At 38.2% G+C, this 72,089-nt stretch overlaps 2 pseudogenes; both read right to left on the reverse strand.

Moving 5' to 3' along the window:
* Nucleotides 1-5,528: 5,528 nt before the first annotated feature.
* Nucleotides 5,529-5,640, reverse strand: LOC125089437 (uncharacterized; annotated as a pseudogene).
* A 30,303-nt stretch (nt 5,641-35,943) lies between these two features.
* Nucleotides 35,944-36,466, reverse strand: LOC125078267 (60S ribosomal protein L23a-like; annotated as a pseudogene).
* Between the last annotated feature and the right edge of the window lie 35,623 nt (nt 36,467-72,089).

The following is a 72,089-nucleotide window of genomic DNA, read 5'->3' on the forward strand; positions in this document are numbered from 1 at the left end:
TCAGAGACCTCTTGGTTAAATATGCCCACTAGGAAGAATTTTACCCTCTATTTTAAATTTTTTATTCTTGAAAAGTGCTATTATTCTATGTCAATAGTATTTTGAGTTCTCTTTGGGGTTTATCTTTTTTCTAATTCTTGCCGTACATCAATCCAGCAGTGTTACTCCCTTCCTCCCTATATTCCAAGTTGTAGGAAGTGACTTGTTCCTGGCCAGTCAGCATATGCTATCCTCTCAATAGTGATTAATTTAGATATAGGTGGATGACAACTGGAGACCATTAGAGTGGTTTCTGGAAATTTGTTGGAATTATTGAGAATTTACAGTGGGAGTTGTTAGACGTAGGATGAGACAATGCTGGAACTGCATGGGAGCTACCATATAGACAATGTCTCTGAGAGTAAATTCTCCACTGAAAAAGTCAAAGTCAAGGATGGTTCAGGAATCTTGATGATGCTGTGGGAAGCCATTTTGGTTTGAAGTCAGGTCTGCTTTGCATTTTTTAGTTATGTGAACCATAGTTATGATTATGATTACTATTACTACCACTACCATTATTATCACTGTTATTGTCTGAGTTAAGTCTGTTTCTTCAATTGCAACTCAATTCTAACATTTCATATCCCTAAAATTTTCTTGGTAATAGAAAATCAAGTCGAAGGCTGCGACATATTTGGAGATCCAGAAATAGTATGCTTCAGGCAACATCATGAACTTAAATTGGGAATGACTGAGCAGAGAGTTTATTTGATACATCTTCTAGAACTTTCTCCTGTAATTCTAGATGAAGAATCATACTTACGAAATGACCAGAAATAAAGCATTTATGGTGTGTTAAGATAATTTTATTAGTCAAGATTCTTCAGAGAAGCAGAATTCGTATATATCTGAATGAGAGATTTATTTTAAGGTAGTGATTTATGCTATTGCGGAGGCTGGCAAGTCTGAAATTTGTAGGGCAGGCCAGCAAGGTGAATATTCAGGCAGGGTTTCCATGTTACAGTTTTTTTTTTTTTTAAAGATTTTTTAAAAATTTATTTATTTGACAGACAGAGATCACAAGTAGGCAGAGAGGCAGGAAGAGAGAGGGGGAAGCAGGCTCCCTGCTGAGCAGAGAGCCCGATGTAGGGCTCGATCCCAGGACCCTGGGATCATGACCTGAGCTGAAGGCAGAGGCTTTAACCCACTGAGCCACTCAGGCGCCCTCCATGTTGCAGTTTTAAGAATTCTTTCTACCTTGGGAATCTTTGCTCTTAAGAGTGGGTGAGGCTGGGGCACATGGGTGGCTCAGTGGGTTAAAGCCTCTGCCTTCAGCTCAGGTCATGATCCCAGGGTCCTGGGATCGAGCCCCACATCGGGCTGTCTCCTCAGCGGAGAGCCTGCTTCCCCCTCTCTCTCTGCCTGCCTCTCTGCCTACTTGTGATTTCTATCTGTCAAATAAATAAATAAAATCTTAAAAAAAAAAAAAAGAGTGGGTGAGGCTTACTCTGAAAAACAGTATGGAGGTTCCTCAAAAAGTTGAAAATAGTGCTACCCTACAACCCAGCAATTGTATTAGTGGGCATTTACCCCAGAGATACAAATGTAGTGATCTGAAGGGGCACATGCACCCCAATGTTTATAGCAGCAATGTCCACAATAGCCAAACTATAAAAAGAACCTAGATGTCCATCAACAGATGAATGGATAAAGAAGATATGGTATATATTATATACAATGGAATATTATGCAGCCATCAAAAAACCCTGAAATCTTGCCATTTGCAAGAACATGGATGGAACTAGAGGGTATTATGCTAAGCAAACTAAGTCAGTCAGAGAGGGGCAATTATATCATTTCACTGATTTGAGGAATTTGGGAAACAAGACAGAGAATCATAGGGGAAGGGAGGGAAAAATGAAATAAGATGAAACCAGAGAGGGAGACAAACCTTAAGAGACTGTTGGTCTCAGGAAACAAGCTGAGGGGTGCTGGAGTGGAGGGGGGTGGGAGGGAAGGGGTGGCTGGGTGATGGATGTTGGGAAGGGTATGTGCTATGATGAGCACTGTGAATTGTGTAAGACTGATGAATCACAGACCTGTACCCCTGAAACAAATAATACATCATATGTTTAAAAAATTAAAAAAAAAAGCATATAGGTAAGCCTTGCTTTTTTATCTAATTTGGTAATCTCTGTTTTGGTAATGTGTTTAGTCCATTTAGACTTAATAAAATTTTGTTAGGATTGGGTTTAACTCTAAAAAAAAAAAAAAAGAAAAGGAAAAGGAAAAAAAAAGGAGTGGGTGAGGGTTACCTGCATTATGGAGAGTAATCATTTTTATGCAAAGTCTACTGAATTAAACAATCACATCTAAATATACATTCACAGCAACATCTACATGAGTGTTTGCTAAACATTTATGCACAATAGTTTAGCCAATTTGGCATATAGAATTAACCTTCAAAAGATAAAAGGCTTGATACTGTTTTCTCTTTGCTCATTCAATAGAAGAATGATGTTGAATAACTGAGAGATTTTACTTTTCTCATTAATCTTAGATTATTAATGCCATAGCTGTGGATATTTAGATTAGTAATCTTACTCATGGTAAAAACTTTTTCTCTTTTTTTATATTCTCTAATACAATTTGACCATCTTTCTTTTTTTTTTTTTAAAGATTTTATTTAGTTATTTGACAGACAGAGATCACAAGCAGGCAGAGATGCAGGCAAAGAGAGAGAGGAAGGGAAGCAGGCTCTCTGCTGAGCAGAGAGCCCGCGGCGGGGCTCGATCCCAGGACCCTAAGACCATGACCTGAGCCGAAGGCAGAGGCTCAACCCACTGAGCCACCCAGGCACCCCAATTTGACCATCTTTCCAAAGCAAACCTGGTAGCTACAAATTCAGTAATAATCCTAGATCTTACAAACTCTGAGATACTTCACCTGGTTCTAATAGCACAGTGAGCCACAGCGATGCATGTGGAATTCAGGAAAAGTATTCCTGAAGGAACCTTAGAATTTCCCTCCAATATTCTTATTTTATAGATGAAGAAACTACAACCCAGATCAATTAACTAATTGATCTGTGGTTACCCCGTTTTTTAGTGATTGAATTAGAACCAGCATTTAGTGCATCTGACCTCAACTATATTTTTCTTAACACATTAAATATATAATTTAAAATATTTTATTAATTTATTTGTCAAAGAGAGAGAGAGTGAGTGCACAAGCAAGAGGAGTAGAAGGCAGACAGAGAAGTAGGCTCCTCAATGAGCAGGGAGCCTGATGTGGGGCTCAATCCCAGGACCCTGGGATCATGACCTGAGCTGAAGGCAGGTGCTTAACTGACTGAGCCACCCAGGTATCCCATTAACACATTAAATATTATCAATTTTCTATCCTAATATGTTTTTTTGCCTAATTTTTAAAAAAGATTTTATTTATTTATTTGAGAGGCAGAGAGAGACTGAGTGGGGAGGAGTAGGGAAAGAGGGAGAGGGAGAAGCAGATTTCCCACTAAGCAGGGAGCCCATTATGGGGCTCAATCCCAGGACCCTGAGATCATGACCCGAGCTGAAGGCTGATGCTCAACCAATTGACTACCCAGGCGTCCCTCTTATTTTAATTTTTAAATAGATTTTATCTTTCCAGAGGTGATAGAAGTTTGTTTATATATTCTGGATATTTTAGTTTTAATTCAGAGGTTTATCAGTCTAGTAAACATATAATTTAAACATATAACAGTTCAACAAACTGCTAGGGTTCCCACCAAAAAATGATGAACTATAGGGCTCTCAACCCTCAACTGTCATTTAATTGCACCAATCACTTTTAAGATAAGGAGTTGTTTTGCTCCATTTTGGACACTAAAATAGCAGGCCATCTTTTGCAATGACATCAGTCCTTAGTCCCCATATAGGCTTTAAGGATAATCAACCTCTTTCTTCCTTCTCCATCATATCCTTATTCAACTAACACGTCTTGAACTTTTATTAAGTGCTGGACACTGGGATGGGAAATAGGGGTACAATGGTGAAAAGGATATAGTAATGTTTTCAACTGAAAATCTAATGTTGGAGAAAGGTTGTAAATGGCTGTTACCATGCACAGTGCAAATTTCCATGGATGGGCAAATAGAAGATTTTTAAGTGCAAACTTTGAATTAGTCATCATATATATCCTTTGAGGTAGGTGTTCAAAATACTTGTTTTCTTGAAAAATATTTTGATACAAATGCTCCATGCCAGTCCTACTGCTAATATCCCAGAACTTACTGGGGGCAGAGTAACAGCAGAGTTGATTGTTCTCCCAACATTATGTCTTTACATTCATTAGAGCCTTTAATCAAATTGTGGTGACATATTCTCTTCAGTATCTCTTCTGTCATATTAAATTTTGGGTGTGTGTGCTCTTTAAGGGTTCCTTTTCTGTCTTAGAAAACTTTGTGTTTAAAAAAAAAAAAAAGAAAGAAATCTTTGTGTTACCAGTATGTAGGATCTAACATGAGTGAGTGTTCAAATACGGTTTTTGAAGGAACAAAAGAAGAAGGGGGGAGGGAAGGATTCTTAGATACTCATTATAGAATGTGGGAATGTTTTCACAAAAATTGTATCATACTGTACCATATTTGGTTGTTTTTTAAATTGTTTTTTATTGTAAATTATGCATAACATAAATTGACTCATTTAACTATTTTTAAGTATACATTTCAGTAGTATTAAGTAATTCATTTTTTTAAAGATTTTTTATTTATTTATTTGACAGACAGAGGTCACAAGTAGGCAGAGAGGCAGGTAGAGAGAGAGAGAGGAGGAAGCAGGCTCCCGGCTGAGCAGAGAGCCCGATGTGGGGCTCAATCCCAGGACCCTGGGATCATGACCTGAGCCGAAGGCAGAGGCTTTAACCCACTGAGCCACCCAGGCGCCCCATGTAATTCACATTGTTATATAATCATCACTACTCTCCATCTCCAGAATTTTTTCATCATCCCACAGTGTAATTCTGTACCCATTAAACAATAAATCCCTACTTCTCCCTTCCCCTAACTCCTTGTTACCATTGTTCTATTTTTTTGTCTCTACTAATTTGATTATTCATGTAATATTTATTCTTTTGTGTATGGCTTACTCACTTACAGCAACGTTGTAGAGTATATCCACATTGTACTCCTTTTTGATGACTGAGTAATATTCCTACACACACACACACACACACACACACACACACACACACACACACCACATTTTTGGTCATCTGTCAGTGGCCATTTGTGATATTTCCACTTTGTGGTTATTGTGAATAATTGTTTTCAATTCTTTCGTGTGTATATCCAGAAGTGGAATCACTGGATAATGTTGTAATTCTATGTTTAATTATTTGGAAGACACCATACTGTTTTCTCTAGCAGCTGCATCATTTTAACTTTCCACTAACAATGTGTAAGTGTTCCAATTTTTCTACAACCTTATAATCATTTGTTGTTTTCTGTTTTGATTGGGGTTTTTTTGATAATAACCATTTTAATGAGTGTGAAGTAGCATCATATTTGTTTTATAACACATTTTATTCACTGTGTAATATGTCAAACTTTGTTTCAATTAGCAATAATCGCGCCTCGGATAAACCTCATTGGCTACGATACTGCCACTGCGCAAAGCTATGTCAAACTTTGTAATAACATGTCATTAAATATCCTTACATAAGTCAATTTTCATTTTTGGCATAATATTACATCATATAGTTAAATATCACACATTCAGTTAATCATTTATTGCCTAATATGTATGTTGTGCACATCCTAGATTGTATTTTGTTTTTTTGTTTTTTTTTTTTCCAATCCAAAATCTGATTTTGTAATAAAGCCACTGTTCTGTTATTTTCTGTTCCAAGAAATGAGTGGTATATGTGTGTGGGTATGTCTGTGAATTGTGAGTCTGTGTGTTTGTATGGTTGGCAGGTGTACGGTGGGTGGTGATGGTAACAATTTTAGCCACTTGCTTTAGTCTTCTTGGAAATGGTCAAGGTTTTAAAATACACATATTATGATGAAAGTATTAATTATCTTTCATACGACATGTCCATTTTAAGTTAAAAGGATTAGCCTTTTCCTGGATTGGGTTCCTTGGGAAACAGACTCAGAGATGTGTACACAGGGCAGGAGGTTTACAGGGAAGCGCTCTTTAACGCTGTCTGTGAATGAATGTGAGAGCAGGACCCAAAGTGACCCACCCGCCTTGCTCTTGGATCTTCTGGGTGCCAGATTACACAGTGCTTTGCAAATACATAATATGCAATACACAGCTGTCAGACTTTAGGTCTGTTCCTCTTAGTCTATCCACATGCCTCTTTCTCAGACTTCTCTGTCCCAGGCCTCCTAGTCTTTTTCCTTCCATGCTTGTTCCAGCCAGCCAAGCCTTTTGCCATTGCTTATGACACCAGAGATACAATATCCACTTTCCACACAAATCAGATGGCTGGGTATACCAGCTGTTACTTTTCAGCTTATAACTCTACATTGAGCTAATCTATAATCTATCCATGAGTGAAGAATTTCTGATTTTTTTTTAAAGTTTACTTAATTTTTTTAGTAATCTCTTCACCCAGTGTGTGGCTCAAACTCATGACCCTGAGATCAAGAGTAGCATGCTCTTCCAACTGAGCCAGCTGGGCACCCCTGATATTTTTCATTCACCTAATATAGGCCATCACTTTCTTTGTGCTTCCAACATCATCTGAGCAGTGTTAGCACTGTCTCCTGAAGTCCTTACAGAATGTTAAATCCTGTCTCACAAGGGAATGCTGCCATAGTGACAGATTCTTCCTTGTCCAACTTAATGTTCCATGCCCCCTTGTTCCCACACCCTTAAATCTAGTCTTAAATCTAGTTCTACATCTCCTCTCCCAATTTCTGCTAGTGTGTGTGTTCTGTGGTCCATGTGCCAGGTAGCCCAGTTCAAGAATTCCTTGGTCCTGAGGGGGATCTGGGTTGTATATACCACAACACCTATGGGCTCCCTGTATGGAAAGGTCACCTCTTCTGCATAATGGAGCATATTTATTTAAAAAAAAAAATGATGGTGGTGATGATAGTAATAGATGCCATTTATTGAGCACCTACTATATGCCACACAACATGTCTATCAGTTTTTGAATTACTAATTTTTTAAAAGATTTTATTTATTTGAGAGAGAGAGAGTAAAGCGAGTGAGAGAGAGAGCATGAGCAGGGGTGGAGGGGCTAAAGGAGAAGGAGAAGCAGGCTCCCTGCCTAGTAGGGAGCCCAACACGGGGCTTCATCCCAAGACCCTGTGATCATGACCTGAGCTGAAAGCAAATGCGTAATCAACTGAGCTACAAAGGCACCCCAGATTACTAATTTTTATACCTTTGCCTCAAGGTATATTATGATTTTACAAATACAGTAATTAAAGTTTAGTGAATTTAAGTCATTTAATCATGGTCATATATATAGCTAGTATTTTATCTTATTAAAAAAAATTTTTTTTAGAGAGTTGGGGTAGAGGAGCAGAAAGAGACAGAGATAGAGAATCTTAAGCAGGCTCCATGCCCAGTGTAGAGCCCAACATGGAGCTTGATCTCACAACCCTGAGGTAATGACCTGAGCCAAAATTAGAGTTGGTTGCTTAACTGGCAGAGCCATTCAGGTGCCCCTTCATAGTTAGTAATTAAACTGAGTCAGAACAACCTCCAAACTGATGGCATGCATTGCTTGAGTTAAAGAACTTAATCTTTTTTAAAAAAACAGTTCTTTTGTGTCTAGTCTTCAATTACCAGGGCAGTAAGGAATATAGTATTAGTCTTATTTGGAACTCCTCCTTCTTAGGGTTCTTTAAAACTCAAGTTGGGACAAGAAGAGGTGACAAAGTGGCCTGGTCACTAGCCCATAGTGTCTTTATTACTCCCATTGTTTATTCTATTCAATGATGCTTTTTACACAGACTGATCCTTTGTTATTTTTCTAGCAGAACTGTTCTGGACCAGTTCAGAGTTCTCCATTTAAGAGTTCCTCTCCACTGGCCCACAGAGGCCTTTAATGCTACTCTCATGGCCTAGACGCTTAGAAACCAACCTCAGTTATTCCTCTCTGACCCCCATCTGGGCCACTATGTGTAGCTGGGACACAGGGCTTCTCCATTTGCCAAAAATTCAACCCCACCTAGCTCAAGATCTAAGGGATGCTTATCCTCTCATTTTTTCCAGACTACATTCTTTATCTTACTGGAGGGAGTAAGGTGGAGATTATATATATCTACCTATATTTATATCTATGACTCCATCTATCATTATACATTATTTTAATGAAGTTGTTTAAACTATTGGCAACCTAGTTCTTCCTCTGTTACTGAAGTTGACATAAGCAAAGTAAAAGTACTTGATAAAAATCACAAACTCTTATTCTCCAAATTCTTTCCAACATCAATCAAAGCTACCACATCAGAAAGAATAATGTCAAGATCAGGAGTGACAGATACTGACCTCTTACTCTGCTTGTCTTTTTGCAGTGACTCTTTGGGTAATTTCTGCTTCTAGGAGGGAGGGATGGAATATGAAAAAAAGAAAAGTACTAAAAAGTTTGTTGAGAACACGTGTTTCTATATATACTGTATATAAGTTGCCTGGCACAGTGCTGGGACTCAATAAACATTAGTTTAACTTCTGTGCTTCCTGGAGACTGTGGAGGAGGAAACATGAATAGATGGTAAAAGCAAGACTCTAGTTCTGTCATTTCAAACTTTTCTAGAAATGCTTTTTTAGCATTTTAAAAAAGAACTTGAATGACCCCTGCATGTTAGAAACTTCAGAGGAGTAACAATAAAAAAAAAAAAAATTCTTGGGAGTCAGAGGAATGAGATTTTGGCTTTTCATTGGGTCTTATCATTTATATTCTTCCTCGTGTCTCTTTTTCTTTGCCTGGCATGTGGTTTGCTGTGACCTTGGTAGAAACTGTGTGAAGACAAGGTCATGTCTCTAAAGCAGTCTCTGGTGCCTATTGGGTTTCTCCCATAATTTACTGCTTCCACAGGTGATTAAAGTCGATGGCTGGTCACAGGGATTCTTCAAGGTTACTGGGATGTCATTCACTCAGCTGGGGAGGTCTTTGTGTCCCTCTAACTTAGGCTGTTTATGTCACTTTATTGCTGGGAGCATGTCTTATTCTATCCATTAGCATAAAGGTGTTCAGAGTTAATGATGAGTAAACAATATACATTTTATGTGTTTTACAGGTAATTACCTTTCTTTTGCATCTTAGGTGGAACAGCCTGACTGTGCTCACAACTGTTATTTGAACACATTTTAAAAATTGCTTTGGTCATTATTTCAGGCACTTATAAAGTTGCCCCCTAAGAATCCTGCTAAAAGGCCTGTGCATTTAGATTCATGGTAGTGCTTCTGGGCATTCTCCTGTTTGAGAAAAACATAACTCCCTGCCAAGGTGCAGTGGGCAGTTTTGGAAAAGTAATGATCACTCTGTTCCTATCAATCTTATAGAAGTCCATTGTTGAATTCTCCGGTCCAAAGTAATCACATACAGAAGACACAGATCGTCTCTTAGCAATGAAAGGTTACTTCCTGGCCAAGCCACCCCATTCGGTAGATGCCATGTGCACGAGAAGACCAAGGTCCCTAGCTTTCTCTGTATTGTGCGTACTGCTCTATTGGGAAAATAGTACTAGTACGGTTAACAGCAGTGATTTTGACCTTCCATAAAACTGGGTCAGATCCTGACTTTCTCCTATCTTTAAACTATGTGGTATCAATCCAACCTCTTAAGCTTTTAGAGTTTCAGTTTACTTACTATACAGTCCTTAACTTAGTGTCTTCTTGCAAGTTAAATGACCAACAATTTGACACAGACAGCTACACAGTAAACTCTTATATTCCCTGATTTTTAAAACAAATTTTTAATTTTATTTTGCACATTTGTTGTATGGTGGTTTCCTAAGTGTTTTAAGTGCCATGCTGGAATGTAAATTCCTGAAGGTTGGAATAGATGTTCAGTACATCTGTGTCCCCCAGATGGGAAAGTTGATGCAAAGTATGCATGAGGTAAACCGGGGTGTCCTGTGCTATCATTATTCCTTCTCATAGTTGTGAAGGGTTATGCTGAGACACCCATTTTCTCTGACCAGCTTGTGGCTGCAATTAAGGGCATGCATGTGGAAGAGTTCTGGTTTGAGATAGGAGTACTGATCATAGTTAGAGAATTGGATTTTTCATTCCATGAAGCTAGTTTGTCCGAAGCCAGTTGGTTGAACTTAGGGTCCTGTTCTCATAAGCTCCACATTCTGGTTATTGATTGAAGCATTGCTTTCGGAAAACTGTCGCTTTTGTTACAAGTTGAACTGCACAGAAAAGATCACAGTCAGAAAAATGATTAGAGATCATGAGGTCAGGGAAGCAACAAAAGGATTTTTACCCAGCTTTCTTACTATTTGTGATGAGCTGCTGAATTCCTCAGTCTTGGGATATTTTGTAGTTTCCCAGATTGGGTGAAACTGGATGAATTGTAACTTTAAATTAGCCAGTTGGGAGGATTAAAAATGTCCTTTTTGATATTTTATTTTCATTTCCAGTGTTTCTATTTCTAGATGAAGTTTTTTAATCATATGGAAGAACTTGAAGTTTTTTTAACATAAGGAAGATAGAAGGATAACAAACCAAAAACTATAAGCAAAGATACTTATATCTTGTTCTAAGCAACAAGCCAAAAAAAACAAAAAAAACCAAAACAACCCCAGAACAAACAGAAACTCAAATAACCAAAAAACACAAGTAGTTATTGAATTGCTCTTCCCTGAGATTAAAAGGCAGTGGGCTCTTGGCAAAACAGGCTTCTTAGCTCATGCCACGATGTCTCAATTTCTTAGGCATATTAATGGGTCTCATCCATGAGATCTTGCTTGTTTTACACATATAAATGACTTACAGCAGCTGTTTGAACATAATGGGTGATCAATAATTGTTAGATATTGTTGCTGCTTCTACTCTATGTCCTCCCTGGCAGGATGAGGTAGGTACTATTAATTCCATTTAACACAGTGGGTGATGAGATTTAGAAATGTTAAGTAACTTACCTGTCCAAGAACTGTTGTCTGAATAAATGAGCCTGCTGAAATGTAATGCCAGTTCTTTACTGTGGCAAAGTGCATGCCCTAATCTTCACTCTACAGCCTCACAAATCTTACCTGAAATTAGTGAATTTGTTCTAGTCCAGGATCTGGTCTTCAGTTTGGTATACTCAAAAACTCTGTTGGGATGCCTGGGTGGCTCAGTTGGTTAAGCGTCTGACTCCTGACTTTCGCCTCATGTCATGATCTCAGGGTCCTGGGATTGAGCCCATGTCAGACTGTGTACTGGGCATGGAGTCAGCTCGAGAGTCTCTCTGCCCCTCCCCCTGCTCCTTCCCTCTCTCAAAAAAAAAAAAAAAAAAAAAAGAGAAAAAAAAATTAGTCTGTCGGTGCGCTTGGGTGGCTCAGTCAATTAAGTCTCCAGCTCTTGATCTCAGCTCAGATCTTGATGTCAGCAATGTGGGTCCAAGCCCCATGTTGGGCTCCACACTGGGCATGGAGCCTACTTAAAAAAGCAAAACAAAACACTGTCTGTCAGTACACCAAGGGTGGGTTTACTAACTGGGTTCACAGAGACCAATATACAAGCCAGAGAATGTAGGTTTTATGTATGTGTGTGTGTATGTATGTATGTATGTATGTATGGGGAGAGAATGAAGGGGAGAGAGAGAGAGAATCTTAAGCAGGCTCCACATCTAGTACAGAGCCCACGTGGGGCTTGATTTCATGACCCTAAGATCATGACCCTAAGATCATGACCCTGGCTGAAGTCAAGAGCGGGCTGCTTAACCTACTGAGCTGCTCAGGTGCCCCAATTGGTTTTAATTTGATGTTTGCAGGAGTCAGATATTTTTCTGTGGAAATTTACAAAGTTACAAAGCCCAATGCAAGCTAGCTGATGCAAAACAAGCTAAAACAAGACAAAAAATGCTGGCTTCCATAATTGTAAAGAACAGTACTATCTCCAGAGACAGCTGGATTCAGATATTTAGATTAAGTAGTGCAGATACTAACCTGTCTGGCATCTTTTCCCTCTGCACTGGCTTTATTCTTAGGCAAGTAAATATGGCAAAGTTGACTATAGAACTCTGGGCTTATATTCTAACAGATTGGCGACTCTAGCAGAAAGAGCGTATATCATTCCAAAAATTTGCAAATGACTCTAGCAAAAGTCCTGGGGCTGATTCTCACAATCTAGATTTGTTCACCTACCATTACTAAACCAGTCACAGTAATTTTATTTATCTAGGTCTCAGTCATGTTCCTAGTCCTGTATCTGGAAGGTTGAATCCTTCCACAGACGTGGATTGAAGGAAATAAAACAGTTCTCATTAAAAGAAGACTGATTGAATGCCAACTAGACAAGAGCAAGTGTCCATACAGTCTGTCACACAGTCTGATGGACTTAGCACAAGGGGTATTTCCCCAGGGGAGAGTTGTACATGGAAATCTAAATTAAAATCAGTGGTTATTTGGTGAGCATATTGCCAGAACACAGATCAATAGATGGTTTGAAATTAACTTAAATTCAATTAAATTCAATTGTATTGAACTATGATAGCTGAAAAATCTCTTTAACGAAGTCATACCTAGAAGGGATTTCAGGAAGATGGAGTCTGTGAATCGAGGAACAACTATCCCTTCCCTCCTGTTAGAGCTAGGACTACTTGCTAAGTTAGGCCTCTTGGTTCTACCAATTTCTGTGCTCAGTGCTAGCTGTGTTAGTCAGGGTTCTCCAGTGAAACAAAACCAATAGGAAATATGTATATATAAATATAGAGGTTTTTTTTTAATGAAGAGATTTATTTTAAGGAATTGGCTTGTGCAGTTATGGAGTCTGACAAGTCCCAAGATCTGCAGGGTGAGATGGCAAGCTTGGGACCCAGGAGAACCTATCTTGCTGAAGTCTGAAGGCTGACAGGCTCAGTACCCAGGGTTCAAGTCCAAAGGCAGGAAAAAGCTGATGTCTCTGTTTGAAAGGGGTCAGGCAGGAGGAGGTCCTCCTTACTTGGGGAAGGGTTAGTCTTTTTCTAACATTCAAGCCCTCAAGTGAGTGGATGAGGCCCATGTGCATTAGGGAGGGCAATACTCATTCTACCAGTTTCAATGTTAATCTCATATAAAAACTTCCTCAGGGAAACACCAAGGATTATGTTTGAGCAAATATCTGGGCATCTCATAGCTCAGTCAAGGTGACACATAAAATTAACCATCACATGAAGCATTCCCTTTTTCTGAATAGATACATTAAATTGAGCAGGCTTCCACTCACTAAATGATAATGGTATCCCACATCTCATTTTCTAAGATTAAAAACAAGGCAGCTTGTTTAAAATTTTGAACCTGTATGCTCTTTAATCAAAATTTTTATAAATGAGCTCTTGGTTTACTTCCACGTAAGTTCTCTGGAGATTCTGATACTTAATTCATATGATGCATTACTTATTTCCAAGATATGGGGAACTCTCATAGTAAAAAAATATAATTTGTGCTAAATTGGATGATAAGGGCTTGGTGGTAAGGCAGGGGAGATGCACACTGAAGAACTGTGAGTACTTGTATTCAAGGACCTCAAATCCAGATAGTAGATAAGATGTCTTCAAATGAAATTATTGGTAAATATGATAAGATTGTATCTAATAATATGATTAAAATTCTCATAAAAATAGTAGGTAACTTAATGGTAACCTTAATATCTTAATTACTTTTAGGGGTGCCTGGGAGGCTCAGTCAGTTAAGCATCTGACTCTTGATTTAGGGTCAGGTCATGATCTCAGTGTTGTGAGATCAAGCCCTACATTGGGCTCCATGCCCAAGCTTCTCACTCTCCCTCTCCATTCCTCTGCCCCACTACCCACCCCCCCCAAAAAGTTCCATTTGTGAAAAGTGTTACATTGAAAAATGTTTTCTAAGATGTAACTATATTTCATTATTTTATACCCGAGATGTTCCCATATTAATGTCACTGTTATTATTATTTTAAGATTTATTTTGACTTATTAGAGAGAGAGTACATGTATGCTTGCATGCTGAAGGTAGGGGTAGAGGGAGAGGGAGAATCCCAGACTCCCTGCTGAGTGAAGAGCCCCATGCGGGGCTCAATCCCTCCACCCTGAGATCATGGTCTGAGCCCAGACCAAGAGTTGTATGCTTAACTGACTGAGCCACACAGGCTCCCCTCCCATATTATTTTTTAAGGAATATAATAAAAATTTATTTATTTTTATGCAGAAAAATAATAGTAGATACCTTTTGGGGGGAGAGAAGAGGTATGCATTTGAGGAGGGAAATCTGGATAGGGCTCAGAGATGCTTGTTTTATTGTTATACTTCATAGTTTTTATGCCATATGTATTTTTATACTAAAATTAGGGACTTTAAACAGCTTTATTGAGTTATAGTTGAGTTATAATAAACTGCACATATTTAGCATTTCAATAAGTGTTAACATATATATGTATGTATATATAAACACACACGTCTAGTAAAACCATCGTCACAAACAAGGAAGGTAATGAACATATCATTACCCCAATAGTTTGCATCTGCACTTTCAGTCTCCCTTATGGTTCTCTGCCCCCCATTCTCAGGTAGCCTCTGATTTGCTTTCTGGCACTATAGATGGATTGCACTTTCTAGAGTTCTCTACAAACAGAATCATACATAAGTATGCTCTTGCTCTTTTTTTTTTTTTTTTTTGATGAGACTTTCTTCATTCAGAATAATTGTTTTGAAATTCTTCCACGTTGTTACACGAATCAGTAGTTCATTCCTCTCTATTGCTCAGTAGTATTCCATTATATGGTTATTGAACAACTGGTTTATCCATGTAAATGGGTGTTTAGTTTGTTTCCAGTTTGGACTATTGCAAATAAAGCTGATGGATACAAATGTTATGGAAATATGTTTATATTTCTCTTGTATAAATACCAAGGAAAGGAATGGCTGGCTGGGTTATTAGCAGGAATATGTTTCACTTTTTAAGAAGCTGCCATACTGTTTCCATAGTGGCTACATCATTTTTCATTCCTACTAGCATTGTATGAGACTTCCAGTTGCTCTGCTGTCTTATGAAAACTTGGTAATACGTGTCTTTTTATTTTTTTATTTTTTTTAAAGATTTTATTTATTTATTTGACAGACAGAGACCAGAAGTGGGCAGAGAGGCAGGCAGGGAGAGAGAGAGGGGGAAGCAGGCTCCTGCGAGCAGAGAGCCCGATGTGGGGCTCGATCCCAGGGCCCCGAGATCACGACCCGAGCCGAAGGCAGAGGCTTTAACCCACTGAGCTACCCAGGTGCCCCAATATATGTCTTTTTAATTTGAGACATTCTAATAAAGAGATATGGAATTTCATTGTGATTTAAAAGACATTTCTGTAATTGTTGAACATCTTTTCTGATGCTTATGTGACATCCATTTGTACATTTCTTTGTTCTTTTCAAATCTTTTGTACATTTTAAACATTGATTTTTAGGTTTTTTTGAGTTCATTACATATTCTTGGATACTAGTCCTTCATCAGATATATGACTTGAAAGTATCTTTTCCTAGTCCAAGGCTTGCCTTTTTATTTTTTTAACAGTGCCAAGGGAGCAGAAGCTCTTAATTTTTATGGAGTCCAGATTGTCAAATTTTTCTTTTATGGATTATAGTCTTGGTATGTAGCTAACAAATTTTTGCCTAATCCAAGTCTACAAAGATTTTCTCTTACACTTTCTTTCTTTCCTTTTTTTAATTTTTCTTAAGGATTTTATCTGAATCTTTTTTATGAGTAGGCTGCATGCTCAGAGTAGGGCTCGAACTCACAACCCCTGAGATCAACAATCACATGCTCTATATGCTGCATGTCATCTTTATCTTTTAATCAATTGATGGACATTTAGGTTGTTTTTATATCTTAGATATTGTGAATAATGCTGCAGTAAACATGGAAATGAGATATCTTTTTGAGTTCTGGGTGCTTTAGAAATATATTCATAAGTGGGATTGCTGGATCATATGGCAGTCCTATTTTTAATTTTTGAAAAACCTCCATACTGTTTTCTATAGTGGTTATACCAATTTACATTCCCTCCTATACAAATGTTCCCTTCTTTTTTCTTTTTTACACCTGCCATCCTGACAAGTGTAAGGTGATATCTCATTGTAGGTTTTTTTTTTCCCCTTTCTTTTTTTTTCTCATTGTGGTCTTGATTTGCATTGCTCTGATAATTTGTGACATTGAACACATTTTAATATACCTGTTGGGAATTGTATATATTCTTTGGAGAAACATCTGTTCAAGTCTTTTACCAATTTTTTAATTGAGTTATTATTTTTTTCCTCTTGAGTTGTATGAGTTCATTACATATTTTGGTTATTAACCCCCTATATTTTCTCCCATTCTGTAGGTTCCCTTTCAGTTTTGTCAGGAAATTTTTTCAATTTTTTTTTCTTGTGTAGAAGCTCTCTAGTTTGATCTAATCCCATTTGTCTGTGCTTTTTTTTTTTTAACCTGTGCTTTTGGTGTCATATCCAAGAAATCATTGCCCAGTCCAATGTCTGGAAGCTTTTTCTTTATGTATTATTCTAAGAGTTTATTATTTCAGATTTTATGTTTAATTCTTTAATCCATTTTTTAGTTGATTGTGGCAAATGGTGTGAAATAATAGTCCAAATTCATTCTTTTGAGTATAGAGATCCAATTTTCCATACAGCATTTATTGAAGAGACTGTCTCTTTCTTATTGTGTATTCTTGGTACTGTTGTCAAAGATCAGTAGACTGTATCTGTGTGGGTTTATTTCTCGGATCTCTAGTATGTTGCATTGGTCTTTATGTCTGTTTTTATGCCAGTACCGTACTGTTTTTAGTACTGCGGCTTTGTAATAGGTTTTGAAATCAGAGTGTGATGCCTTCAGCTTTGTTTCTCTTGCTCAGAAATGCTTCAACTATTTGGGGTCTTTTGTAATTCCAAATAAATTTTAACTTTGTTTTTCTTTTTCTGTAAAAAATGCCATTAGGATGCATGAGGGTGAGTCTGTAAAGGGTACAGGGCTACTTTTAGTTTTGTACCCAGGTTTGATGGGCCTACTATTGGGGTATGGACCAGCTTTCTCAAAGTGACTTTTCTTGGTCTTGGGCTGCACAAGGTTGTTTCAATCTCATGTGGATCCTAAAGCCTGTGAATACACTTTTTCAGCCTCATGTGGATTCTGAAGCTGTGAAGGCATTTTTTTCCATAAATGGTTGCCAAATTAGTGTTTCTGAGGGAGGGGTGAGTTCTGGGGACATTCTATTCTGCCAATTGGCTTACATCACTGTCCATTACAATGTTGAGTAGAACTGGTGCGAGCAGGTATCTTTGTATTTTTCCTGAACTTACAAGAACAGTATTAATTCTTTCACTTAACAGTAGGCTTTTTGTAGATTCCTTTTATCAGGTTGAGAATGTTCTAATTTTGTTGTTTCTAATTTTGTTGAAAATTTTCATGAAAGATGGATGTTAATCAGGGTTTTCTGTTTTGAGATGACCATATGGTCTTTTGTTAGTTTGTTTTAGCCTGTTAAATAGAGTAAATTACACTAATTGATTTTTGAATGTTAAAAGAATTTTGCCTTCCTGAAGTAAACTCTTGTTGTAATATATTGCCCTTTTTTATATTGTTAGATTCAATTTGCTAAATTCTTAATTTTTTCAGTTTTTAAAAAAATTTTTATTTATTTTTTTGATATACAGAGATCACAAGTAGGCAGAGAGGCAGGCAGAGAGGAAGGGAAGCAGGCTCCCTGTTGAGCAGAGAGCCGGATGTGGGGCTCGATCCCAGGAGCCTGAGATCATGACCCGAGCTGAAGGCAGAGGCTTTAACCCACTGAGCCACCCAGGTGCCCCTAATTTTTTCAGTTTTAAGTATCATTTTACATAAAGTATTATATTAATTTCAGGTTTACAATATGACAATTCAGCCATTCTGTACATTACCCACTTCTCATCATGATAAATGTACTCTTAATCCCCTTTATCTATTTCTTTCATCACCTTTCGCTCCTCCCCTCTGGCAACCAGCAGTTTGTTCTCTTAAGAGTCTGTTTTTTTTTTTTTTTTTTGTCTCTTGTTTTCCTCTGTTCATTTGTTTTGTTTCTTAAATTCAACATATGAGTGGAATTATATGGCATTTGTATTTCTTGGACTGACTCATTTTACTTAGCATTATACCCTCTAGGTCCATCCATGTTGTTGCAAATGGCAAGATTTCATTCTTTTTTATAGTTGAGTATTATTCCATTGTATACAAATATCATAACTTTATCCATTCATCTGTGAATGGACACTTGGGTTATTTCCATATCTTGGGAACAATGTAAATTGTAAATAATGCTGCAGTAAACATGGGGGTGCATATATCTTTTCAAATTAATGTTTTCATTTTCTCAGGGCAAATACCCAGTAGTAGAATTCCTGGGTCATATGGCAATTCTATTTTAAAGTTTTTGAGGAACATGCATACTGTTTTCCATATGGCTGCACCAATTTACATTCCCACCAACAGTACATGGTGATTTCTTTTCCTCCATATCCTTACCAACACTTGCTATTTCTTTCTTTCTTTCCTTCTTTCTTTCTTTCTTTCGTTCTTTCTTTCTTTCTTTCAAGATTTTATTTATTCACTTGACAGAGAGAGAGAAAAAGAGAGAGGGCACATGCAAGGGGAGGAAGAGGAAGAGAGAGAACCAGACTCCTCGCTGAGCTGGGAGCCAGATGCAGGACTCAATCCCAGGACACTGGGATCATGACCTGAGCTGAAGTCAGATGCTTAATGGTCTGAGCCATCCAGGTACCCAACTTGATATTTCCTGTGTTTTTGATTTTAGGGTATTCTAACAGGTGTGAGTCATTGTGGTTTTGATATGCATATTGATGATTAATGTTGAGATATTCTCATGTGTCTGTTGTCCATTTTTATGTCTTTGTAAAATATGTCTATTCAATCCTCTGACCTTTTTTTTTTTTAATTTTATTTTTTATAAACATATAATATATTTTTATCCCCAGGGGTACAAGTCTGCAAATCGCCAGGTTTACACACTTCTCAGCACTCACCATAGCACATATCCTCCCCATGTCCATAATCCCCCCCAACCCCCCTCCCCCCATCAACCCTCAGTTTGTTTTGTGAGATTAAGAGTCACTTATGGTTTGTCTCCCTCCCAATCCCATCTTGTTTCATTTACTCTTCTCCTACCCCCTTAACCCCCCATGTTGCATCTCCTCTCCCTCATATCAGGGAGATCATATGATAGTTGTCTTTCTCTGATTGACTTATTTCGCTCAGCATGATACCCTCTAGTTCCATCCACGTCATCGCAAATAGCAAGATTTCATTTCTTTTGATGGCTGCATAGTATTCCATTGTATATATATACTACATCTTCTTTATCCATTCATCTGTTGATGGACATCTAGGTTCTTTCCAAAGTTTGGCTATTGTGGACATTGGTGTTATAAACATTCAGGTGCATGTGCCCCTTTGGATCACTACATTTGTATCTTTAGGGTAAATACCCAGTAGTGCGATTGTGGGGTTGTAGAGTAGCTCTGTTTTCAACTTTTTGAGAAACCTCCATGCTGTTTTCCAGAGTAGCTGCACCATCTTGCATTCCCACGAACAGTGTAAGAGGGTTCCCCTTTCTCTGCATCCTCAACAGCATCTGTTGTTTTCTGACTTCTTAATTTTAGCCATTCTGATGGGTGTGAGGTGGTATCTCATTGTGGTTTTGATTTGTATTTCCCTGATGCTGAGTGATGTGGAGCACTTTTTCATGTGTCTGTTGGCCATCTGGATGTCTTCTTTGCACAAATGTCTGCTCATGCCCTCTGCCCATTTCTTGATTGGATTATTTGTTCTTTGGGTGTTGAGTTTGATAAGCTCTTTATAGATTTTGGATACTAGCCCTTTATCTGATATGTAGTTTGCAAATATCTTCTCCCATTCTGTCAGTTGTCTTTTGGTTTTGTTAACTGTTTCCTTTGCTGTGCAAAAGCTTTTGATCTTGATGAAGTCCCAATAGTTCATTTTTGCCCTTGCTTCCCTTGGTTTTGGTGATGTGCCTAGGAAAAAGTTGCTGCGGCTGAGGTTGAAGAGGTTGCTGCCTATGTTCTCCTCAAAGAATTTGATGGATTCCTTTCTCACATTGAGGTCTTTCATCCATTTTGAGTCTATTTTTGTGTGTGGTGTAAGGAAGTGGTCCAGTTTCATTTTTCTATATGTGGTTGTCCAATCTTCCCAACACAATTTATTGAAGAGACTGTCTTTTTTCTTTTTTTTAAGATTTATTTATTTGACAGACAGAAATCAGAAGTAGGTAGAGAGGCAGGCAGAGAGAGAGCGGGGGGGAAGCAAGCTCCCTGGTGAGCAGAGAGCCTGACGTGGGGCTCGATTGCAGAACCCTGGGATCATGACCCGAGCTGAAGGCAGAGGCTTTAACCCACTGAGCCACCCAGTCGCCCCAAGACTGTCTTTTTCCCATTGGACGTTCTTTCCTGTTTTGTCAAAGATTAGTTGGCCATAGAGTTGAGGGTCTATTTCTGGGCTCTCTATTTCTCTTCCATTGATCTGTGTGTCTGTTTTTGCACCAGTATCATACTGTCTTGAGGATTACAGCTTTGTAATAGAGCTTAAAGTCTGGAATTCTGATGCTACCAACTTTGGCTTTCTTTTTTCAACATTCCTCTGGCTAATCGAGGTCTTTTCTGGTTCCATATAAATTTTAAGACTATTTATTCCATTTCTTTGAAAAAAAAAATGGATGGTATTTTGATAGAGATTGCATTAAATGTGTAGATTACTTTAGGTAGCTTAAACATTTTCACAATAATTGTTCTTCCAGTCCATGAGCATGGAACATTTTTCCATTTCTTTGTGTCTTCCTCAGTTTCTTTCATGAGACTTTATAGTTTTCTGAGTCCAGATTCTTTGCCTCTTTGGTCAGGTTTATTCCTAGGTATGTTATGGTTTAGGGTGCAATTGTAAATGGGATCGTCTCCTTAATTTCTCTTTCTTCTGTCTTGTTGTTGGTGTATAGAAATGCAACTGATTTCTGTGCATTGATTTTATATCCTGACACTTTACTGAATTCCTGTACAAGTTCTAGCAGATTTGGAGTCCTTTGGGTTTTCCACTTAAAGTATCATATCATCTGCAAAGAGTGATAGTTTGACTTCTTCTTTGCTGATTTGGATGCCTTTAATTTCTTTTTGTTGTCTGATTGCTGAGGCAGACTTCTAATACTATGTTGAATAGCAGTGATGATAGTGGACATCCCTGCCATGTTCCTGACCTTAGCAGAAAAGCTCTCAGTTTTTCTCCATTGAGAATGATATTCATGGTGGGTTTTTCATAGATGGATTTGATGATATTGAGATGTGTGCCCTCTGTCCCTACACTTTGAAGAGTTTTGATCAAGAAAGAAAGCTGTACTTCATCAAATGCTTTTTCAGCATCTATGGAGAGTATCATATGGTTCTTGTTCTTTCTTTTATTAATGTATTGTATCACATTGATTGATATGTGGATGTTGAACCAACCTTGCAGCCCTGGAATAAATCCCACTTGGTCGTGGTGAATAATCCTTTTAATGTACTGTTGAATCCTATTGGCTAGTATTTTGGTGAGAAATTTCACTTCTGTATTCATCAAGGATATTGGTCTGTAATTCTCTTTTTTAATAGCATCTTTGTCTGGTTTTGGGTTCAAGGTAATGCTGGCCTCAAAACTGAGTTTGGAAGTTTTCCTTCCATTTCTATTTTTTGGAACAGTTTCAGGAGAATGGGTATTAATTCTTCTTTAAATGTTTGGTAGAATTCCCCTGGGAAGCCATCTGGCCCTTGGCTCTTGTTTGTTGGCATATATATATATATTTTAAAGATTTTATTTATTTCTTTGACATAGAGAGAGACAGATCACAAGTAGGCAGAGAGGCAGGCAGAGAGAGAGGGAGAAGCCGGCTCCCTGCTGAGCAGGGAGCCTGATGTGGGACTCGATCCCAGGACCCCAAGATCATGACCTGAGCCGAAGGCAGAGGCTTAAATCACTGAGCCACCCAGGCACCCAGGATATATATATTTTTTTAAGATTTTATTTACTTACTTGACAGACAGAGATCACAAGTAGGCAGAGAGGCAGGAAGAGAGAGAGGGGGAAGCAGGCTCCCTGCTGAGCAGAGAGCTCGATGCGGGGCTGGATCCCAGGACCCTGGGATCATGACTTGAGCTGAAGGCAGTGGCTTTAACCCACTGAGCCACCCAGGTGCCCCTGTTGGGATATTTTTGATGAATATTTCAATCTCTTTACTGGTTATGGGTCTGTTCAGGTTTTCTATTTCTTCCTGGTTCAGTTATGTTAGTTTATACATCTCTAGGAATGCATCCATTTCTTCCACATTGTCAAATTTGCTGGCTTATAGTTGCTCATAATATGTTCTTATAATTGTCTGTATTTCTTTGTGTTGGTTGTGATCTCTCCTCTTTCATTCATTATTTTATTTATTTGGTTCCTTTCTCTTTTCTTTTTGATAAGTCTTGGCCAGGGCTTTATCAATTTTATTAATTCTTTCAAGGAAGAAGCTCCTAGTTTCGTTGTTCTGTTCTACTGTTCTATTGGTTTCTATTTCATTGATTTCTGCTCTGATCTTTATTAGTTCTCTTCTACTGGGTTTATGCTTTCATTGCTGTTCTTTCTCTAGCTTCTTTAGGTGTAGGGTTAGGTTGTGTTTTTGAGACCTTTCTTGTTTCTTGAGAAAGGCTTGTTCTGCTTTCCTCTCAGGACTGCCTTTGCTGTGTCCCAAAGATTTGAACCTTTGTGTTTTCATTTTCATTTGTTTCCATGAATTTTTTCAATTCTTTAATTTTCTGGTTGACCCACTCATTCTTTAGTAGGATGCTCTTTGGCCTCCATGTATTTGAGTTCTTTCCAAACTTTCCTCTTGTGGTTGAGTTTTAGCTTCAAAGCATTTTGGTCTGAAAATATGCAGGGAATGATCCCAATCTTTTGGTACTGGTTGAGTCCTGATTTGTGACCCAGGATGTGATCTATTCTGGAGAATGTTCCATGTGCACTAGAGTAGAATGTGTATTCTGTTGCTTTGGGATGGAATGTTCTGAATACATCTGTGATGTCCATCTGGTCCAGTGTGTCATTTAAGGCCTTTATTTCCTTGTTGACTTTTTGCTTGGATGACCTATCCATTTCAGTGAGGGGGGTGTTAAACTCCCCTACTATTATTGTATTATTGTTGATGTGTTTCTTTGATTCTGTTATTAATTGGTTTATATAGTTGTCTGCTCCCACATTAGGGGCATAGATATTTAAAATTGTTAGGTCTTCTTGTTGGACAGACCCTTTGAGTATGATATAGTGTCCTTCCTCATCTCTTATTATAGTCTTTGGCTTAAAATCTAATTGATCTGATATAAGGATTGCCCCCCCCACCAGCTTTCTTTTGATGTCCGTTAGCATGGTAAATTTTTTTCCACCCTCTCACTTTAAATCTGGATTTGTTGTTAGGTCTAAAGTGAGTTTCTTGCAGACAGCATATGGATTGGTCTTGTTTTTTTTTTTTTTATCCATTCTGATACCTTGCGTCTTTCGATTGGGGCATTTAGCCCATTTACATTCAGGGTTACTACTGAAAGATATGAATTTAGTGCCGTTGTATTGCCTATAAGGTGACTTTTACTGTATATTGTCTCTGTTCCTTTCTGGTTTACTATTTTTAGGCTCTCTCTTTGTTTAGAGGACCCCTTTCAATATTTCCTGTAGGGCTAGTTTAGTGTTTGCAAATTTTTTTAGTTTTTGTTTGTCTTGGAAGCTTTTTATCTCTCCTATTTTCAATGATAGCCTAGCTGGATATAGTATTCTTGGCTGCATGTTTTTCTCATTTAGTCCTCTGAATATATCATGCCAGTTCTTTCTGGCCTGCCAATCTAATATTTTTACTGTTGTATGTTACAGACTTCTTGTCCTGAGCTGCTTTCAGGATTTTCTCTTTGTCACTAAGACTTGTAAGTTTTACTATTAGATGATGGAGTGTGGACCTATTTTTATTGATTTTGAGGGGGATTCTCTCTGCCTCCTGGATTTTGATGCTTATTCCCTTTGCCATACTAGGGAAATTCTCTGCTATATTTTGCTCCAATATACCTTCTGCCCCCCTGTCTCTTTCTTCTTCTTCTGGAATCCAAATTATTCTAGTATTGTTTCATTTTATGGTATCACTTATCTCTTGAATTCTCCCCTCGTGTCCAGTAGTTGTTTGTCTCTCTTATGCTCAGCTTCTTTATTCTCCATTATATTTGGTCTTCTATATCACTAATTCTCTCTTCTGCCTCATTTATCCTAGCAGTAAGAGCCTCCATTTTCTTTGCACCTAATTCATAGCTTTTTTGATTTCAGCTTGGTTAGATTTTAGTTCTTTTATTTCTCCAGAAAGGGCTTTTATTTCTCCAGACATGGTTTCTCTAATATCTTCCATTCCTTTTTCGAGCACAGTTAGCACCTTGAGAATTGTCATTCTGGACTCTAGATCTGACATTTTATCAATGTCTGTATTGATTAGGTCCCTAACTTTCAGTACTGCCTCTTATTCTTTTTTCTTGTGGTGAGTTTTTCACCTTGTCATTTTATCCAGATAAGAATATATGAAGGAGGGTGCCTGGGTGGCTCAGTGGGTTAAAGCCTCTGCCTTTGGCTCAGGTCATGGTCCCGGGGTCCTGGAATCGAGCCCCGCATCAGGCTCTCTGCTCAGCACCGAGTCTGCTTCCTCCTCTCTCTCTGCCTGCCTCTCTGCCTACTTGTGATCTCTGTTTGTCAAATAAATAAAATCTTTAAAAAAAAAAAGAATATATGAAGGAGAGAAAAAAATACTTAAACGCTGGCAAAGCCCCCAGAGAAATGTACACTAACCAAATCAGAAGAGACCCCAAATTGGAGGGAGAAGAAAGGGGGTAAAAGAAAATTTTAAAAATTAAATATATATATATTTATATGTATATATATATGTGTGTGTGTGTGTGTGTGTGTGTGTGTGTGTGTATAAAACCAGTGAATAGAACAGAGCCACCCACTTGATTTTGGGCATATTTTGGTCTCTTAGAAGAAACTACCTCCCAAAATTTTAAAGAAATAAAAACACACATATATATACATACAAAAATAAGAATAAGCATGATGAAGGGATGGAATATGATTGTAAAGATGAAAATTTTAAAAAAATTCTAAAAAAAGAATTGATAAGATAAGTTCATTGGAAAAAGAAAGAAAAAGAAAATGGAGAGAATTTGCTCAGGCTGGAGCCTAGAACAAAGCCCTGTCCTAGGTTTAGGGTATTTTTGATCTATTAGAGGAAATTGTATCCCAAAACTTTAGAAGAAAAAAACCCTATATGTATACAAAAAAATAAAGTTAGATACAATAAAGAATAAAATATGACTCTAATAATGATGGTGTAAAAAGATTTTTTAAGAAAGGCATTGTTAAGATAAACTAGTTAAAAAACATTAAATGAGGAAAAAGGGAAAGTTAAAAAAATTACAATACGAAAAAAATAAAATTAAAAAAATCTAATTAACTTTGCAAGACTAAAGAATCATGGAGAGAAAGCCATGAATTCCATGCTTTACTTTTCCCTCCTCTGGAATTCCGCTGTTCTCCTTGATCAGTGAGCTTGATCTTGGCTGGATGTCTGTGCTTATCTTCTGAGGGGGAGCCTATTGTAGTGATTCTCAAATGTCTTTGCCTGAGGCAGAATTATGCCACCCTTTCCAGCGGCCAGGGCTAAATAATCTGCTCAGGTCGCTCTCAGGAGCTTTTGTTCCCTGATTGCTTTCCCTAGAGCTCTGGAGGATAGGAATGAAAATGGCGGCCTCCCAATCTCTGGCCCAGAGGAGCCAAGAGCTTCGGGACCCACTCCTCAGTGTGTTCTTGGAGAAAAGTGGTCAGTTGCTCCTGTCTCCCTGGTCTCTGGCTGCACTCCAAGCTCACCTGGCCTGCGACCAAGCATTTCTGTCTCTGGCACACAGCCCCATTTGGAGTCTCCAAACCCAACAGATTCCTTCTGCGCTGCTCTTCCAGTGCAGGAAGGTGGGTCTCCCCAGATCTGCCACTTGTGGTGTCCCTGCTCAAAGAGCAGTGGCCCCACTGTGCCGCAGATCACAGTTTAAGGTAACCCCAAGCTGAGCGCTCACTCATCAGCTCCATCTCTGCAGCTGGCTTCTCCATTCTGATACCTATGAGTTCCTCCACATTCAGACACCCCTGATCCTTCTGTGACCCACACTGTCCCCATGACCCCTGCTTAGCTTCTGGAGCAATGTCCCTCAGTGGAGCAGACTTCTAGAAGTTCGGATTTTGTGCTCTGTTGCTCCACCACTTGCCGGGAGCTGGCCTTTCCCCCGCGGTCTATCTTACCGTCGCTTTGGATTCACTTCTCCGCATTTCCTAGCTTCAGAAAGTGGTTGATTTTCTGTTTCTAGAATTGCTGCTTTTCTTCTCTTCAATTTCCTGTTGGGTTTGTAGGTTTGGAATGGTTTGGTAACTTTCTAACTGAACTCCTGGGACCTGATGTCATCTCAGCCTGCTACTCCTCTGCCATCTTGACTTTCCCCTCCAGTAATTGTCCTTTTAAAAAAATTGATCATTTCATCTATGTTGTCAAATTTATTGGAATAAATTTTTCATAATATTATAATTATTATTTTAATATCTGTAGAATATGCAGTGATGTCACCTTATTTCTTTCAGATACTGTTTATTTGTGTTTACTTTTCCCCCCAAATCCAGTATTTGGTTTCATTGATTTATTACTTAGTTTTTATGATTTATATTTTCTGATATTTGCCTGCACTTTCTTTTGCCTATTTGGATTTCATTTGTACTTCTTTTTCTGGTTTTCTGATTTAGAAGTTGTGATTGTCGAATTAAGGCTTTTTTCTTTTCTGTTAAAGTAAGTAGTGTTATCTGCTTTCCTGTAAGTAGTAATTTAGTTGTGTCCAAACCAAACTTTGATATGTTGTGTTCTCATTTTTATTCAGTTCAAAATATTTTTCATTTCTTCTTTGATTCATGAGTTATTTATAATTTTGTTATTTAGTTTTTATATATTTGGGGATTTTTCAGATATCTTAATGCTGTGTGTTTCAAATTTAATTCCATTGTGGTATTACTTGATTGCTTTTAGAAGGATTGGCAGTTATTTCATGACCCAGAATATGGTCTGTGTTGTTAAGTATTCTGAGTAAACTTGAAAAGAAGGCATAGTCTTCAATTGTCGAGTGAAATGTTCTATATATGTCAATTTAATAGATTGGTAATGTTGTTGAGGTCTTCTTTATTGTTATTGTCTTTCTTTATGGAGTGGAGGGGTTTGAAATTATTTAAGTACAATTCTAGATTTGTCTTTTCCCTTTTTGCAGATCTGTGTTTATTTCCTGTTATTTTGAAGATTTTATTTATTTATGTATTTATTTATTTGAGAGAGACAGTGTGTGCATGCATGTTAGTGAGTAGGGAGGGTGGGGAGAGATGGGGTGGGAGAGGGACAAGCAGACTCCACACTAAGCACAGAGAGTGACATGGGGCTCCATCACATGACCCTGAGAGCCTGACCTCAGCTAAAACCGAGAGCTTGATACTTAACCCACTGAGCCACCCAGAGGCTCCATTTCATGTATTTTAAAACTTTCTTGTTCTATAAAGGTTTACTCTTGTTATGTCTGCTTGATGAAGTGACCCCAATATCACCATGAAATATACCCTTTGTGTACCTGTTTATTATTTATTCTGAAATTGGCTTTGATAAAAATGTAGCTACTTCAGTTTTCCTCTGATCATTGCTTGTATAGAATATTCTTTCCCACTCTTTTACTTTGAATTTAATCGTGTCTTTTTATTTAAACTTGGTTTGTTGGTTTCTACTTGGCTTTACATTTAATTCCAGCAATACAATCTCTTTCAGGGCTTTTAGGCAATTCACATTCAATGAGAATATTTAAAGAGTTAGGTTTAGATCACCTACCTTTCTGGATTAGATTTTTTGATTCCATTTTGTTTCCTTTTATGACTTATTAGATATAAGCCTTTGTTGTTTTACTTTAAAGATTGTCTATGGGTTTACTGTTTCATTTACAACTTTTCACAGTCTACTATGAAATAATATTATACAATGTCACATATCATACAAGGAACTTAGAACAGTCTATTTCCATATGTCCTTTCTTAGCCTTTGAGGTATTGTCACACATTCTACTTTAAATAGATTATATATAACCTTAAAATATACTGCTGTTATTTTGCTTGAAACAGTTAATTATGTTTTAAAGAGATTTGAATAATAAGAGTCCTGGGTTTACCCATGTAATTATCATTTCCTGTGTGCCTTATTCCTTTGTGTAGATACAGATTTCTATCAAATATCTTCCTTATTCCTTATGCTTAACAAACGTTCTTTAGGGGTTCCTGGTTGGCTCAGAGGGTTAAGTGTCCAACTCTTGTTTTCAGCTCAGTTCATGATCTCAGGGTTGTGCTATGGAGTCCTACACTGAGACCTGCATGGCCCTCCATACACCTTGCGGAGTCTGAGATTCTTTCCCTCTCCTGTTTCCCCCTTGCTCTTCCCCGGCTCTCTTAAAAAAATTAAAACAAAACAAATTGTCTTTAATATTTCTTGCAATGTATGCCTGAATTCTTTTTCGTTTTGTGTGTCTACTTAAAGAACTTCCTCTAATATTTCTTATAATACATGTCTGAATTCTATTTTTTGGTGAATACTTTTATTTTGCTTTTATTTTCTAAAAATATTTTCACTGGATAAAGAATTCTATAATTCTTTAACAGGTTTTTTTTTTTCTTTTAGTGCTGTTACAATGTTGCTTCACTGACTTCTTGTTAATATTATTTCCAAAATGATATATCTGTCATTTAAAAATGTTGTCAACAGAGGTTATGTGTCTTTGTACATAACACATCTTTTTTCTTCTGGCTTTTAAAAATATTTTTCCTTTATCAGTATTTTGGAGGAATTTGATTATCATGTATTTTCATGTAGTTTTCCTCATTTTTCTTTCATTTGGGTTGGTTGAGTTTTTTCAATCTACAGGTTTATAGTTTCTCTTCTCCCTTCTCTTTTTTCCTTTTCTTTTGGGACTCTGATTACATATATTTCAGATTGCTTGAAAATGTACCACAGCTCATTAATGCCCAATATTTTTCTTCAGTGAATTTTCTCTTACAGTTTTATAAGAGATATTTTTATTTGTCATGTATTCTAGCTCACTAATCATTGTCTCCTGTAATGGTTCATATGCCGTAATCACACCCAATGCAGTTTTCCTCCTAGACATTGTTTTTATCATCTCTAGAAGTTTGATTTGTGCCTTTTTTGTCTTTGTATTCATCCACTTATCATATGCAGTCTTCCCTCTAGGTTCTTGAATATATGAAATACAACTAAAATAACTTAAAAATTCCTTGTTTACTAATTTCTCATCTATGTCATTTCTGGGGCACTTTCAACTGATTGATTCCTTTGTTTGCCATCGTTCCTCTTTTTCTTCTTTGTTTGCCCAGTAATTTTTAAAATCTTTTTTCTCCAGCATGGAGCCCACTGTGGCACTTGAACTCACAACCCTGAAATCCAAACCTGAGCTGAAATCAAGAGTCTGCTGCTTAATCAACTGAGTCACCCAAGCTCCCCTGCCTGATCGTTCTTTTTTTTTTTTTTTTTTTTTTTTTAATTTCTCAGAGAGAGTGAGAGCACAGTAGGTGGAGACCAGGACTCAGTCCCTGTACCCTGGGATCATGACCTGAGCCAAAGGCAGACACATAAACAACTGAGCTACTCAGGCATCCCCTGCCTGGTAATTTTTTATTGGAATTCCAGACATTTAAATCTTTACCTTGTTGTGTGCTTGTATACTCTTGATCTTCGTTTTTGGATTTGGTTAAGTTACTTAGAAACAGTTTGATCCATTTGGGTCTTGCTTTTAAGTTAGTTCCATTAGGTTGAACTAGAGAAGCTTTTAAGTATATGACTAAATTTTTTCCTAGGACTAAGACAAAATTGCTCTAAATTCTTTACCCATTGCTCTGTAAATTATGAGCTTTTGCACTACAGCTCATGTGAACTGGCTATTCCTGTCCCATACAAGCTCATAGCAGTGCTGGAACTAGGGTGAGGAGAGCAAGATGTCAAGGGTACAGAATTTAATGTGGTTCATGCAAGTTCAGGGTCTACACAGGAGAATACATGCCTCCTAAAATGTTGTGTACTAGGCACCATACTTGCCTTACAATACTCCCAGTCCTGGTTTGTAGGATTGGTGGTTCTAATTCAGGGGTCTGTAAACTTTTTCTTCAAGGGCTAGGTAATAGAGAATTTAAGCTTGTGAGACATACAGGTTCATTGTAACTACTAAACTCTGCTATTACTGCATGAAGGTAGTCATATATATATATATATATATGTATACATATATATATGTATATATATACACACACACATACATATTATATTTGTGTATAATATACATATACACATATACATTATATATAGCATACACATGCATATTATATACATATACATATATATTAATTTGTGTATTTTATATATATATATATATATATATATATAAAGACTTTATTCATTTATTTGAGAGAAGAGGACAGACCAGGGTGGGGAAGAGGCAGGGGGAGAAGCAGGCTCCCCACTGAGCAGGGAGCCCCATGTGGGACTCAATCCCAGGATCCTGAGATCACGACCTAAGCCAGAGGCAGACGCTCAACCTATCGAGCCACCCAGGTGCTCAATATATGAGCACTGAAGGTAGTCATATATAACATGTGAATGATAGGTGTGACTGCGTTCCAATACAATTTTATTTACTAACACAACCCAGTGGCTATGGTTTGCTGATTCCTTCTCTAATCCCTTAGGTGCTTCTCTTCCTCACCTTGGGTAGTTTCTTCACATCCGTATGCTAATTAGTACTTAACTGATTGAGACTTTGCAGAGGTGTAGAACTTTTTGTGTAAATCTCTTTTCTCCTGGACTTTCCCTTGTAATAAACTCTAGCTACATTGGTCTCCTTTACTCCAGCCTCATCCCTTCAATTCTGTGAGACTACCAGGCTCTGCATTTGCTCTCCTTTGTGTCAGGCTCCTGCAGTGACTGACATTCAATATTTTAGGTGCTTTTTTTAGGTCATATTTTATATACAATTTTTAAAATTCTTTCAGGTGAGAGGATAAATCCAGTCCTTGTTACTTCATGTTGGCACAATATGGAAATCTCTAATATTATGTTTTTAAGTTAAATTGTACTATCTTGCATAAATAGAAATGAAACAAATTATTTGTGCAGGCTCAACATTCAGAATTCATACTTTAACTAACTTTATGGACTTATCAAGTTATGATTTACTTCCAGAATCTCAATTTCTTTATTTGTTATAAGGAGGATAATAAAATATCTCTCACAGGGTTGTTGGGAAATTTAAATGAATGGTAAATGATACAGCACCTAGCATTGTTTATATCTTATAGAAGGCTTAAAGATGTTTAATTCACTTTCATAGGTTTGATATATTGATTAATTAAAACTTGATTGCAATTTTTTAGGCTAGATGTTGGGGTTGGAAGGGTGATGAGGGATGTAAGTAAACATAAATTATATTGCTTCTATTTTCATTGTACTGCCATTGTTTTTGAGTTGGATAGTGGTGGTAAACACCCAATAATTCAGTTTTCTCCCTATGTCCCATTAAGAGGAGTTTAATTAAAGTATTATTACATTTTCCATTTATAGAATCTCTTTGGTTAAATGTCTCTTTGTGTCTTTTGCCCATTTTTTAATTGGATTTTTTAACTGATGAGTTTTGAGAGTTCTTTATATTTTAGATTTAAATCCAGTGTCAGATGTATGGCTTGCAAATATCTTCCCCCATTCTGTAGCTTGTCTTTTCATCCTCTTATCAGGGACTTTCAGAGACCAAACGTTTCCATGTATTTAATTTTTTACTTTGATGAAGTCCAATTCATCAAAGTTTACTTTTTGTGGATCTTATTTTTTTGTGTCCTGAATATTCTTTACCAAGCCTTAGGTCCTGAAGGTTTTCTCCTATGTTATCTTCTACATTTTTATAGCTTTATATTTTACACTGTAATTATGACATTTTAGATTTTTGGAGAAGGTATGAGGTTTAGATCAAGGTTCATTCCTTTGTATATGGATCTCCAATTGATCCAGCACTATTTATTTAAAAATACTATACAATTTCTACTGAATTGCTTTTGCACCTTTGTAGTAAACCAACTGGCTGTACTTTTTGGGTCTGTTTCTTGGTTCTCTCTGATATTACATTGATATATGTATGTATTTATTTATCTATTGGTACCATATAGTATTGATTTCTCTTAGCATATAATAAGATTTGAAAACAGATAGGATAATCCCTTTTTATTATTTTCCAGAATCAACTATCCAAGTTCCATTGTCATCCCACATATTTTAGCATAGTGTTATCTATATATTTAAAAATTATTTGCTGGGATTTTGATAGTAATTCTGGTAAACTTTTATCAGTTTGTATGTCTTTCAGTATGTCGTCTTCAATCTATGACACAATGTATCTCCCCATTTATTTAGATCTTTCTTTCCTTTTTTAAAAAAATATTTTGTTTATTTATTTGACAGAGAGAGACACAGAGAGAGGGGGAACACAAGCTAAGGGAGTGGCAGAGAGAGAAGCAGATTTCTCACTGAGCAGGGAGCCCAATGCAGGGCTTGATCCCAGGATCCTGGGATCATGACCTGAGCCAAAGGCAGACACCTAACAACAGCCACCCAGGTGCCCCTCATTTAGATCTTTCATCAGCATTTTGTAATTTTCAACATACAGACCCTGTATGTGTTTTGTTAAATGCACATCTAAGCATTTCTTTTCTTTTTAAAAAATAAATTACACAAGTATTCTAGTTTTAATTTTGGTGTCCATGTGTTTTTCTTTGCTACTAAGTAAAAAAATACTACTGAATTCTGTATGTTGACCTTATATCCTTTGAACCTGCTGAACTCACTAAGTAGTTTAATAAATATCTTTGATTTTTCTGAATAGGTGATCCTGTCATCTGCAAATGGGAACAGTTTTACTTCTTTTTTCTTTTGGATTTGTATATCTTTTCCTTCCTTTACTTGCTTACTTTACATACTAGCTAACAGTTTCAGAACTGTGCTGAATACAAGTGATGAAATGAATAGAAGTGACATCCTTTTAGGGGAAAGCTTTCAGTCGTTCACCATTAAATAATGATATGGTCTAGAGGCTTTTCATAGATGTTCTTTATCAAGTGGGGAAAGTTCTCCTCTGTGCCTAGTTTTCTGAAAGTTTTTAATTTGATGAGGAATAAATATTGTCACACTTTTTTCTGTATCAGTTAACATGATCATGAAATTTTCCTTTTTAGCCTGTTAACATGATTTTCTAATATTGAACCAGCCTTGCCTTTTAGAGTAAGCATATCTTATTGTTTTGGTATATGCTTCTTTTTATGTATTGCTCAAAGTCTTTTGCTAATATATTTTTTAAAGATTTTATTTATTTATTTGACAGACAGAGACCACAAGTAGGCAGAGATGCAGGCAGAGAGAGAGGGGGAAGCAGGCTCCCTGCCGAGCAGAGAGCCTGATGTGGGGCTTGATCCCAGAACCCCAGCTGGGATCATGACCTGAGCCAAAGGCAGAGGCTTTAACCCACTGAGCCACCCAGGCACCCCATTTTTTGCTAATATTTTGTTAAGTTTTTGTGGCTATACTATATGAGGAATATTGATTTGTAGTTTTCACTTTTTGTACTGTCTTTAGAATCAGAATAATACTGGCTTTATAAAATGATTGAACACATTGCCTTTTCACTTACTATATAGAAGATTGTATACAGTTGGTGTTAACTTTTCCTTTAGCATTTAGTAGAGTTCTTGGTAATATTCTTTTCTCTGAAGTCCAGTTTATCTGATACTTATATAGCCATTCCACTTTCTTTCATTAGTCTTTGAATGGTATATCTTCTTATCTTTTTAATTTCTGGTTACTTATACTGCTAAGCTCGAAGCTTTGTTTAGTCAGCATATAGTTGGTATGCCAGTCTCTGTCTTTTGATTTGCATACTTGGACCACTTACATTTAATGTAATTATTTATAAGCTAGGGCTTATGCCTGCCATTTTGTTTTTATTTTTTTGTTTGTTCTGTTTCTCATTATTCCATTTCCCCTCCTCCCATTAATTAGATTACTTGGACATATTTTGAAAACCCATTTTGACTTACCTTACAGTATTTTTTCCTTAGATGTTCAAGTGAACTATAGAAATCTTATCTCTCCTTATGTCTCTTTACCCTCATCCTTGTAGAATACAACTGTCTTACATATTTCCCAAGACATTTAGGAATCTGTATAATACATTAACCATGTTACAATTTTTGTTTCAACTGTCAAACATAATTTAAAACATTTAAGAGAATGAGAAAAGTCTGATATTTACCCATAATTTTTCTTCTTCTATTGTTCATTTGTTATTTTCTTTTTTCTTTCTAAGTTTCCATATTTCTTATTTTATCAGTTCCTTTCTGTTCAGAGAACTTTATTTAGACAGTCTTTTAGGGTAGTTCTGTTGGTGACAAATAGTTTTCCTTTACCTGAGAATGCTTTTCCCTTTCACTTCTGAAGGATATTTTTGCTAGATAAAGAACTCTGGTTTGAAGTCCTTTTATTTCAGCACTTGATAAATCTTGTACCACTTCTTGCTGGCCTTAATAGCTTCTGATGAGAAATCTGCTGTTAATGTAATTATTTTTCCCCTAGAGGTAAGGTGTCATTTCTTTTCCCTTGCTTCAAAGATTTCTTCTTTGTCTTCAGTTTTCAGAGTTTGATTATAATATGCTTAGGTGTGGTTTCCTTGGGTTTGTTTTGTTTGTCATCTGCTCAACTTCTTGAATTTGCAAGCTTCTATTTTATTGAAAATTTGAAGTTTTCAACCATTATTTCTTTGAATATTTTTTTAGTCATCTTTCTCCTTTCCTTCTAAGGTTCCTATAACAAGAATGTTAGAACTTTTGTTAAGCTTTTTCAAGTCCAGGGATGCCTAGGTGGCTCAGTTGGTTAAGCGGCTGCCTTCAGCTCAGGTATTTATCCCAGCATCCTGGGATCGAGTCCCACATCAGGCTCCTTGCTCTGCAGGGAGCCTGCTTCTCCCTCTGCCTCTGCCTGCCACTCTGTCTGCTTGTGCTCACTCTTGCTCCTCTCTCTCTCTGACAAATAAATAAATAAAATCTTAAAAAAAAAAAAAGAAAAAGCTTTTTCAAGTCCATTAATTTTTTCTGGTCTATTTTCTCTCTGATGTTCAGATTGGTTAATTTCTGTTGTTTTGTCTTTTAGTTCACTGATTCATTCCTCTGTACTCTCCATTTTGCTATTAGGCCTATTTATTGAGTTTTAGAATTTTAGTTCTTTTCTTTTCTTTTTTTTTTTTTTTAGATTTTATTTATTTATTTGACAGACAGAGATCACAAGTAGGCAGAGAGGCAGGCAGAGAGAGAGAGAGGAGGAAACAGGCTCCCTGCCGAGCAGAGAGCTCGGGACTCGATCCCAGGACCCTGAGATCATGACCTGAGCTGAAGGCAGAGGCTTAACCCACTGAGCCACCCAGGCGCCCAGATTTTAGTTATTTTCTTAAAAGTGCATTTTGCTCTTCTTTATATCTTCTATTTCTTTACTGAGAATTTATATATGTATATATTTTTAATTTTTTTTGATGAAAAATTATATTTAGATTTAGCCAGCTGGATTCAGTTTAGATGATCCCCATTTTGTTGGCAACATCCAAAGCATCATAGTCAGGTCCAGTCAACATATGTCTTCTTCTCTCCATCAGGCATAATCAAGGTGTGGACTTTGGCCACATCAATGTCATAGAGCTTCTTCACAGCCTGTTTGATCTGGTGCTTGACATCCACAATGAACATAAGTGTGTTGTTGTCTTCTATTTTCTTCATGGCTGACTCAGTAGTCAGGGGGAACTTGATGATGGCATAGTGATCAAGCTTGTTTCTCCTGGGGGCGCTCTTTTGAGGGTATTTGGGCTGCCTTCGGAGACGCAGAGTCTTAGGTCGTCCGAACATAGGTGATGTATGGATCTTCTTCTTCTTCTTCATCTTCTTCTTTTATTAATTAATTAATTAATTAATTAATTTATGACCGTGGACACCTTTCAGCACCACTTTCTTGGGCTTAAAAGCCTTTGCTTTGGCTTTGGCTTTGGCTTTGTGAGGGGCAAGGGCTTCCTTCTTAGCTTTAGGCGCCATCTTCGTAAAAGGGATTTCCCAAGAATGTGTACATATATATATATATATATTTTTTTTTTTTTAAAGATTTTTATTTATTTATTTGAGAGAGAGAGAGAGAAAACATGAGAGGAGAGAGGTCAGTGGGAGAAGCAGACTCCCTGCTGAGCAGGGAGCCCGATGTGGGACTCGATCCCAGGACTCCAGGATCATGACCCGAGCCAGAGGCTGTCGCTTGACCATGTGAGCCACCCAGGTGCCCAAGAATGTATATTTTTTTAGATTTGTTTTACCCATGTTCATAATTGTTGAGGCATTTTTGTTATGGAACTTTAAAAATTCTTATTAGGTAATTCTAACATCTGTGTCTCATTATTGGCATTTGTCAATTGTTTCATCTCATTCTAGTTGAAAATTTTGTAATTTTTGTGTGAGTGACTTACTGAATTCTGGACATTTTGATTATAATGTTGTGAGACTTTTGGTTGTATTCAGGTTTGTAGTATAGTAGGCATCCTCTGATACCACTCTAGTGGGGAAGGATGGATGTTTCCTCATCACTGTATGGTGGGAGTAAAAGTCCAGGTTACCCATTTGCTGTCCATTGACAGTGGAGAGAGGAGATGCAGTCTTTATTACTGCTGGGTGAGGATGGGGAGATTGGGCTTTCTGGTATGCGTCCACTAATACCACTCTGGTTGAGATTGGGAGAGGTACCTCATTACAGCTCCCAGTGAGGCCTCCTTGATGCTTGTCTGGGGGAGCAGGTGCCTTGTTACTCCTGGTTATTGGTGAAAGACCTAGGACTCTTCACTAGGCCTCATCTGATACCAACTCAGCAGGAAAGGAGAGGGATATCTTAGTACCTTTGGACCTGGATAGAAGACCAGGTTTCTCATGTGGTCTCTACAGATCCCACAGGAGGGAATCTTGTTATCATTCAGTAGGGATAAAAGTCCCATCATTTTCTTAGTCTTCACTGACACCTCCCTGGCAGAGGAATTGTGATTTGTTACACCCAGGTGAGAGTAGACTCCTAGTTGTCTCTTTCTACTTTTGATGGCAGAAGTATGGATGGGGTCACAATTTTTCTGTAGTGTTTGGTGGGAGTAGAGTTATTATTTAATTTTAGAAAAAAAAAATTTAGTAAGTTGCCCCTTTTCTGTGTCTTTGGCTGGATTGGGAAGGCGTTTCTTGGGAGTATATTTGTGCCTGTTGGTGTTTCTGGGTTGCTTGGTGCTTCAGCTCTCAGTTTGGAATATATGAAGCAAAAAGAAAACCCAGTGAAATCATTGCTCAAAAGTACCCATGCTGGGGTGCCTAGGTGGCTCAGTAGGTTAAGCCTCTGCATTCGGCTTAGGTCATGATCTCACGGTCCTGGGATCGAGCCCCGCATGGGGCTCTCTGCTCAGCAGGAAGCCTGCTTCCCCCCTCTCTCTCTGCCTGCCTCTCTGCCTACTTGTGATCTATCTCTCTCTCTCTCTCTCTGTCAAATAAATAAATAAAAATCTTTAAAAGAAAAAAAAAAGAAAAAAAGTACCCATGCTTCCAGTTGCTGAAATGTTTCTTTGGTTCCAATGTGCAAATTAGCTTGCTTTTGTGCTTTTTCTTCCCTAGGGGCTGAGGTTTTAGCATTCTCAGGTTTTCTAGGTCAGTTGCCATTTTTCCATTTGCTTTTCAATTTTTCAGAATTTTCTGTTTAGCATCTCTTCTCCCAATTACTTTGTCCATATTGATTTATTTCTAAAAAATTTTTATTTTATTTTATTAGGTTTTTTGTGAAGGATATACATTTTATTTTTAAGGATCCATTTTAGAGTGTAATTTTTTGGAAGTATTGCATTTCTTTGAGGTTTTTATTTAAAATATTTTATTTTATTTTATTTTTTAAAGATTTTATTTATTTATTTGACAGAGAGAAATCACAAGTAGGCAGAGAGGCAGGCAGAGAGAGAGGAGGAAGCAGGCTCCCTGCTGAGCAGAAAGCCCGATGTGGGGCTCGAACCCAGGACCTGGGATCATGACCTGAGCCGAAGGCAGCGGCTTAACCCACTGAGCCACCCAGGCGCCTATTTAAAATATTTTAGATCTACTATCTCCATGCCTATGGTTCCATGGCATTGTATTACTCAAAGATCATTAGGAGGTAGGAACCATACAATTTACTTTATTGTAGGGAATTCATTATAGAGAATTGTTGATTAGGTTTTTAGAACTGAAAAAAAAAGGACATTTCCTTTGTGGTATGGAAACAGCGATTGCAAATGTACCTATCATTCCTAGATTTAGGAGAAGGAAGGGAAGAAGATGGAATTAGAACTTAAATTATTACAGAAAGAACTATGTAAAGCTGAGATCCTGGCCTGAGAATTGGAGGTGCTTATAAGATGGTGCTGATGTCTCTAAGCTCACAGGAGAGGTCTGGGAGGTTAGGACTCAGCCCTCTGAAGAGGAAAGTGATGACTGGCTCTTTCTGGGTTTGCTGAGAGCACATAATAAGGTAGATCTTCAAGTGTTGAAAACACTGCAAAATGGATTCAGCTGAGGCTAGAAGAAAAACTGATGTTGCTTGGCCAAAGAAGCAAGGCTGGGGCGATGCTGACAGAAACAAGATCCACACAGGAAGCCAAAAATTAGCAAATGGGAAAGGGTAGGCACCTTCTTTCTCCTTCATCATCGAGGTCTTCCTCTAACATCACTTAACTCACTAAAAGTGTGATTTGCAGAGTTCTGACCCCAGATTGAGGAAGCAGAATAAAGAAGTTGGATTTGAACCTGAGAGACAATAACTTAAAGATTGATAATTGTCTTCAGTTTTATCTTAAAATATTTGCATTCCTGAATTATTCAGATAATTATTTGTATTTTCTAGTTTGCTTTACTGTAAGATGCTATCTTATTTGCTTTTCACAATTCATTATGATATAGAAGAGGCAGTATTTTTCTTATTTTACTTATGTGAAACTGGAGCCAGGGTGAAATTAAATGACTTATTCAAACCCACATAGCTGAGACAAAAATCTTGTCCTCTAGATCCTGTATCAGTGTATTCAGTACTTTTTTTTTTTTTTTAAAGATTTTATTTACTCATTTGGCAGACAGAGATCACAAGTAGGCAGAGAGGCAGGCAGAGAGAGAGGGGAAAGCAGGCTCCCTGCTGAGCAGAGAGTCCGATGAGGGGCTCCATCTCAGGACCCTGAGATCATGACCTGAGCCAAAGGTGGAAGCTTAACCCACTGAGCCACCCAGGGACCCCTATTCAGTACTTCTTTTGGATGAATTTATCTGATATTATGGCTTAAATATTGATATCAGCATATTGGGTTTGAGGATCCAGAAAAGGGGTCCCACAGGACCAGCCAAGAGTGTCCTTGGCTTCACATAGGATGGACATAAACATGACCAGAAGGAAGTGAGAGCAGAGTTTATTGAAGATATAGGGAAAGCAGATACAGAACAGAGGTCTGGAAGACTAGGGAAGAAAAGGAGCACGAGTCTCATCTCTGTTCAGGGTCTGGGATTTTTACTGAGGATTGTGATCTGGTGTACATCAGATCTCTCAGGCATCCTGGAACTGGTTAGAACAAAGATGAAGGTCCTGGTGTTATTCCTTATACCCAGAGGATCTTGACGTCAAGATGTCTAGTGCTAGTGGTCTGGAATATGCATATTGTCCAGCTTTGTCTGGTCATTCTCATCTGGTCCTTTCTTAGTTATTATCTGTGTTAAAGAAATCATTAGCTCCTTGTCTTATACAAGGAAGACATACACTATTTGCATTCTGAAGCATGGGTAAAGGGCTATAGCTCCTACTTTCTACTTCATAGAGTCCTTCTGTTTCCCTGTTTCAATATCTTTTCTCTCATAAATGTATTCTCTCAAATGTGTATTCCAACTCCAGGCTTTTCTCTAATTCCAGACCATTATCCAAATGTCTGTGTCACATCTTCACTCGGTAACAGGCATCTCATCTTAACATATCCAAAAAGAGCTCAGAACTTTCTACATTGAAGCCCATTCTTCCTGCAGTCTTTCCCATTTCTTTCTCTCTCTTTCTTTCTTTCTTTCTTTCTTTCTTCCTTTCTTTTTATAAGATTATTTATTTATGCGAGAGGGAGAGTGCATGCATGCTGGAGCTTGAGGGGGGAGGGGGAGGGATAGAGGGAGAAGCAGACTCCCCACTGGGCAGAGAGCCTGACATGGGGGTTGATCCTAGGACCCTGGGATCATGACCTGAGCCAAAGGCAGATGCTTAGCTGACTGAACCACCCCCACCCCCCCCACTGCCGCCGCCAGCTCTCCCTCTTTCCCACTTCAATTAATGACAGCCTTACTCTTATTCCCAAGCCAAAGACCTTGGAGCAGTCCTAGACTCTTCTTTTTCATCTTCCAGTCAATCAGCAAATCTTGAGAAATGTAATTAGGTTCCAGTGTCTTCTCGTGACCTCCACTTCTGTTCCTCTCAGCTAAGCTGTCAGCATGTATTATTTCAGTTACCTCCTATTAGGATTCCTGGTTTTCTCTCTAGACCCTCTTTGTCTACTCCTAAGGAAATAAATAAGCAGCCAGAGTAATCCCACTAAATTTTAAGTCAGAACATTTTACTGTACTGCTCAAAGTCTTCCAGTGTTTTTTCATTTTATTCAGAGTAAAAGCCAAAGTCAGTAAGGGATCCCACCAAGCCCTGTCATACAGCCCACTTGGAGTTGTCATAAATGACTCCAGAGGGTGTCATCCGTATAGAATACAACATGTCACATCATAAATTCACCACCTTCTCCTTTTATCTCTTTGGATTTTCTTCCTGCTGTTTTCCTTTTCATTTATTCTGTTCTAATCCCCTTGGTCTAATTGCTGTTATTCAAACATGCCAAATATATCTCAGAGCCTTGCCCTCTTGTTCTCTGTCTTCCCCCTCAGAGACAGCCCTCCCCTGTGCATTCTACAGCTCTTTACTTAAAGGGTTCCCCTCAAGAGGTGCCTGGGTGGCTCAGTCAGTTAGACGTCTGCCTTCAGCTTGGGTCATGATCCCAGGGTTCTGGAATTGAGTCCCACATCTAGCTCCTGGCTCAGTGGAGTCTTTCTCTGTAATGCTTATTACACATAATAGGTGCTTAATATGTATTTGAACATTTGACTGTAGGATATAGTAATCTCATATTATCACCATAACCTATGAAGATTTGACCTTAATATCAATGAAAAAGAATTTGACACTTTAAATGTTGAAAAAAGAACGAAAATCTGTACTAAGTTGATTTAATGTGGTAAGGCATAGAAATTTACAAGATGGAAGTTAAATTGAATTGAAAGTAATATATGTGTGTGATAATAAATCTGTATCATATTGCCAAATTTGAATAATATTTAAAACGCTTATGGAAGATTGCTAAATCTACCATCCATCACAACTTGGAGCTATCATGGTTATTTAGTCAATGTGAATCCTTTAAAACAGTTTCAATAAGAAAGCAAAAGTATTGCTCTATTGCAATGCTTTCTGGGAGAATAATTTTTGCATCTTAAAGTGTATCTGCGCACTATTTTATAATGCATTAGTAAAGAAAAGAAGTTAAGGAAGAAATGTATTTGGGGCCAAAAATAATATGCCACTGGGAAATTGAACATATTTACAAAACTGTGGTTTGGCATTAACTTTAATTTTCGGTCTTTAAGGATTACTAATAGTATGAAGTAAAAAGTTGCATTGCTCTCCTTTGACAAAGACACACATTTAAATAGAATGACAAAATGCAATGCAAGCTTCAAGGTGAACTTTAGAATTACAGGATGTTACCATGAATTGATGCGCCGAGCTTGTTAGTATTCTCAGCCCAATCTCTACATAAACAATGTTACCTCTTGTCTTGTGTTTCTGGAATTATTTAATTGAAAATGTGTGGGCTATCTGTCTTGAATGGATTATAAAAAATAAAGGAAACAATAACCTATAGAATGCATTATCATTTTCCTGTTGATAGAATCAAGCATATAAAACAGCCCAAAGCAGAAAATACATAAAAATCCATCTCTTGGGGTCAGAAATAGGGAAACAAATAATAAGCTCAACAGTGTGTTCAGGACGCCATGGACAAAGCATGGTAAAGCATCCAGCATGTTTAGGTGTGGCGCTATTACAGGACTTGTGCTAGCAGTTTATGTCAAGCAAAAAATTAACACTGGAAAATAAATTCCTCTGGATTTGTAGCTTGTATTTCTTAAACTATTATTCAATTGATAAGGTTAATTTAATCAGAGAGGAAGCTGCCAGAAATAAATGTGTACTAACTGAAAAATGAGATTATTCATGTTTGGGGAAAGGTAGGAAAATGGGTAAAATTACTGCCCAGAGGGTCAGTCAGCCTTGGTGAATGTCCTTTTTTACAGTGCTGTTTGCAGATGTGGGTAGTAATGAGTGTGCTAACCATATCGGTTTTCACTGGCTTGGCTTCAATATCACAATGTGAGAGCTTTACCTCATTAAAATAGAGATGCTGCAGCACTTAGGTAAATCAGAGGTTTCATCTGACAGTATGAAAAGGCACAGTCTGCTTGTCTTTCTCACATTATAAGAGGCTTTAGAAAAGGGTTTGGCAGGGCCAAATGAGAGGGAAAAAATCCTTTGACTGCAGACACCTTTTCTTTGTTCAGTTTTGTGATGAATGGTACACTTGTTGCACATGGTTGCTTCTCAGAAATGTATTAGCATTAGGTGTTGATAATCAGTAGAAGTTCTGTATCCTAGCATCTTTTAAAAATTCATATTCAATTAGTAGATAAAATTTGTCCTTTTTTTCAGTTTTTAGTTCAGCTTAATTTTTTTTAGAAGCAGTAGTTTAAGTCCCACAATATAAAACAAAAGTAAGAGTCTTTATTTTTCTGTTAATTGATTATATTTCACTTTTTGGATAGGGAAACACATGTAGTTCTTCCTCTCTAGGTCATATAGTCCTGTGTATCACTTTTTGTGAGGACCTAGAAGCCGGAGTGGATGAAGATTACAACTGGGATAGAGAAACCAGTTGAGAGATGGTGTTGGGGGTTAAGGGTGGAGGAGGAGGTAAGTGCCCAGGGAAGGTGGCTAGGGGCAGGGAGAATCTGAAAATCAAAAAGGATGAACCCATGATTCAGTCTATCATGGGAATAGAGGTGATTCTAGAGTAGGAGTCATGAAATAAAAGTGAGTCAAATCGAGGGGCCCATCCAGAGCCACCACATTGCAAGGGTCTCTACAAGGAGATTGGTAAAGGATGTGTACTATAAATGGACTTGGTAGTTCTTTTTTTTTTTATTTTTAAGATTTTTTATTTATTTGACAGAGAGAGAGAGACAGCGTGAGAGGGAACACAAGCAGGAGGAGCGGGAGAGGGAGAAGCGGCTTCCCGCTGGGCAGGGAGCCTGATGCCAGGCTCGATGCAGGGCTCTCTATACGGGGTCCAATCCCAGGACCCTGGGATCATGACCTGACCCAAAGGCAGACGTTTAACGATTGAGCCACCCAGGCACCCCTGTCCTTGGTAGTTCTTAGCTGTTGTTCCGTGAGCAGACCTGGAGAGCCTTAAAAGATACCCCATGTCTCCTTGACATCAGCTAGTGAAGTAACTGGGACTCTAGCACCACCTTCCAAGTCCCCCCTCCATGCTGCTCCCTGCGCATGTGTGACGGGGTGTGTGGTCAGGTCCCTTTTGTGTTTTTCTGGGTCATAGTGTTATCCGTATGACCACTTGGAGTTTTTGTTTGTTTGTTTTGTTTTGTTTTGTTTTTTCAAGCAGAAGCTGCTTCACATTCATTTCCTCAATACCTGCTGCTTCTGTCCGGTTCCCTCAGCTATGTCTCCAGCTGCTGTGCCTCATCTCTGTCCTTCCTGAGACAGGGAAGTCTTATACTTTGACTGTGGTAATGACTAATGAGTAGTTCTTGCAAGGATTGCCTGGCTCTTGCATTTCAGTACCTTCTGACTCCTCTTGGACCTACATTCTAAAGTCTATATATGTAAGAATCAGTTCGATACATTACTTAAAAATCCTATGTGGTTTCTGTAGAAATTTCTTGGCTAAAACTAGGATGAGTCAAGTGATGCAAATGAGACATTAATCTCAAGAGCAAAGTAATCAAGATAGATAACATTTCGGAAATAAAACATTAATACACAAAGCACCCAAATATCAACATTGTTCATGAACACCCAATCAGGAATAGTGCCAATGCCAAGCCTTATTGGAGGCAGAGGCAAAATGGAAAATCAAGACTGATCCTGTCTTTTATTTATTCTTTTCTTTTTTTTAACATTTTTTAAAAGATTTTTTAAATCTATTTATTTGATAGGCAGATTACAAGTAGGCAGAGAGGCAGGCAGAGAGAGAGAAGGATGCAGGCTCCCTGCTGAGCAGAGAGCCCGATATGGGGCTCAATCCCAGGACCCTGACACCATGACCTGACCTGAAGGCAGAGGCTTTAAACCACTGAGCCAGCCACCCAGGCGCCCCTGTCTTTTATTCTTTGTTGAAAATTTTTATATTTAGTTATAATAATCAGTGACTTTCTGCATTAATTTTGAGTTTTTAAAAAATGTTGCATTGAAATACTATTTATCTTGATTACTGAGGTTTTTTTGCATCCTTTTAAAGTCTGCACGCTCATCAAGGTTTTCATGTGCCTTATTACCCTTACTCTGGTGTTGGTCCTGGGAGTTACATTTATTATTTTATTGGGGGAAAATTAATAACTTTTGTGCTTTCGAGTTCCTCAGTTATGAATATGGTATTTATTCATGGCTGCTTGTATGTCCCACAATAAATATTTTATATTTCTTCCATGAAGGTCCTGCATAATTTAAAAAATTGTTCCTAGTACTTTATGACATTATTTGTTCTTTTAAATGGTTTTTATTTTTTGTTATATTTAAAAATGATTATTTTATAGCTCTTGCCTGTATCTTGCATCTTTTCCTTCTTTTTCCCAATAATGCATATTGATGACTTCTGTGTGTCAGACATTGTTCTAAGTTCTTTATATATCAGTAAACAAAACTAGTGGGGGGAAGACAAGAAATAATCAAATAAGTCAATAAAAAGAAAAGGTCAAGCAATAGAAAGGGTTATGAAAAAACTAAAATAGGCTGGATTGACAGAAAATGACTAGGGGTGGGGATAAAACTGGGCTGTGGAATAAGTTACATAGACTTTGAGACTGAAGGACACATATATTTGAAGACCTAGGAAACATGAGAAGCTCCCAGAGGACAACTGAATAAATCAGGATGGAAATTAGACATCCTGACCCTTTACTTCCTTAGGTCTACTGCCTTCTCTAGAACCTGAAAGTGTTTCCTTATTCTTTTTCCTCATTTTACTTATTCATTAATTTATTCACTAAGTCAAAAATATTTATTCACACTTTGTACCTTCTCATTTTGAGCACTAAAACATCTTTGAAAATTAAATTATTGATATATTGAAGAACAAATGAAATTTTGAAAATGTCATTATTATTGAACCTTAAAATGAAATGTTTAGGTGTATGTCTTACGGCATATATTCAAGATCTGTATACTGAGAACAAGAAAATACTGGTGAAAGAAATCAAAGACAGATATGCCATATTCGTAGACTGGAAGACCTAATTTGGTTCAGATCTTAATTCTTCCTAACTTGATTATAGAGTCAATACAATGACATTCAAAATCTATGCAGTACTTTTTATAGAAAATAAACAAGCTGATTCTAGGATTGATATAGAAAGACAAAGACACTAGAATAGACAAACAATTTTGGAAAAAAAAAATACCAAAGTTTGAAGACACAAAAAGACCCTCGAGGGGCGCCTGGGTGGCTCAGTGGGTTAAAGCCTCTGTCTTCAGCTCAGGTCGTGATCCCAGGGTCCTGGCATCGAGCCCCGCATACGGCTCTCTGCTCAGCAGGGAGCCTGCTTCCTCCTTTCTCTCTGCCTGCCTCTCTGCCTACTTGTAATCTCTGTCTGTCAAATAAATAAATAAAATCTTAAAAAAAAAGGCCCTCGACATTGTTATTAATTAGGGAAATACAAATTATAGCTATAATAAGATTTCACTGTGCATTTATTAGAATAGCGAAGATTAAAAACAAAACAACTGATGATATTAAGTCTTGATGAGGATGTGGAACAACTCTCAAACATTGCTGGGGAAAATATAAAATGATATAACCATTTTTGAAAAGAGGTGGGGAGTTTCTTATATAGTTTAACATACTCTTACTATACGATTCAGTAATTCCTTTCCTGGGCACATATACAAAAATGTATTTGTGAATGTTTATTAACAGTTATTTTCCTAATTGCTCCAAACTGGAAACAACCCAAATGTTCTTTAACTGGGGACTAGTTAAACAAACTGTGGTATATCCATATGATGGAATATTTCTTCAGCAATAAAAAGGAACAAACTACACAAAACAAAATAGAGGAATCTGAATATCATTATACTAAGGGAAAGAAGCCAGATTCACATGGCCACATACTGTATGACTCCACTTATATAATGTTCTGGTAAAGGTAAAACTGTAGGAACAGAAAACATTTTCAGTGGCTGCCTAGGGCTGAGGATGGGGGTGGGGGTTATTACAACGAAGAGGGGGAGCATATATTTTTGGAGTGAAGAGACTGTCCTTTATCTTGATTGTTGTCAGTTACAAGACTATGTATGCTTGTCAAACTTGAAGGATCAATTTTCCCATTTGTAAATTATGCCTTAATTTAAAACAAGAAAAAACCCCAAATTATAGAGATACTAAAACATAAGATTTTGTGTGTGTGTTTGTAATTTCTCTACCAACTCAGTAAACTAAATTTGGTGATCTGTCTGTCAAAACTTCATTAAAGTTTTGTCGTTCATTCATTCATTCATTCATTCATTGCTGTCTGAAATCTAAGGATCTGGAAGTCAGTGGTTTAGCCCAGTGCATCCCAAAATGTAGTTTCTAGACTAACCCCAGCGTCCCCTGGAAACTGGTTAGAAATACAAATTCTCCAGCTGTACCCACAGAATCACCAACTTTGAGGGTGGGGCTCAGCAATCTGAGCGTGTCTTCCTGGTGACTCTGATGCACACGAAGGTTTGAGAGCCACCATCACTGTTTGCTTTATTTGGAATCACTGTAGTATGGCTTTAGGAGTAAAACAATGATATTTTTGAATTCTGGTTTTTTCGATGTGTGAAGTATTTCATCTTTCAGTGTTTGATTTTTCTCATCTCTAAAATGAGCATTTTATTTATTTTTTATTTGACAGAGAGAAAGCGATCACAAGTAGGCAGAGAGGCAGGCCAGGGCGGCCGGGGCGGAGGGTGGGGGGGTGGAGGGGAAGCAGGCCCCCTGCTGAGCAGGACCGTGACTTGAGCCCAGCACAGAGGCTTAATCCACTGAGCCACCCAGGTGCCCCTAAAATGGGCATTTTAATATCTACTTCCTAATATTGTAATGCTTAAATAGAATAATGTCAGTAAAGTGCTTAGCACAGAGTCTGACATGTAGCAAAAGCTCAATGAAGGGTAATTAGATTTAAATATCACCTGACTCACAGTCTTGAATTTTCCCTTTTTTTTTTCCTTTCATATATGCACAATGAAATTCATCTTAAGCACTTATTTCAAACTGCTGTCTAGCTATTGCCATTCTGTTTATTTAGGCAAGGGACTCCGAGGTCCCAACTGGGTGTTTTCCTTTTCCTTAGTGTTTTCCCATGTACTTTATATGCTTGTTCTTGCTTTTTCTTAGACAAAACACTACTTGAAGAGAGAGACTGTCTGGTACTTTGGAGGCAGAATACATTTCCATTTTGCAGAGAGAGTGCCTTTGTTTGCATATTTATATTTTCAGTCAGTCATTAGTAGGGCATTTGCAAAAATTGAATTAAAAATTAACTTAAATGAAAAATTAACTGATTAACCTAAGGCAGAATATTCAGTAGCAGAAATGAATATCAAGCCTCTTTTCCTGATTCACATTTCCATAATCATGTTACAAGCTTAACGTGTAGTGTGTGTATGTGAACATACATGTGTGTTGAGGGGAGGAATGTTGATTGAAGAAGATAAGCAAGAACACAGGGAAGAATGCATACCCATCAAAGATGACAGGTAACCTTTTAAAAGTGCTATGTCTCGATTTCTAAAATATAGGAAATTCATAATTTTGTACCAGTTTATCAGGTTGGAACCACTGACTTAAAGGAAAAATGATTTTCTTTTTTCAGAGGTAAGAGTTGAAAGGTACTTGGTATTATCCTGCATTTTCTGTTTCCCTCAGGAGGCAAGTGCTTGCTTAATCATTCATGTGGCTCAGTAATGCAACCACTTTTCAAATAGGAGGGACCTGCCAGGATATGTCACCATGTCCCTTTCACTCAGTATTCTGAAGATTCATTCCCTTTCCCTTAATTGGGAAAGTATTGAGAATAGCAAATTTATTTCTGTTTTGAGCATGTTCACTTGTATACCTGATTCAGTTGAATTTTTTTTTTAAGATTTTATTTATTTGACTGACAGAGATCACAAGTAGGCAAAGAGGCAGGCAGAGAGAGAGGGAAAGCAGGCTCCCCGGCAAGCAAAAAGCCCTACGTGGAGCTTGATCCCAGGATCCTGGGATCATGACCCGAGCCGAAGGCAGAGGCTTTAACCCACTGAGCCACCCAGGTGCCCTGATTCAGTTGAATTTGAAAATGAAAGTGGGATCTTTTGCATTGATGACTTTGAATTCCAATTTGACTTGCATGGAAACTGCTATAACTGCTATAATCCTGTCATCATTGTCGTTGTAGTAATAATAATAGTAATAATAATAGTAATGATTATAATAATAATATGGAGTTCTTCTTGACATAGTATTATCAAAAAAACTGTAAGGTCTTTTTGAAAAGAGAATTTAATTAGGGAGTGTTTGAATCGTCCTCCGCACTGGACAGATACAAAGAAGCAATTTCTCTTGCAGATGGCTTAATACCACTTGGGCATTTGTTTTCTTCCTTCTCTACTGTGAGGAAAGAACATACTAAAAAAGAGGTTTCTCCAAGCCTCTTGATGAATATTTAGGGTAATTTGTCTGATAAATAAATTTCTCATTTCTATTTCACTAAGATTTGCAATGCTTTATCATCATTGAAGATCTCCCAGCTGTCTCAGGACCAATTTTGGGAAACTTCCTGTACACTTGAGACCTTTATAAGAAAATGTCTTCTTCCAGTTGGTGGTGTGGCAGCCAAAGATGAGAGCTGCTGAGCTCACTTAAGAGGGACTTTGTTCCTGTACAGAGTGTAGGGAGTTGACAACCTTCCTCTGCAGTGCCTTTGGGATCATCCTGGGCTTCTGTTCTGGTCGAGGGCATACCCCTCCCATGCAGTCCATGCCACTGAGCATGGCAGGACTACCAGAGCCTGGCCATTTCTACTCCACAAAAGACGAGACTCTTCTAAAGGGAAATTTTGGCTTCAGAGTTTTCCATTGGGTTGGCTAAGGTTCAGGCCAATCTGTTTGATAGTCTGAGGTTGTCTGTGTCTAATAAGTTGTTTTGTTTAATCTTTCCAAGGTGTTGCCTCCCCATAAACGACTTGTGCTTCTAATTTCTCATCTTAGCTTCTGTTTCTAGAAACACCAACAGACTACAGGACTGATTACTGTAAGAATTTAAACAAGATAATAGTATTTACATTAAAGAACAAAATTCTTTTTCACCAACACCTTTTCCATATTTCACTCTTCTTCCCTAATCTGCCCTTACATACACAGTTGTTTTACACAAGTATGATATTTGGGTCAAGGTTAGAGGTTAAGAGCACTGACTGAGACCTGACTGGTTTATCAGTCCTCATTCAGAAGTTACAAGTTGCGTGATTGGGATAAGTCTCAGCTTCCTCATTTGCAAAAGTGTGAAGTGATAGTGCCGCTTCACGTGAATATTAGCAAGAAGTGAATTATTATAAATAAAGCATTAGACTACCACAAATCAGTGCTTTATGAATTTGTTTTTAGTAGTAATAGCAGTAGCATGGCATCGAACCTTGTTTTCCACACTTAGAAATAAATGTACTGTGGGTATTGTCCCATCTTTCCATCTTCCTCGTCTACTTTCTTTCGTCAGGAACAGGTACTTTTCTTAAGGAGAGTTAATGATTTTTGTTTGCGTTTTAAAAGCAACTTTCTTGAGGTATAGCTGACATTTAATAAGCCATACTTACTTAAAGTATACAATTTGGTGAGTTCTGATATATATACACACTTGTCAGACATTACCACAATCAAGACAGTGAGTATCTCCTTTACTCCCCATGTCTCCTTATGCCTCTTTGTAATCCTTTGCTCCCACTCTTCCCCATCATGCCCTTCTCGGGCAATGACATATATGCTTTCAGTCATTATATTTTGCATTTTCTAGACTTTATGGAATCATAAAACATGTACTATATTTTGCTTATATATGATAGAGTGTAGAGACCAAATTTTACATTTTTGCTTATGGATGTCTAATATCCCACCACTACTTGTTGAATAGACACTTTTTCTCTACTAAGTTGCTTTTGTCCTTATGTTTGTCTTTATGCCAATATCATGTTGTCTTGATTACTATAGCTATGTACTAATAAGTCTTAAAATCAGAATTTATTCACCCTCTAATTTTGTTCTCCTTTTACAGAGTTATTTTGTCTGAGATGACTTCAAGGATAGGTGGCAAGGGAAGAACTTATCTTACTGTGCTTTTTAAAAAATTAACATATAATGTCTTATTTCCTTCAGGGGTACAGTTCTGTGAATCTTTAGTCTTACACAATTCACAGCACTCAACCATAGCACATACCCTCCCCAATGTCCATAACCCAGCCACCCTATCCCTATCCCCCCACCCCCCAGCAACTCTCCATCCTCTTTCCTGAGATTAGGAGTCTTTTATCGTTTGTCTCCCTCCCAATCCCATCTTGTTTCATTTTTTCCTTCCTTATCTCCCATGACCCTCCACTCTGCCTCTCAATTTCCTCATATCAGAGATATCATATGATAATTGTCTTTCTCTGATTGACTTATTTCATTTAGCATAATACCCTCTAGCTCCATCCATGCCATTGCAAATGTCAGGATTTCGTTTTTTGTTTTTTTTTTATTGCTGCATAGTATTCCATCATAGATATATACCACATCTTCTTTATCCATCTATCTGTTGATGGACATCTAGGTTCTTTCCAGAGTTGGCTATTGTAGACATTGCTGCTATATAAACATTTGGGTGCACGTGCCCCTTCAGGTCACTACATTTGTATCCTTAGAACCCAGTAATGTGATTGCTGGGTTGTAGGGTAGCTCTATTTTCAACATTTATTTACTTATTTATTTACATATAATGTATTATTTGCCCCCGGGGTACAGGTCTGTGAATCGTCAGCCTTACATGTTTCACAGCAGTCACCATAGCACATACCCTCCCCAATGTCCATAACCCAGACACCCTATTTCTACCCCTTCCCCACCCCAGCAACACTCAGTTTCTTTCATGAGATTAAGAGTTTCTTCTGGTTTGTCTCCCTCCCAATCCCATCTTGTTTCATTTTTTCCCCCTCCCCACTCCCATGATCCCCTCCCCGCCCTGCCTCTCAAATTCCTCATATCAGAGAGATCATATGATAATTGTCTCTTTCTGATTGACTTATTTCGCTTAGCATAATTCCCTGTAGTTCCTTCCACATCATTGCAAATGGCAAGATTTCATGTTTTTTGATGGCTGTGTAGTATTCCATTGTGTGTGTGTGTGTATATATATATATATACATACATATGTATATATATATATATATATATATATATATATATATACCACATCTTCTTTATCCAGTCATCTGTTGATGGACATCTAGGTTTTTTCCATAGTTAGGCTATTGTGGACAATACTGCTATAAGCATTTGGGTGCATGTTCCCCTTCGGATCCCTACATTTGTATCTTTAGGGTAACTACCTAGTAGTGCGATTGCTGGGTCATAGGGTAGCTCTGTTTTCAACTTTTTGAGAAACCTCCATACTGTTTTCCAGAGTACTGCACTGTTTCTTGAAGAGAGTTATTTTAATTAAAATGTCACTTCTGGGGCGCCTGGGTGGCTCAGTGGGTTAAAGCCTCTGCCTTCGGCTCAGGTCATGATCCCAGGGTCCTGGGATCGAGCCCCAAGTCGGGCTCTCTGCTCAGCAGGGAGCCTGCTTCCCTTCCTCTCTCTCTGCCTGCCTCTTTGCCTACTTGTGATCTCTCTCTCTCTGTCAAATAAATAAATAAAATCTTTAAAAAAAATAAATAAAATGTCACTTCTATAACAGACACCTTACTAGAGAATCTGTATGGATGGCAAATAAGCATACTAAAAGATGCTCTATATCATATGTCATCAGGGAAATGCAAATTAAAATGAGATACTACTATATAGCAGTTAGAATGGCCAAATTCCAGAAGACTGCAGTGTGGAGCAACAGGGCTGCATGTTTGTTGCTGGTGAGAATGAAAAATAATACAGCCATTTTGGAAGACAGTTTGGTGGTTTTTTGTTTTTATAAAACTAAATATATTCTCTTTTTACATTTATAAATATGTATATAACAAATATATATAATTAATTTATTTGGTATGATTTAGTATATATAACATCAACTATAATAAAATATTATGCAAACTAAACATATTCTTATTATAAGATCCAGCAATGGTGTTCCTTGGTTATTTACACAAAGGAGTTATTAACTTATGTCCACAAAAACCTGCACATGGATGTTAAGAGTGAATTTTGTTTGTTTGTTTGTTTTGGACGCCTGGGTGGCTCAGTCAGTTAAGTGTCTGACTTTGGCTCAGCTCATGATCTCAGGGTCCTGGGATCGAGCCCTGAGTTGGGCTCCATGCTCAGGGGGGCGTCCGCTTGTCCTTCTGGCCCTTCCCTTGATTGTGTGCTCTCTTTCTCTCACTCTCTCTCTCTCCCTCTTCCTCCCTCCCCCTCTCTCAAATAAATAAATACAATCTTTTTAAAAAATCTTTTTTAGAAAATTAAAAAAAAACATCTCTCAAGTCATGTTAAGACATGAAGGAATCTTGGGGCGCCTGGGTGGCTCAGTAGGTTAAAGCCTCTGCTTTCAGCTCAGGTCATGATCCCAGGGTCCTGGGACTGAGCCCTGCATTGGACTCTCTGCTCAGCAGGGAGCCTGCTTGCTCCTCTCTCTCTGCCTAATTGTGCTCTCTGTCTGTCAAATAAATAAGTAAAATCTTAAAAAAAAAGACATGAAAGAATCTTAATATACTTTTATACTTATAATGCATACTGTATTTTAATATACTTATAATATACTTATAATGCATACTACTAAATGAAAGAAGCCACTCTGAAAAGGCTCCATATTATATGATTTCAACTATATGACATTCCAGAAAAGGCAAGAAGTATGGACATAGTAAAATGATTAGGGAATGGGGAAGAGGGATGAATAGGCAGACCACAGAGGATTTTTCTTTTAGGGTACTGAAAATACTCTGTATGACACTATAATAATGCATACATGCCATCATACATTTGTCCAGAACCATAGAGTAGATAACACCTGGAGTGAACCATGAGGTAAACTATGGACTTTGGGTAATTATGATATGTCAACATAGATTTATCGTTTACAACATATGTACCATTCTGGTTGGGGATGGTAATGGGAAGGGCTACGTATGTGTGGGAACAGGGGGTATGTGGGAAATCTCTGTACCTTCCCCTCACTTTTGCTGTGAACCTAAAACTTCTGCAAAATAATGAAGTTTAAAAAAAAAAAGCTACGATGGCAGGGGAGCTTCATCTGGGTCTTGGCCACGACATCGTTGAGAAGAATTGTTTCGTTGCAGTGGCATTTGTAATGGTAGCAGGTGCCTCTCTGCTCACCAGCCTGCAGAAAGCTTCCTGAGAGAATTTGTTGCCACATACAATGCATTCAGCAGTCATTGACTCAGATCCCCTTAGCATATTGTCTGAAACCTTAGCCTTCTGAAACACCTCCTGTGTCCTGGAAGAGTGATGGGAGGTTCCCAGGCACTACTCGCTGCTGTCTTCAGCACTTTTTTTTTTTTTTTTAACATTTTATTTACTTATTTGATACAGAGAGACACAGCGAGAGAGGGAACACAAGCAGAGGGAGTGGGAGAGGGAGAAGTAGGCTTCTTGCTGAGCTGGGAGCCCGATGTGGTGCTCGATCCCAGGACCCTGGGATCATGACCTGAGCCGAAGGCAGATGCTTAATGGCTGAGCCACCCAGGTGCCCCAAGTCTTCAGCACTTTTAACAAAGAATATTCCACTAAGTCTTCAACAGCCAGATTTGGCTGTACTGCTGCTCACACCTTCCCCTGTTGGGATATTAGTCCCTCAATTACTGACTGTTGCCACTGCCCCAAAGCCAACTGCTACAAGGAGAGAAACTTAATCCCAAGTGGATTCCCAGGCAGAATGTGGAGGACATAAAATTTTTCCAGAGCTTTGGTAATAGATGGGTGCAAGTGGGTGGTGGGTGAATCAGAAAGAAGGCTGCTGCAAGAATGTTAGAGTTCCTACTGATGATGCAGTCCTTCACAAAGCTGGCTGGAGGTGTCAGGGGCTGGCGACAGGCAGCAGACACAGACTTCAGCTTACTGGGAGAATGTTCTTAGGTTCATTTCCCCATACCATTTAGGAAGAGAGGATCAAAGGATATTCTTAGAGGCCACTGGAATGTTTCAGAATAAACTTGACGCTAGTCAGAGAATCTGGATCAGCAAGGAAGTTGGGGAGTGGATGATTGGTTACTTAAATATGGGGATAAGGAGGTGAGAAAAGAGCATAGATTGAAGCAAATGCACATGTATCTGGTGAAGGAGATTCTTGGATCCACAAGGATGAAGACAGTCATTGGAACTGATACAGTTTGGTCACGGAAAAGTATGTTTTAATAAATTAGGCACTCAACGGATCTCTTTATTTACTACCCTCAAAAACACATCCTCATATTCAATTTGATTCTACAGATACCTACTCGAAGCTGGGAGCTGGGGATATGGCGATGGAGACTACCTCTTGTACCTTGCCTCAAGGAACTGTGCAAAAGCTGGGGTGACTTTTCGTCCCTCTCTTCCTTATGCAGCTGTGTGGAGCAACACATGTGGGTTCGGAATCTCAGGTTCACCAGGGCCCCATTACCAGAGCTGGCCTTTATTGGAGAGTTAGAAGGGAAGCTCATTATGGAAAACCGTCAAGTGCTTTGAGGCCTCTTTTGCCTTCTTTCTCGTCCCTCCTTCCTCTAATGGCTTGCCTGGAAGTTGACAGAGCATGAAAGCTATCAAAAATATGCTGCTTCATGTAGCTCTCAGAGAAAGCTCTTTTTTGTTTACTGTGGGTAATTGTTCCTTTTTTGTTTTTATACCATTTAGTGCCTCTGATTTCCCAGCTTCAATGAGCTGCCAGTTTTCATTCTTCAGTAGGAAGAAAAGAATGCAATAAATATGTAAACGAAGAGATAAATAGTAAACAGAAGTAAAACAGTAAAACGCTCAACATCTCAGTTAGAGATGCGAGTCGATCGGTTCAGCAGACTTGGACCTGCATTCCGTGTTTCAAAAAATGAAAGTTGTTTTATTTATCTCAGGAAATGAAACCTTCCCAGGGCCAGTTCAAAAGAAAGCATAGGGTATAGTAACAGTTGGCTGCCACATTGTACTGACAGCAGGTGATCCTATGGCTGCAGCAGGAACTGAAAGGCACTTCATCTGGTTGGGACAATTCACTCCTTCCGGTCCCCCAATTTCGCTTCAAATCCCATGAAACTCTGTTTGGCCTAACTGAACATTTGAGGGAAAAAACTATAATTTTCTTTGAAAATTGTAGGTAATAACAGAAATTTCATCATATGCAGTAGAAATCTCCTATTGATTGATTATCCCCCAAAGTTTCTCACCTCAGACTTAGCAAGGAAGTGGTGGCCTGTCAGAGAGAGAAACTGAGCGAGGACTTGACAAGACACCCATTAAGCCTTTGTTATGTGAAGAATAGAGCAGTGCTCTACAGATTCCCGAAGGCTTAGTTGTGCAATGCATTTGATCAGCAGGTGTGTCAAGGTGACTTTTACCCACTGTAATTTTTCAAGTTTGGTGTTCCCGTCTCATTTCGCCAATAAGGAAGTCGAGGCTTAGAGCGATGGAATAACCTGAGGAAGATTCCTGTGCACCAAGGTGTGGAGAGAACTTCAGACCCATGACTGACAACCCTGAACGCCCTGTCTTTACCCCTATATACCTGGCTGTCTGCTAAATTGCAGAAACTGAATGGGGCGGATGTTATGGAAAGCCATTGTTGCTTTCCGTGGAGGACTGTGCTGTGTGTTCCCTGGAACATTTTAAAATATCCATCATTCAGATCAACATGGCCATGACAGTTACTGAATCTTTCAAGCAAGCAAGGTCATAGATTTCTAAGAGAATGTCTATATCCTCTTCATTCTTGTTTCTGAGGGCTAATATATTCATAATATTTAATTTATTAAGGTCAATCCAAACTCTGCAAATAATGTATGGGGAATATAAATAAGTTCCATCCACACGTATCCTTTCTACCTCAATTACTAGTAAATTCAAATACAGATAATTTAATATGATATTATGCTTAATATTTGATATTTTATTTGTTTCTGTTTAGATTTCATATGACTATTTTAAAATCAAGCTGCTGTAGAAATAAAATGTACATGATTTACTTTATATTTGAAATATTTGTTCTTATGTGTCATAATACATTATTATCAGTCCATAGTTATGATGTGCAGTCCATAGAAAACAATTAGTAATTTTTCTTTTTAGTTTTTAGGATATGCACCCTGGATATTAAAGCAAGTTGTTTCTGTTTTCTTATGCTTATACTTACGTTTTCCTCATTTGATTTAGAATCTTGGTCAATCATAAAAAATTTTCTATCTCCAATATGAGAATAATAGTAATAATAATTTGCTACCAATTAGAATGATTTTTAGAGTTGATTTTTTTGTGTTATATGTATAACAACAGCAACAAAAAGAAGGGAGAAAGTATGTCAGGTTTGTTTCCCTAAAAAATTAGGTGTAATTGTTCATTGTTGGTGATTTACATTCTAAGGTATTAGAGGTAGAAAAGACTACAGAGGCGAAAATGTCAAGTGTTCCTATCCACTTTTTCCATTTCTCTTAATGTTTGAGTCTCCTTTAATCAAGTGTTTCTTCTTTGTCTTTTTTTCTCATATCTGCATATGTATGTATGTATCTTCTGCAATTAAAAAATAATTCAAACAGAAATCCAGGAATACATTGTTTACTATTGTGTTTTCTAGGATAATAATTTCCAAGTTCAGTAATATTTTTGATGTCTTACTCTGTCTCATTCAAAGGACCTCAAAATTGTGTGTATGCAAATCCACAACAGTGGAAGGTCAAGTAATGGCATTTTTAACCACTTGGTTATGCATGCAGAATGATGTATTTGTATTTTCTATATGCTTGCAATTTAGAAGCGTTGATGGTCAGTGTAAGGACATTCGAATTACAAAATACAAAGTCAATTTTTCATAGATTGTATTTAATGCAAAATCATCAGATTCCTTTTTCCAGGTAAGGGGCAGTTTAGTATAGAGAAGAGTGCTTAGATACAATTTATGGACTACTGCATGGAGAATTGAACTAATATAATCTCCACTCTTTTTTTGGTGAAGATCAAAAATAAGATGTTAAATTAACTAATACTTATTAAGAGCTTGGAATATGTTAAACACAGTGCAAGGCAAAGTTGACACAGTGTCTGACATAGAGAAGGCATATACTGAGTGGGAATCTTTATCAATAACTTAATAAGTGTTTCCCTTATGATTAAATTACTTATGACTTTTGGTTTGTTTGTTTTCAGGTCTAAACTGGCTCTAAAAAGTGAAGTCAGCCAGGTAGTCTTTGTTTCTTTGAGGGTTTGACCTTGTAGCCTTGTGAAATTTACAGGTTAGTTTTTCAATTCTTGGCTAACTCTACTCTCATCTAGAGAAAGTCATGAAATCCTATCCTCAGTCAAATACCCATAGCCTAAAATAAATCACAATGACCATAAATGCAAGCCGAGCAGCCAAAACCAGCCCATACCCTTCAGGGTGTCTTAAATTTTGAAATTTCAATTTTGTTTGTAAGAGAAGCTGTAAGAATGTTTCCAGTGTATGAATATTCCTTTCCTTTTTTCTTTTTTTAAAAGATTTTATTTATTCATTTGACAGAGATTACAAGTAGGCAGAGAGGCAGGCAGAGAGAGAGAGAGAGGAGGAAGCAGGCTCCCTGCTGAGCAGAGAGCCCAACATGGGGCTCGATCCCAGGACCCTGAGGTCATGACCTGAGCCAAAGGCAAACACTTAACTGACTGAGCCACCCAGGTGCCCCTGAATATCCTTTTTCTTAATCAAACATTGTATTTATGATTTAAAGAGTACAGAAAGGAAGCAAGTTGGTCACAGCAATTGTGAGGTATAGAGCTGATTAAGATGAATTTAGAGGTTACATCAGTGTCCTGATGATTGTAAACCAAGTACAAGATTGATTTAAGCTTTGTTTACAATAATCTTTATTTATGGCACCTTATTAATTCTTCAAGATTTTATTTTATTTGATAGAGAGAGAGGGAGACAGAGAGAGCATGAGTGGGAGGGTGGAGGGCAGAGGGAGAGTGATGAGCAGACTCTGCTGAGCAGGGAGCCCACCATGGGGCTCGATTCCATGACCCTGAGATGACAACCTCAGCTGAAAGATGCTTAACTGGCTGAGCCACCCAGGTGCCCTTTCTTGCGGCACTTCGAAGAAAACAGTGAAAGGAGGGAAAATTAAATCCTAGGTTATGATACCACAGTTGTTTGTTCCTAGGAAGCAAAGATGCCTACTCAGCTTACTGTGTTCAACAAGCTTTGCTCAATGAAACTAGGCAGGCATGTATGTGCACTGACAATGATACTGGGCTCTGGGGAACCAAATGAGTCAGATGCATTCAGGAAACTTGCTGGGTTATTAGGTCTTTACACTGCACGGTTTGGGACATTGTGTACAATAATGTCTCTCTAGATAGAATCTCTTTGAGGTCAGTGTATTTTATCTTGTTGTATTCTCCACAGTTTTCAGTGATCCTCATCAAGAACAAGCGCTCTGCAAATACTTGTTAACCAACAGCCTTCTTGTCTGACTGAAGATGTGAAATAAAACCTAATTTTCAGACGTCGTAAGGCTTTCATTTTCTGTTTTATAGCTCTCCTTTATTCATGGGTCAGGAAGAAAGCATCTTGATTTAAAAGATACTTGTGAAGGGGCTTTGGTGTAAGTCCCGCAAGCATTGCAGCTCTGCCCTCCGCGCCATGCCCGGGTCTTAGCCTGTCCTCGCAGTGGGTGTTCTGTAACTCGAAGCCATTGAATTTGATGTCTTTCCGATACCCTAACTATCCCTGTGTTCTGTGCGCTTGCTCCTAATTAACCAAAGGTGAAGGACCGTGGCAAGGTTGCCTCTTGTGTCAAATCCATTTATCTATTCTTTCCCACACGACTTGCAAACTAGAGGATCCGGGACAACTCCCAGTGGGTGTCTGTCCTTTAAGGGAAGAATGCTACTCCGAGGTTGTGTTGCCATGTGGGCCCCTTACATTAGTATGTGTTTGTGTGTTGCTTAGAACCAGGTGATCCTGAGTCAACAGGGCTGGGTGCGAGTTCTTTGTCATTTGCTATTTGTGTGACCATGAGTTAAGGACTTACCTGCCCCTCCTCCCTTTTATCTTTTTTCTTGATTAAAAATCTTAACACAAAATGCTTAAGCTCTTTGACTCTCAGTTTTCTTGCCAACAACAAATTGAAAAGAGCAGAGTCTATCATTTAGATTTGTTTTAAATGAAATAATCCAGAGTATTTACGCCTATTTGGCGCACAACTTGCCTTCCATAAATAGGTGTTTCCTATTACTGCCGTTGTTCCTCTTTTTTCCCGAATCAACATTGTATTATAACCCATTTTACAGCTCTTGATATGTCATTAGTAAATAGACCATTTCACAGCTCAGTATCAACTTCTCTGCCTCATTCACTGCAAGAAGATCTGAAATTTATCTCCCTTTCTTCCTCTCTCCCCCACCCTTTCTTATTACTCTAGCTTTTGTAGGCCCTACAAATTTTGGGCTTAAGATAACCAAGGTCTCCTTTTCCCTCTTGCTTTGCCTTCCTTTTTGTTCACTACTCATGGAATCCTTAACTTTTAACTTTCTGAACTGGAAACTGTACCCTTGAACTTGATGAAAAGTAGGTCTGTTATCATTCAGAAGCTGCCGTCTGTGGGAAACTCCAGTAATAAATGCAAAAAAACTATACAGCCTTATAAATCAGTAGAATTCACTTTTATGTTCTAATTTAAAGTTATTTTAGATGGTTCTTGAGTGGAACAAAGTTTCTGATATTTTGAATTGTTGAAAGAGACAAGGCCCATTTCTCCATTAAAAAATCTGCTGATGCTAACACTCTTCTATTCCTACAGCATCTTGCTCTGAGGCAGGTTGAGTCAGGGAGAGTTGTAAGGACCAAGACCGCTCTCTTTTTTTTTTTAGGGTCATTGTGAGAGTAGCCCTGTAAGGAAACCTATCTGAGTTTGGGTGCCGAATCACTGGAGCTCGAGAGAGATTCATTTGAGAGATCCTGGGAATGCCTGCTGCCCAACTCCTAGAAACCTTGTGGCAGGGGGAGATAGAGGTTGTAAGCAGCCTTCTTTGCTGGGGATAGGAGCCATTGGTCCCTCCTTGCTTATTGTTGGGTGATGACTCAGAGTCACCTGTAACCATTGACTGGACAATCCCGTGTGCCACCCACGATTAACTTGATTAAGATGTGAAAAATGAACGATTAGATCGAATAACTAGTAATTCGTTAATTATCTAACAATGACTAATTAGTAGATCTAATGACAGTTTATGAGATCTTAATAAATCAAATTAAATTGAATAGGAGATAGAGAGCATGGGAATAATGTGGGGAAGTAACACAAGATGCACTGAAAGCCAGACGCAAAGATTTAGCATCCCGTGACAGGAGATCAGGATCCATGGGAGGTTTTTAAGTCAGAAAACTGCACCACAAAGGTAGCATTTGGGGATTATTGGTCCAACAGCAATAACTGGTTAGCAAGAGATGGTGGGAGTAAGGGGATCCTGTTGTTCTAGAGCCTGGGCTGAAAGTAGCAATGGCAGAAATAGGATAAATATTAAAAGGAAATAATGGACAGACATTGTGATCCATTAGAATTTTGGAATGAAGGAGAGACTACAACATGATTCCTTTCTAGGCTCTAACAGGTTGGATTTAGCCAGCCCTGAGAGTCGGACAGAAAAACCAGATCAAATGAGCTTCTTTGGGATGAGAGGAGACTGAGGTTCTGACACAAGGCGGGTCACTGCATTGGAAGGAAATCACTAAAGGAATATTTAGAAAGAGAGATAAGGAAACCCAAAGATAAACTTCAACAATTACTACAAGGTTATTTGGTTTTGTTTCTAGGTTTCTGGAGTCAGGCAGACCTGGGCTTCAATCCCTCTCCTGCCTGTTACATTTTGTACCAGTTTCTACATTTCTTTGAGCCTTATTTTTCTTATCCATAAACTGGGGAGGGGATAATAACCACAACCTAGAAGATGATTTGTAAGTAAATGTGTTATAGTATATAAAGGTCTGGAGCACAGGGATAGGCACGGTTAGCACCCAGTAAATGGAACCTGATAAAAATAATTACATATTCAGTCCCCTGTGGTTAGAAGTGAGTATGTGGGGGGCGCCTGGGTGGCTCAGTGGGTTAAAGCCTCTGCCTTCGGCTCAGGTCATGAGCCCAGGATCCTGGGATCGAGCCCTGCATCAGGCTCTCTGTTCAGCAGGGAGCCTGCTTCCTCCTCTCTCTCTGCCTGCTTCTCTGCCTACTTGTGATCTCTGTCAAATCTTAAAAAAAAAAAAAAAAGTGAGTATGGGGAATGTTGAATTTGGGAGTTGAAAGTCAAGAAATTTCCTCTCTTCCTCTATAAGGCCTGGAACATTAAAAATACCATTATCTGTTTTTGAGTACAACATTTGAATTATTGTTTGGGTGAAAAGCTGCTGTTTTTTTTTTTACCCTGGACATAGAGACTTTTAAAATCCTTTGGAGATTTCCAGTGGACCCTGCAAGGGAAAGTAGTCCCTAATGATGAGCTAGTCATAAAACGCATCATTAATTTGTCTACTTTGATAGAGGTTATTTATTGAGATCAGCGTGAATTTCACTGTTTCTGAATCACCACAGCCCTGATAGTGCTCTCTTCTTCAAAGGGAAGCCACAGCTTAATCATGCAATGAAGGATTTAAAAAAGACAACTCTTAAGACCTGACAAAAGGCTTTTCTGCCCCACTGACTGACATAAAATACAAATAATAATTCTGCATTACATCTCCAGGACATCGTATGGAATAACTAGTTAATGAATGTCAAGAATGTTGAGAGTGTAAAAAATAATGATTAAACATAGAATAAATGCTAAAAAATATTGTTATTTATTTTTTGCCATTCTGGCTTTATCTCATCTCAGTAGCCTGGACCTTCTTTTTCTACAGCTGCAAAAATGCATTTGGTAATTATAAGAATTAATCAAGCCCCAAACTGGATTATGGTGGTGGCAGACATCCTTAATTACAGGCAATGGAAAGCGAAGGTCATTGCTGGTTTAAATCCAGCGTAGGTCAATGCAAAGAAAAAGCCATTAACAACTGAATGTGATTTTATGCTCTGAACGGAATGAATTGCTACCTCAGCCCAGTTTCTTAGTAAAGGGTTGTCACATACCTGAGCTAACAATCACAAAAAGGACCAACTGGCCCCTTCACTGGCAACCTTGATAAACAGAGATTCTCAGTTCTGGCTTCACATTAAGCTTACCTGAGGAGCTCGGGAAATGCAGATGCCTAGAATAATTCAGCATCTATAGGAATAGAACCCAGGTACCAGGCTTTTTTTTTTTCTTTTTTCTTTTTTTTTTTTTTTTAAATAACGCTCCAGGGAATTCCATTGTACAGCCACATGTATACATCATTGCTCCATCGGAAGGAAAAGACAAAAAGCAATGTTTCTTCACAATAGCTTTGCAATGAACTACAGCCTATGGTAAAGTGTTTATTTCAATGATGCCCTTATAATGTAAGGCCTGTAGATAAAAAATAGGTGAATAGACTTTAGTTTATTTGGATACCTAGTTGATGGTTCTGGAGACCATTACACTGATTTAAAAAATGATTTGTAATCCCAACCTCAGCCACCACTTGGATGTCTGATGCTATAACCTGCCAGCAGACATGGACATTTGAGGCCTGTAAGAGGTTTCTGAGGTTTCAGTGCTCATAACTATTTATCACCTTGTTGATACACAGTTTAGATCCTTGCCTAGAGATGGAAAAGCTTTTGCACTTATTAACGTTATATAAGAAATGCAAATCTTGATTTTTTTTACCTGCCATCTTAAATTCGGGCCATGGAGCAAGACGTCGCTTAGTCCCCACCCCGCTTCTGTTTGGTCAGTGACAAAGAAGTGTGATCTACAAGCAATCATAGACACGGAGTGTACTTGAAAAGGAAGCTAACTAAGCCCATGGAGATCACTTAGTATTTGAAGTGCTCTAGAGCTCCCAGAAAGTTTCATCAGGTCAACAGTGTCTTCTCTCCATTTTCTTCACAATGCTGTTATCCTCTACTCAGGATAGTCAGGCCACTGGCAAGAATCAGCCAAACATAATGGCACTCTGTCATCACCTACCTCCTAGAAGAGCTGTGTGTAGGATCACCCTGATTGCCCCCAGTGACTGAAGTTCAAGGCCTCTGAATTGCCACATCTGAGAAGGAAATAGTGTACAGCAGCTAGCTCTATGCACTGGCCAGGAATCAGTTTTGGTATTATTATTTTTAAAGCAAACATCTTTTTTTTCCCCCAAAGATTTTATTTATTTGAAAGATTGAAAGATTGAGAGAGAGAGAGAGAGAGAGAGAGAAAGAAAACATGACGCTGGAAAGGGGCAGAGGGAGAGAGAGAAGCAGGCTCCCCAGTGAGCAGGGAGCCAATGGGGGCCTCAATCCCAACACCCAGAGATTATGACCTGAGATGAAGGCAGACGCTTAACCAACTGAGCCACCAGGAGCCCATAAAGCAAACATCTTACCTTCTCTCTAAACTGAAAAACTCGTAGTTTCAGAATAAGGAGGTATTCAACTTCCCTATTTTTTGGATGAGAAAACTGAAGCCTGTAATCAATACAGTTAGTTGGTCGAGGAGCCAGAACTCAAACTGAAATCTCCTAAACTCCCACCAGATGCTCTTTGTATCTGTTAAGTAACAGCAGTTAAGGAATGATGGCCCATGAGGAGCCTTGCTCAGGGTTTGGGATGAGGCCCTGTCGCTGTTCAGTGCTTTTGGGGGTTTTCCTTGTTTACATTACAGTTTTACAGTGAAAAAATTCTCTGTAATATACCTGAACTCTCAGAAAAATATGGGGGGGGGGTACAGTTGTGCAAGAAGCAGATCTGATGATCAGCATATAGAATAGCAACACACTATCCTTACTTGGATACATTGGACAGAAATTTCTCTTCACTGAAACTATGGGGCCACTCCTAATATCCTTTAATACGTAAAATAACCTAAAAACCTTAAGTGCAAGATGCCAACAGTGGCGTTTTTGCCTTCATAATTCAGCTTCATAGTACTTTGAATTATGTACATATATTAAATATGGCACCAGAATAATGGAGGGGGAAGGCAAGCATCTGTATTGTCCCATTTTAAAAACATGAATTAAGTCTGTATACATTCAGTATTTCAGCAGTGCTTCATCATTACTTTTTCTGAGTTTGTGCTTATGTCAAATTGCTTCCATAATGCTTAATTTCCCGTATTACATCTGATGTTGGTTTTTAAAGAAATTGCAAATTACAACTGCTACTTCAGTGGCTGATACAAGTAGATGCTCATACATTGTAATAGCCTTTCCCACAAGCCCTAATTATAAAGTATTAAAAAAAAAAAGGCGGCAAAGAAGGGACTGATAGAAAACTTTCTCATATCAAGTCCGTGCCCTTTTGGGTCTTATGTACCAGTGTGGGACTATGAAAATAAACCAAATCATTTGAGGTCAGAGATAATTGATAACAAGCAAAATCCAGCAGGGCTTAAAGGGGTGGAATGGATGGGGGTTGCTTTTCAAATAGACTGGTCAAAAAAGGACTCTGATAAGGTAACATCTGGCAGAGATACTAATAAAGGGACCAAGACGGCTATGCTGCTGTCTGGTAAAAGAGTATGTTCAGTTTAATAGATAACAAATACTGTTTCACATTTTTAAACCTTTTTTTAAAGATTTATTTTATTTTAGAGAGAGAACTCACAAGTGTGGGAGTGTGGGAAGGGGCAGAGGGAGAGGGAAAGAATCCTCAAACAGACCTCCAGCTGAGCTTGGGGTCTGCCTCAGGTTTGATCCCAGGACCCTGAGATCATGACCCCAAATCAAGAATCAGTCCTTTATTTTATTTATTTATTTTTTTAATTTTTAAAAATTAACATATAATGTATTATTAGCCCCAGGGGTCCAGGTCTGTGAATAGAAGGGTTTATACTTCACAGCACTCACCATAGCACATACCTTCCCCAATGTCCATAACCCAACCACCTTCTCGCTACCCCCCTCCCCCCGTCAACCCTCAGTTTGTTTTGTGAGATTAAGAGTCTCTTATAGTTTGTCTCCCTCCCGATCCCACCTTGTTTCATTAAGAATCAGTCCTTTAACTGACTGAGCCATCCAGGTGCCCCTCACATTTTTAAACTGTTGAAGAAGAAGCTTCCTAACTCCCACGTTTATTGAGTTCTTTGTTGCAAGTGATCGAGAAGGGAGTTTATAAGAGCATATTGGATAGTTGACTGATGCCTAAAGAAGATTGGAAAACTTGGTGCAGACTTATACAGCCAAGAAAAAGTAGTCAGATGAAAAACACGCAGATGCTTTCGCCAAGAATGAGAACCCCAGCATCTGGTCCCCCTGTGGGTTTTGAGCAGCAGACTTCAGCTGTGCAGCAACCGTTTTAGCCCCCAGAAATCATTCTCTGGTTTCGACTGCTTTGTATCATTTTCTTGCTAGTAGAAGTGTAGTACCACTAAGTCTAAGTGGAGCCTAGATTGTATTCTCAGGCCCTCACTGTAAATCATGCAGGATGGTGAATGGTTGGCATTTTCAGCTTTCATGATTGGGGAATTCCACAAACACAGAAGGGGCTTTATTTGCAGGGTGGTCCTAAGGAATGACAAATTCTACTATCTCAGGCGTCTCATACAATTCAAGCATTCTTTAACAGTAATCATGTTTTCTTATATTGTCCCTAGTTTCAGAATGGTTACTATCACTTTCGTATGTATAAAGATGACCTGCTTATTTAAAATACTTAAGCATCCACAGTACGCCATTATATTTGCATTAAGTTCACCACTTGTATGATCTAAGCAGAGTCTTAATGAATATCACTTCAGCTAAAGAAAGATTTAGATTACATATAACGATGGATATGTATCATTTACCCTGGAAATCTGGAAATGGATTATTGTGTTGTTGCTGGACAAATCTGAGAAGTTGCATTGGAAGAGACGCAGTTTGCATGTGTAAAAGGGCAGGGATATACACAACTGGTTTCACTACCCTTTGAGAACCTGTATGATACTATTACCATTACCATTAACATCTAAACCAATTGCTCCAGTCCCCAGACCATTTTGTGGGGCCTCAGTCTACTTCCAAATACTAAGTCTAAGCCTCAGTAATGTGAGTTGTCTCCAGCAGGTGATGTCACAGTGCTCATGCGCATTGCTGACGTGTCTGGTTGTCCCACCGCTACCTCTGATATTGGAGTCTTCTGGGTACAAATATTTTCTTCTGTTTCCCTGAAAGCAGCCCTGAATAAGCTCAGAATCTCATAATATCTTTTTTGAACATAACTGTAAGTTTCTATCCTTACCCCTTCTTTTACAAAAGTATAAAGCTAGTTAATCAGTTCAAGTAAGAGAAGAATACAATGTATGTTGCTTTTTTCATATTGTTTTTTACCAACATTCTTCCCCCACAGGTCTTTGTCTTACTAGTATCATCACCATAAACAATAATAAAATGTCTCCTTTCTCCTTCACTAAAAAATACATAAAACAAAGCAAAACAACCCTTCTTCACATCCACAGACACATAAATTCATCTGCAGGTGACACTGGACGAAAAGCAATCCAACTTAGAATCATTTTAGACAGTCTGATACTCCTGCACTGATAAATAATGGAAAATAAAATTTGCAATGATTAGCTATACAGATTGGGTGTGTTTGGTTCAAACAATTACTTAGCTGCCTTTTGTTCTAGCTAATGTGGAAGCTCAGGTGTCCAAACTACTAAAGATCCCTGTTCCGGAAATTATTTTTCAAATCCAAGTTGGGAAGTAATGGGCTCTTGATTTAGTTAGTTATATAAAATCTATTAAAATGTGCCATTAAGAACAGGAATGTAGCAGCCTGGCTCAGTTCAGATCCAGAAACAGATCAATAAAGAAGAAAAGTCTTCTGTTTCCTAACTGAGCAGTTTTGCTTAGCTATTTTTGAGAAATTATAGTAGGCTGGGGGAAAATAGAGTAACATTGTCACAACTATGTATAGTTGAACCCCTTGTTTTGTATGCGCAGATTCTATAAAGAGACAAAATTACATTTAAAAACACTTTTTTATTTTTATTTTTTAAAGATTTTATTTATTTATTTGACAGAGAGGGAGAGAGATCGAAAGTAGGCAGATAGGCAGAGAGAGAGGAGGAAGCAGGCTCCCTGCTGAGAAGAGAGCCCGATGCGGGGCTCGATCCCAGGACCCTGAGATCATGACCTGAGCTGAAGGCAGAGGTTTTAACCCACTGAGCTACCCAGGTGCCCCTAAAAACACTTTTTAAAAAAGATTCTATTTATTTGAGAGAAAGAGAGAACACAAGCACAAGTAGGGGGAAGAGGCAGAGGAGAGGAAGAAGCAGACTCCCCACTGACCAGGAAGCCCAACATGGGGCCGATTCCAGGACCCCAGGATCATGACCCGAGCCAAAAGCAGACACTTAACTGACTGAACCACCCAGGTGTCTCTAAAAACACTTTTTAATTTTTCTTCATAACAACCTGTTATGGGAAAGAAATGAACCAGCCTTTTATAACAGAGAAGGTTGAGTTGCTGAGAGAGGGTGACAAAGTAAAAACTGTCTAGATTATTTCTAGACTGTAAGTCTCTGGTCTAGAACTGTGCATATGGTCTCTAGGATAACAATGTAAAATAGGGGTCTCTGGTTATATACATCCCTAACCTTTGTATGTTTGCATTTTGAGGACACATCTTATATACTCACTTTCCATCTCGTGTTTTTTTTTAATTTAATTCTTTGAAAACTGATTTTCCTTTTCTAAACTCCTTGTTCATAAGTGTCTTGAACTTAGTATTTTGTTCAGCATGAAGGCATTTTGGGCTTTACAAGGACATGGATTCTTTTTTAAAAATTTTTTATTTTTTATTAGCATAAAATGTATTATTAGCCCCAGTGGTACGGATCTGTGAATCACCAGGTTTACACACTTCACAGCACTCACTGTAGCACATACCCTCCCCAATAAAGGACTTGGATTCTTATAGTATGGAATTTAGTGTAACAGTTCTTAGATTTTGAGTATCTCATTTTTCAGCATATCTGTAAGAATGTTGTAAATCTGTCCTTTAATCTTGCTCCAAGAGAGTGTCCCATGCCAGCTTACTTGACAGTTTACTGTTTGCTTTGAACTAGAAACACATACTGTCCTTTATGCTTAGTGGAGGGTCATCAGTGTATATTTCAAGTTCCATTTGTAGAAATGACTTGGTCTTGGTAGCTCTCAGTTTTTTCAGCTAATGAATATGATTTTGTCTTTCCCACATATTTATAGACATGATACAGATTTAACAGCTTGTAAAGACACAAAAATTTGCCTTTGAGACACTACAAGTTTGTATTACTCTCCTTTTTCCAGAAACTAATACTGGAACAAAAATTAAAAACAAAACAAAACAGAACTTTTATTTTTTCTCTAGTATTAGTTGCATGTCTCAGAGGAGATTATGGGGCTTTAAAGATCTTGTATTTTCACATTCCTGTGATATAAGTGGGAAAATAATATTTTGATTATCATCAACAAATACTGATGGTGGTTTTATTAATTTGGAGATGTTTTTGACTGTTTAAGCCTCAAAGTCACTTATATGTTGGATAGAAAATAGAAGACTTATTCATAAAAAGATAAAGAATAATGCAAAGTAGATGCTAAACATATTGAGTGGAGGTCACGTTACAGAAGCACCTTTACTTATAAACAGTCATAGTAGGTAGATCATTGATATGAACCAAGCTATTGACCAGAGCAAGCCATGCCATCCCAGCATGCCATCAACAATTAGTGCTGATGGCTTCTGGCATGCGTCAGTTTGGCCTTACAGATAGATGGGATTTCAAACAGCCTCTTAGATCCTAATGATTATAAGTATGTATAAATGACAAAATAATTCAGCAAAGGACACCAAAGACTGAAGTAGTTGGAAAATACGGGACTTAAGGTACACTTAATGGAAGAGGTAGACATTTTAGTAGATAGCAGGAAAAAGAAATGAACCAAGAAAGGAAACAGAAAGAAATGAGAATGGCCATTTGAGGAATACCAAGTAGACTTGGTAGGATTATGTGTAGTGTTTCTTCAGATGTTTCATGTTAAATTGGGAAACATAGATAGAAGGCAGACTAAGAGTTTGAAAGTATAGGGTGATACATATACACACACATACACACACATAAAGTGTTAAATGTATGAAATCTGTTACTGAGAGCAGGTTGATATCAGGGAAACCAGTTGGGGTGAGAAAGGAAGACAACTACATTTATTCAGCATCTGTGTTGGGGTTATTGTGGTATGTGCTTAGCATTTGATTCTTTATTTGACTTCAGAAACTACTGTCAGAATATAAGGATAAGCTCATGGAAAAGGGTACTCCGAATGGAAAAAAGAAAGAAATGAACAGGTTTTTTTAAGGATTTGTTTATTTATTTGCGTGAGAGAGAGAGAGTGTGTGTATGAGCACGAACAGGGGGGGAGGTAGAGGGAAAGAGGGAGAACATTAAGCAGGCTCCACATTGAGTGTGGAGCCAACGTGGGGCTCAATTTCATGACCCTGAGATCGTGACCAGAGCCGAAATCAAGAGTCAGATGCTTAACCCACTGAGCCACCCAGGTGCCGCAAGAAAGGAACAGGTTTTTTTTATTATTATTTTTTTATTTTTTATAAACATATATTTTTATCCCCAGGGGTACAGGTCTGTGAATCGCCGGGTTTACACACTTCACAGCACTCACCTTAGCACATACCCTCCCCAATGTCCATAACCCCACCCCCCTCTCCCAACCCCCCTCGCCCCCAGCAACCCTCAGTTTGTTTTGTGAGATTATGAGTCACTTATGGTTTGTCTCCCTCCCAATCCCATCTTGTTTCATTTATTCTTCTCCTAACCCCTTAACCCCCCCATGTTGCATCTCTACTTCCTCATATCAGGGAGATCATATGATAGTTGCCTTTCTCCGATTAACATATTTCGCTAAGCATGATACCCTCTAGTTCCATCCACGTCGTCGCAAATGGCAAGATTTCATTTCTTTTGATGGCTGCATAGTATTCCATTGTATATATATACCACCTCTTCTTTATCCATTCATCTTTTGATGCACATCTAGGTTCTTTCCATAGTTTGACTATTGTAGACATTGCTGCTATAAACATTCGGGTGCACGTGCCTCTTTGGATCACTATGTTTGTATCTTTAGGGTAAATACCCAGTAGTGCAATTGCTGGGTCATAGGATAGCTCTATTTTCAACATTTTGAGGAACCTCCATGCTGTTTTCCAGAGTGGTTGCACCAGCTTGCATTCCCACCAACAGTGTAGGAGGGTTCCCGAAAGGAACAGGTTTAAATTGAAAGGACTTGAAGCCTGATTCTAGAGGGCAAAAAGGGGAGGGGTCAAGAATACCACAATCTTTGAACTGAGTTTTGAGGCATAAACATTTAGAGGTTGGGAGAAGCAAGGAAAGTAGCAGAGATGACAGAGATAAAGAGCTTGAACTGGGGCGCCTGGGTGGCTCAGTGGGTTAAGCCGCTGCCTTCGGCTCAGGTCATGATCTCAGGGTCCTGGGATCCAGTCCCGCATTGGGCTCTCTGCTCAGCAGGGAGCCTGCTTCTCTCTCTCTCTCTTTCTCTCTCTGCCTGCCTCTCCATCTACTTGTGATCTCTCTGTCAAATAAATAAATAAATAAATAAATCTTTAAAAAAAAAAAAAAAAGCTTGAACTGAAGAAGTGGAATCAGGATAGGCAGAGCTATAGAAACCTATGGATAACAGTTTTAATATCAAAGGGGAAACTTTTACGCAAGAGCTCTGTGTATAATTCAGGTGCCCCAGTTACCAGGACTGTCATTTATCCCATGACGAATATATTCTGGCTGCTGCGGTTTGAAATAAAG

This window comes from Lutra lutra, chromosome 1 (assembly GCF_902655055.1).
Source record: "Lutra lutra chromosome 1, mLutLut1.2, whole genome shotgun sequence".
Taxonomy (NCBI): domain Eukaryota; kingdom Metazoa; phylum Chordata; class Mammalia; order Carnivora; family Mustelidae; genus Lutra; species Lutra lutra.